Here is a 70023-nt window from a genome sequence, read left to right as displayed (position 1 = left end):
AAAGTTATTTTCACTTACTTTGAGTCTAGATGTTTAACCCCTAGTTGACTCATCTAGACTAAGGTGTCAAAACTACAACTTCCAGCTGATTCTACCTGAACTTGTTTGCCAAGTTTCAACTCTCTGCTCCAGCTGATTCTACCAATATGCTCCAGCCGCTCCGACCCTAATACGGTCGCCTGAACCCTTTAATTTTCCTCATTGAGAGTTATCACCCGTCAATCACCCCAAACTCCCTCCAGTCGTTTAGAATCGTTAAACATTGCTTCTTTGCAATTGCTACGCGTAATGATTATGATAGAAAATGCAAAGTTATTTTCACTTACTTTGAGTCTAGATGTTTAACCCCCAGTTGACTCATCTAGACTAAGGTGTCAAAACTACAACTTTCAGCTGATTCTACCTGAACTTGTTTGCCAAGTTTCAACTCTATGCTTACTCCACTTAGACTTGTCCGTCAAGCATCAACTCCCAGTTTACTTCACTTGGTCTTGTTTGTTAAGTGTCAGCTCCCATCTTATTCCACTTAGACTTATCTGTTAACCCTTTAGCTCCCAGATGACTCTACTTGAACTTGATTCATTTAATTTCTCAATTAGGATTTTCGTGCTTGATTTCCAATAAAGCCTTAGATCTTGTCTAACTTTCAATCAAGACTTCAGATACCTAACACTACTAGTGGTTGACTTAGTCACTGTCAAATTCTCAACTAGGATTTCACCGTTGGTTAAGTAATCTAGCTCTGTACCCTTGACACAGCTTATTAAATTATAAATATAATTTTAATTTTAGTCCTACATCAAAATTCAAAATTAAAACTGATGCATTCATCACCAATAATATATTCCAACAATTTAGTGACTATATTATTGAAATCGATGATATTGGCTGTATGTCTGCATCTACCTAGCCCTATACATTAATCTAATAGTGTCTTCTGGGTCAGGTTTGAGTGATGATATTGAGGAAATTCAAAGGAAAGCTTCATTCACTCTCCAAAGCTTAATATTTTATTTTATTTAATTTTATTTTAATGCTCCTTGGAATTTTGAGCCTATAAAAATGTCCACATTGTTTGAAAGTTTGTTGTTTTAATAAATGTTAAAATATTTAATGAAATAATAATATGGTAATTTTCATCTCTTATAAAATGTTGTTGTGTAATATCCAATTATCATTGAGCTAAACAGTTTAACAGTCAAGAGTTAAAGATAAAAAGATAAAAACTTTTGATTAATAAACTTTTATATACATCTTCATGTTAGAGTGTATACTAAAAATATAACTTTTTGTAAACATTTATTTTTGAAATAAAAGAATCACATTGGTCAAATGCCTATATTTATATGCTAAGTGTAGTTATTCAATTAATTTATATTGTAGATAACATAGTATGTGGTGTCACACACAGAAGATCATGTTATCAGTTCCTTATAAATTATAAACAGTAGCTCACGACTAAGATGGATAGGAACAAATTATTGGAATAGTCGTAGTGTAATTTGGTATTAGTTTATCTTGACTATAAAATTACACTAGTACACTATGAGTGTATTGAACATGACCATTTGAGGTAGCTTTTTTTATACTGACTAAATAAAAGAACAAGACCTCTGTTATTATGGAAGTGTGTACTCTTAATCCTAATATAATAACAAGCACATATACTTAATATTTATTTCTTTAATTTATCAAAGGGTGTGATTTAGTTCGATAAATCAATAGGCCCGATAAGTTGGGAAATAATATTATTTATAGTATGTGTTGTTGATTATAAAAGGAAACTGTGTTCTAGGAATCTAGGTTGATGATATCCCCAAAAGGAGCTCATAAGGATTGTCATGTAAACCCTGCAAGTGGACTTAGTCCGACATGACAAAGAAGTTGAGTGGTACTACTCTTGGAACTAGATATTAATTAAGTGAGTTGTCAGTAACTCATTTAATTAGTGAGCATTCTATATCTTAAACACAGGGAGATTAACACACTCATGATAAGAAGGAGCCCAAAATGTAATTTGAGATTGGTGCGGTAGTTCAATAATAGCTCTTTAGTGGTATGAGTTATTATTGATGAACTTGAGATGAGTGTTCGGGGTGAACACGGGAAGCTCAAGTTCATCGGGAGACCATAACCAATTCCTCCTCTCGGTCCCTATTGTAGCCTCTTATATATAGCCTAATATCCACCCAAATCCTAGCCTCTTAGCCCATGCTAGGAGTCGGCTCCTATCCTTGCTTGGAGCCCAAGCAAGGGGCCAACCAAGCCAAGCTTGGTTCTTGAGCTAGGGTCAGCCAAGCCTTGCTTGGTGCCCAAGCAAGGGGCCGACCAAGTGTGAAAAGGGAAGAGGGATTTTATTAAAAATAAATTTTGATAAAATCTTTCCTTTTATGTTTTCATCCACAAGGATTTAAAATAGAGTTTTAAATTTTAAAATCTTTCCTTTTATAGATTTTTTACAAAGGATTAAAAAAGAGATTAGATATCTTTCCTTATTTGTAGTTGTCTATAATGTGAAAGAAAGATTTTAATTTTTTGACAAAATATTCCTTTTTGTAACCATGATATAAAAGGAGTTTTATTTTTATCTCTTATCTTTTATATATATCCATAAAAGGATTTAAAAGAGAGATATTTTAATTTATAAAATGTTCCTTTTATAGCCAACCACAAAAGGGATTTATAAAAGAGAGATTTTAATTTTTGTTTAAAATCTTTCCTTGTTTGGTTTTACAAGAGGTGACCGACCAATATAAAGGAATAAAAGGAAGTTTTATTTTTGTTATAAAACTTTCCTTTTTTGGATTCACCAAGGAATATAAAAGAGGAGGAGAGGGTGTCTTCATGAGACACACAACCTATTCTATTGTTCCTCTCCTCCATCCTTGGTGGTCGGCCCTATTGTTAGGATCTTGGATGGCTAGAGGGGGGTGAATAGCCTCTTCAAAAGCTAAAACTTAAAGATAAAACTCACACGAGTGGTTAGCGCAGCGGAAAACCAGTTAAGAACAGAATAAGAATAAGGGAAGAAACAAAGCAAACCACAGTGACTCAAGTGTTTACGAGGTTCGGGGATAACTTGCCCCTACTCCTCGGTGTCCGTAAGGTGGACAAGCCGATCTTCGGTAGATCAACCCCGGTGAACACCCGGCTATGAACTTTCTCCTTCTCGGTGGAGTGACCTCTCAACAAAAACTCAACAGGTATGTAGAATATAGCACAAGACTTACTGAGCTTGGTGACTTAGGAGAATCAAAATTAAGCTTACAGTCACGCGAAGGTCAGTGAAAGAGAGAGCAAGTCGAGACAGCCGCTTCTCAGCCCCGAGCGTCAAAGCTTTTGCACCGATCGACAGAGAGTTTTTTTTCTCCAGAAAAACTTCTTCTTAACCCTCTCTTCAACCAGCCTTTTATGTCTCTGCCATCTCTGCCTTTCGCCCGCAACGGATCCCTGCCAAACTGCAGCAAATCTCTGCATCCAGCCATAGCATCGCCAATCACGCTTCTTTCTCATCTGATCATCTGAGCTCACACCAATGGAATTCTGGTCTTCACTGGTGTCTCTGAGCTCCACCCAATCACCATGAGTTGAGCTGATCGATGCCAGATCACCGCCAGATCGCAGCCACGACTTTGCTGCTTTAACAGGTTTACAGTGGAACATAGCAAAAGTCTCTCTGGTATCCTCTACTAATGAAGCTCAATTTGAAATCAACCAATTGCAAATTACCAGTAACCTGCACCTCAAAATCTTGCAGCAGATGGTTAGAAATATTTAGGCAAAAGCAACTTTGAATCAGAAAGAATCAGAGAAAGTGCATGCAAAACAGACTATAGTATGGATCGGTCTGCAGACCGATCCATACGTTCAAATCTCTTTTTCGATCGTTACTGATCGGTCTGCGGACCGATCAGGAACTAACCTGATCGGTCCTCGGACCGATCGGTGTCGCGCGCACAACTGATCGGTCTCGGGACCGATCGAGATCGATCAGTGGCTTTTGTGCCGAATTGATCTGATCGGTATCCGGACCGATCAAGGATCTCTCTGATCGGTCGGTAGACCGATCAGAAAGGGATCAGTAGCGGGCTCGAGCGTGCCAGGCTGTCTTGATCGGTCCGTAGACCGATCAGTGTCTGATTTCTCCCGTAATTTCGGTACCGATCACCCGTGCCACTTGTGCCACTGGATCGGTCATCGGACCGATCCAAGGCTGTGATTTAAGAGGCAAGCTTCCAAGCTTGCTACCCTTAATCCTGACAGTCCGGAGACCGAGCTACCGAGCTCTTCTCCGACTATACATGCCAAGTTTCCATACTTGACTTCCCAATACCGATGTCCGATCACCTTGATCCATCTGGATTTTCCTTGCCCGGCTTCACTCACCAGACTTTCCAATTGCTGGCTTCACTCACGTGACTTTCCAATTGCAGCTTCACTCACGTGACTTTCAATTGCTGCTTCACTCACCGGGACTTTCCAATTGCTCGGCTTCACTCACCGGACTTTTCCAATTGCCCGGCTTCACTCACTGTGACTTCTCCCGTGCCAAGCTCCTTGCTCGGACTTTTCCCAATCAGATTAATCAGGTCAACCAAGTCAACCCTGATTTGTCTGAGTTAATTCAATATCTGATTGAAACTTAAATCAGTGTCAACATCAAAACAACATCCAGGTCAGACTGTATCAACAATCTCCCCCTTTTTGTTGTTTGACAACACGATTTAAGTTTAGATCAGAAATGCTTTCATATCCATATTTTTAGGGAAATCGGGATCCTCCCCCTAAGACGGATATATCTCAAATATCTTCTCCCCCTTTTTCATATTGAGTTTACAATTCGTCTCTAAACTTCAAATACTCTCTCCCCCTTTGTCAAACACCGAAAAGGTATATAAAAAAAAAAAATATGAGGACTGACAAACACCTCCCCCTTAAACCCATATCATAATCCACAAAAAGAAGTAAGATATGATAGAACTCAAGCAATGTCATATACATAGCATGAAAAAGATATCATAGGAGTACAAAACGCATGAAAATAAACATAATGTCTAAAATAGCAACCATCCAGGACAGGCAATCAACATCGTATCTAGAATAAAGTAGCACAATCAACAATCAATCACATAATCAAAATCAACTCGCATCCTCATCATGAGGAGCAGTGTCATCAGCAACAGGATAAGAGAATCCCTGAGGGGGCACGCCGCTGCCTGAAGATGGATCGTCTGTAGAAGGCTGAGGTGGTGGGTGGCTGGCCATCCATCCCATAAACGCCTGATGAGTAGCCAGCTGATGTCTCTGTAGGGTCTCAAAGCGTCGGTCAATGTGGAGACGTAGACCAACGAACTCAGCAGCCACCATCTCCTCGTGGCGATCAAATCGGTCCTCCAACTCCGCGATCTGCCAGCGCAGATCTGGATCCGCCTCGACAAGTGCAGCTGGAGCAGGAGCACGAGCACCCTGTCGTGGGAGTGGTAACTCACCCAGTGCCCTCCCATCCATCCACCTAATGGTCCCATCCTGACTGAGGATGCCAGATTTGGAAAACGCACGCTTCCCAAGTCGACAATCCTGGCGAACCATCTTCACCAACCTCCCCTTAGAGACATCTATACCCAAAGTCTCGAGCCAATCAGTAATGACATGCCCATAAGGCATATAGACATTGTCGCCGCTTGGCGTGCTATGGAATACGATGGATGCATAGATATTGGACATGATATCAAAATCTAGACGCCGACGTAACCCGTAAAGCATCAGACAGTGATACGGGCGAATCTCTGCCAACGATTTAGTGGTGATCGGTAGAAGACATTGTGTGACCACTTTAAAAAGGATATAGTCAGGAGGAGAAAGGCTAAGGGCTGGAAATGTGGGAAAGTCGTCATCCAACTCATTTAATCCATCCTGTCTGGGGTGTCCAAAGAAATACTCATAGATTGAGTCAGGTGAGGCATCGAGAGGAGGAGGCACGGGGTCTGGCAAATCAGGGTAGAAAGAGAGCAACCCCGTACTTACACGACAAGCCAAATAACCCAAGAAGTCAATCATATTGAAATCAACGTTTTGCTTAGCCACTCGGGTTCTATAATTACCATCCAAAGTCTGATGAAGATTATTATAGAATTCCGAGACTAAGTCAAGGTTGATGTCTCTCTCCAAATATACCAAGGCGTCAAGTTTGTAGTAGGCGATAGTTTCGGTTATGGACGGACAAAATTCGTTCATGTACTTCTTATCAACCGACCTACACGGGAGCAACTTGAAAATCCTGTCCTTAAAGTTTTTCTCAAACTGTTGGTTCGGGAATCTCCCCGAACTGGATGGTTGAGGTCGGGAAGAGGTAGGAACCTTAGATTTGGACTTATCCGACTTAGAGGTACCCTCCCCTGCAGATTTCTTCCTAAGGATGGGAAATGGGACATGACCGGGGTACACATGGGAGCACAAGACCACAACAGATGAGTACCGACCCAAAAACGCAAATGCAGTGAGAACTAAATTAAAAAAAATGCTAAGGATGAATAGAATGGGAAGAGGAAGTTACCTTGGAGGCATTACTTCGTTCGTCGGAGAAAGAAACGAGGGTCGGCCGGCGCTGGGAAGAAGAAACGAGAGAAGCGGAGAGGTAGGGTTCGCGTGAGACGCCAAAGAATGGGAGGTTTTAAGAGGGTAGGTGACCAACCCGATCGGACGGCCGTCCGATCAGGAGAAGGATTGAACGATCAGATCCTTGGATCGGAGATAGCGGATCGGTCCCTGGACCGATCAGGCATCCTTCAGATCGGTCTCCGGACCGTTCAAAACGCGAACAGAACCTATCGGCTCCAAGTTTCACGATGCGGCCGGCGTCCGTCGGAATCATTGTACTTACGTGACTTAACGGTTCAGATCTCGATCATACTACGAGGAGCCATCTCGACCGTCCAATGACCGATCGACGGAGAGACTTCTGATATCTGAAACTCGTATCAAAAGTCCTAAATTTTGTTCCAACAACTTCCTAGGATCCTAGAAGCCCATAGATTATAGTTAGTGATATCAGATGGATAATTCCTAATGATTTGCTCTCAAGAATTGAACTCATTCAAGGCTTAGAAATTCAAAATTTAAACCTTCTCGATTCTTAGCTTCAAAATCAGTGAATCTCCACAAACTTAGGAAATTGCTGAAACTACAATCTGTAGTGAAGCAAAGTCCCAAAACTGACATAGGCTAGCTATAACCTATTCCAAAATTCGTCCTTTCTATGATTAATTTCAAGTTTGTCAAAATAAGTCTTAGTTCCTAATACTTCTTTATCAACTTGTCCTAACATCAATCAAAGTCATGAAATGTATCAAGCAAAAAGTATCAACCACACACATTAACTATGTTAGACAATTTCTAGACAAAAGTCCAACCAAGATTCCTTGGTTGGAATGTATGAGTAAGATCTAGGAACCAAATACACATGAATTGTGTAATGGTGTTCCCCAAACTCAATTAATGTCTCTTCAACCTAATTATTCAAGGGATGCATGATACATTTTGAATAATTTGGTTGATCCTAGCATCTCACCCCATTTTCTAGCAAACAAAAACATTTTGTTAAACCTTATAGTGTATGTGAGATGTTCCCAAGTTGCCCAAATTTTTGTCCCAATTACTCTTGTCATTTTAATAGTCCTTATTGATCATGGTGAAACTCTAATGACCTAAGGAGCCAAACACATTCCCAACTCCCTCCTTAAATGACTAAATTCATTTTCCGGAAGGGGTTTGGTGAAAATATCAGCTAGGTTTGACTTTGACTCAACATATGTGAGTGCAATGTCTCCCCTAGCTACATGATCTCTAATGAAGTGATGACGCACTTCAATGTGTTTTGTCCTTGAATGATGGACTGGATTTTTAGTTAGGTTAATCGTGCTAATGTTATCACATAGCACTTGTACACCCTTGTAAGAAAATCCATAATCCTCTAGGGTGTGTATCATCCACAACAATTGTGATACACTCTCTCCCATGGCAATATATTCAGCCTCGGTCGTGGAGAGAGCAACACAATGTTGCTTCCGACTTGACCAACTAACTAAAGATGACCCTAAAAATTGGCAACCCCCACTCGTACTTTTCCGATCCAATTTGCACCCAGCATAATCGGAATCGGTATAACCTATCAAGTCAAAAGACTCAGTACGAGGATACCAAAGACCTACTCTTATTGTGCCCTTAAGATATCTCAAAATTCTTTTAACTGCAATTAAATGAGATTCCTTTGCACAGACTTGATACCTAGCGCACATGCCCACAGCAAAAAGTATATCGGGTCTCTTGCTGTGAGATATAGAAGACTACCGATCATGCTTCTATATTGCGTTAGATCAACTGTTTTCCACTCTCATCATTGTCAAGGCGAGTGTTTGTCGCCATTGGAGTGGACACTTCCTTAGAGTCACTCATATTGAATTTTCTGAGCATCTCTTGAGTGTATTTTGCTTGATGGACATAAATACCATCTCTAGTTTGTTTGATTTCGAGTCCAAGGAAGAAAGTTAATTCTCCCACTAGACTCATCTCAAACTCACTCTCCATGTGAGTGATGAACTCATTTAAATAGCCCTTGTTGTTTGAGCCACAAATTATGTCATCGACATATACTTGGGCTACAAAAATATTTTCACCATCTCTACGTAGAAATAGTGTTGGGTCTATTTGTCCTCTAACAAAGCCCTTCTCTAGTAGATATGTTGACAACCTTTCGTACCAAGCTCGTGGTGCTTGTTTAAGCCCATAAAGTGCTTTCTTGAGCTTGTACACGTGATTTGGAGATTCGGTATTCACAAATCCCGGTGGTTGTTCAACATAAACTTCTTCCTTAATGAGACCATTTAAGAAGGCCGATTTTACATCCATTTGATAGAGCTTGAAACCTCTATGTGCAGCAAAAGCTAGCATTAAGCGAATGGACTCTAATCGGGCCACTGGAGCATATGTCTCATCATAATCAAGGCCTTCAACTTGACTATAGCCCTTGGCTACAAGTCTTGCCTTGTTTCTAACTACCTCTCCCTTTTGGTTCAATTTGTTCTTGAAGACCCATTTGGTTCCAATAATGGTGGTCTTCTTAGGTCTGGGAACCAAGTCCCATACTTGGCTCCTTTCAAATTGACCTAATTCGTCTTGCATAGCTATGATCCACTCAGGATCATGCAATGCCTCATCAATTAATCTAGGTTCAATTTCTGAGATCAAAGCGACCTCATTGGACTCATTTCTAAAGAATGACCTAGTCCTAACCCCTTGATGGATGTCTCCCACAATCTGGTCTTGGGGGTGACTAGTGTCTAACCTAGACTGCCTTGGTGCTGATGGTGCCTCATGAGTGGTCTCACTTGGCACAGACAGGGACTCAATATCAGGCAATGGATCCACCTGAGTTCTTTGTTGTCCTTGCTCATCATTATCAGAGTCAATTTCGACTCTTTCGATGTTTTGGTCATTCAAACTTAGCCTTCTAAGTTCGAATTGAATTTGTTCTACATCCCTTGATTGATCATTTAAATTAGGGATTTCTTCAAAAGCTACATCAGAGGACTCTTCAATCAATTTAGTCCTACTGTTGTAGACTCGATAGGCTTTGCTGGTGAGTGAATACCCGACCAGTATCCCTTCATCAGCCTTAGCCGTGAACTTCCCAAGATGATCCTTTGTGTTCAAGATAAACACCTTACAACCAAACACCCTAAGATGTTTAATTGTAGGTGGTTTCCCAAACCAAAGTTCATGAGGAGTCTTTCCTAAAAACCTATGTATCAGGATTCGGTTTTGCACATAGCAAGCTGTATTCACAGCTTCAGCCCACAAGTAACTCGGTAGTGAGTACTCATTGAGCATGCTTCGTGCAGCCTCTTGTAAGACTCGGTTCTTTCTCTCCACAACCCCATTTTGCTGTGGGGTCCTTGGAGTAGAGAACTCATGTCTATAACCCTTCTCTTGACAAAACTCTAAAAACCTATGGTTTTGGAATTCACCACCATGATCACTCCTAATGGTTTTAATTGTGGTTGATTTTTCATTTTCCGTTCTTCTACAAAAAGAAATGAAAATATCTATGGTTTGGTCCTTATGTTTCAAAAAGAAGGTCCAAGTATATCTAGTGAAATCATCAATAATCACAAGACAATATCTACTTCCATTCAAAGATATTACACTACTGCAATCAAATAGGTCCATGTGCAATAAGTCTAACGAAGTAGAAGTACTTACAATGCTTTTACCTTTATGAACCGCTTTTGTTTGCTTACCCTTTTGACATGCATCACATAGTTTGTTCTTTTGATATTTGATGCTTGGTAAGCCTCGCACTAATCCTTTGTTTGCTAGCTTCCGGATGTTCTTCATGTTTACATGTGCCAACCTTCTATGCCATAGCCAAGACTCTTCTTCTTTTGACATGAAACACTTAATCAAAGCATTAGTAGCACTTTTAAATGATACTTGATAAATATTGTCTACCCTTGTGCCTACTAGTACTGTGTCAAGTGTGTCAATGTTTTTAACCAAACATTGACTTGAATGAAATTCAATTGTGTAACCCGTATCACACAATTGGTGACACTTAGGAGATTAAAAGTCATTCCCTTGACTAGAAGGACATTCTTGATATGAAGACATTCGGATATATGAATGTCTCCAACTCCTATTACCTTAAGACTACCATTGTTACCAAAGGACACATTACCTCTACTTTTGTTTTGAAGAGAAGCAAATAGAGATTTGTCCCCGGTCATGTGCTTGGAGCATCCACTATCAACAAACCAAGTTGATAGGTGCTCCCCCTCGATCAATGCCTACAAGATACGAAAGATAGATGTTTTAGGTACCCAAATCTTGGGACCTAATGCATCTACAAGAAGTGACCTAGGAACCCATGCTTTGGTCATACCCTTCCTAGTTCCATGAACCCTAGAATCATTTGATCTATGGTATTGGGTCCTAGACACTAATGAGATAAAACTCGATTCTTTGGGTTGATAACCTATCCCGGCTTTGTTGTAGACTGCCCTTTGGGCATTTAAGATCATGTCTAATGTCTTAGAGCTAGTTGAGAATTTCTCAAGCATTTTCTTGAGCTTCTCAACCTCACTCTTCAAAGCCTTGTTCTCATCTTCAAGAAGCTCTAGATGAAGGTCATCAACCTCATCTTCCCTAAGAGCCTTTAGCATTTCTACTTCTTCTTTTAACAATTTATTTTCTGTTTTTGACTTTTTAAGCAATGTAGATAAATGAGTAATAGTCTTATAACATTTTTCTACATGAGAAGAGGTTACCTCTTCATCATCCGAGGATGATGAGGCCGCGTTTGAAGCATCACTTGAGTTGCCATCGCTTCCGGAGTCCTCCCTTGCCATGAGTGCTAAATGGCGAGTGCTCTTCTCCTTCTTCTCTTCTTCCTCGGATGAGCTTGAAGATGACTCATCCCAAGTGGCCTTAAGGGCCTTCTTCTTTTTGCTTCTTTCTTCTTTCTTCTTGGCTCGTTCTTCCTTCTTCTTGGCTCGTTCTTCCTTCTTGAGCTTAGGACACTCACTTCGGTAGTGCCCTTTCTTACTACATTCATAGCACGTAACGTTAGATTTATCAATGTTCGGATCATTAGGTTTACCTTTGTATCTTCGGCTTCTTCTCATGATCCTCCTCACGAAATTCGCCATTTCGCTTGATGACGATGATTCGCCTTCGTCATCGGACTCGGAGGAAGAGGTGGATGAGGAGATCTCCTTTTCTTTCTTCTTTTCCTTCTTCCTTCTCCCATCCTTGCTCCTTTCTCCTGCAACAAGAGCAATACCTTTCTCCTTTTGGCCTTTGTTAGCAAGTTCATGTAATTCCATTTCACAGAAAAATTCATCTAACTTGACAATTGAAAGATCCTTGGATACCTTGTAGGCATCTACCATAGATGACCACAAGGCATTCCTAGGAAAAGCTTTAAGTGCATACCTTACAAGATCGCGGTTTTCTACATGTTCATCTATGGAATGGAGACCGTTAATGATCTCTTTAAACCTACCATGAAGTTCACTTACATTCTCATTTTCCTTCATGGTGAGGTTCTGGAGTTGGTTGAGGAACAAGTCTCTCTTGGCAATTCGAGAGTCCCGAGTCCCTTCTTGAAGCTCAATGAGCTTGTTCCATAGATCTCTTGCACTAGTAAAAGGACCTACCTTGACTAGTTGGTCCTTGGCGATTCCACATTGCAAGGTGACCATGGCCTTGGCATCGGCTTGTGCTTTGCGGAGTTGTTCGGTAGACCACCTTGACGATTCGAGCTCCTTACCTTCCTCATCTCTTGGTGGTGTGTAGCCTTCCTTGACTGAGAACCACATGGCAATGTCCGTCTTTAGGTAATACTCCATGCGTCCCTTCCAGTACTGGAAATCTGCCCCTTCAAAGTAAGGTGGTCGATTTGTGCTAAAACCTTCCCTCATGGCCATCTCTTTGCTCTTAGGTTGTTAAGCCGGATGAAGAGCTCCAAGCTCTGATACCACTTGTTAGGATCTTGGATGGCTAGAGGGGGGTGAATAGCCTCTTCAAAAGCTAAAACTTAAAGATAAAACTCACACGAGTGGTTAGCGCAGCGGAAAACCAGTTAAGAACAGAATAAGAATAAGGGAAGAAACAAAGCAAACCACAGTGACTCAAGTGTTTACGAGGTTCGGGGATAACTTGCCCCTACTCCTCGGTGTCCGTAAGGTGGACAAGCCGATCTTCGGTAGATCAACCCCGGTGAACACCCGGCTATGAACTTTCTCCTTCTCGGTGGAGTGACCTCTCAACAAAAACTCAACAGGTATGTAGAATATAGCACAAGACTTACTGAGCTTGGTGACTTAGGAGAATCAAAATTAAGCTTACAGTCACGCGAAGGTCAGTGAAAGAGAGAGCAAGTCGAGACAGCCGCTTCTCAGCCCCGAGCGTCAAAGCTTTTGCACCGATCGACAGAGAGTGTTTTTTTTCTGAGAAAAACTTCTACTTAACCCTCTCTTCAACCAGCCTTTTATGTCTCTGCCATCTCTGCCTTTCGCCCGCAACGGATCCCTGCCAAACTGCAGCAAATCTCTGCATCCAGCCATAGCATCGCCAATCACGCTTCTTTCTCATCTGATCATCTGAGCTCACACCAATGGAATTCTGGTCTTCACTGGTGTCTCTGAGCTCCACCCAATCACCATGAGTTGAGCTGATCGATGCCAGATCACCGCCAGATCGCAGCCACGATTTTGCTGCTTTAACAGGTTTACAGTGGAACATAGCAAAAGTCTCTCTGGTATCCTCTACTAATGAAGCTCAATTTGAAATCAACCAATTGCAAATTACCAGTAACCTGCACCTCAAAATCTTGCAGCAGATGGTTAGAAATATTTAGGCAAAAGCAACTTTGAATCAGAAAGAATCAGAGAAAGTGCATGCAAAACAGACTATAGTATGGATCGGTCTGCGGACCGATCAGGAACTAACCTGATCGGTCCTCAGACCGATCAGGTGTCGCGCGCACAAGCCTGATCGGTCTCCGGACCGATCAGGCATCAATCTGACCGGTCCCGAGACCGGTCAGTATCGATACAGTAGCATACTGAGTATTCTACTGAGTTCTCACTGATCGGTCGGCGGACCGATCAGTAACAACACAGTATGCTACTGAGTGTTTACTGATCGGTCCGTAGACCGATCAGGGCACACTTAGTGTCACTGGATCGGTCTGCCGACCGATCACCCGTGCCACTTGTGCCACTGGATCGGTCATCAGACCGATCCAAGGTTGTGATTTAAGAGGCAAGCTTCCAAGCTTGCTACCCTTAATCCTGACAGTCCAGAGACCGAGCTACCGAGCTCTTCTCCGACTATACATGCCAAGTTTCCATACTTGGACTTCCCAATACCAGATGTCCGATCACCCTTGATCCATCTGGATTTTCCCTTGCCTGGCTTCACTCACCAGGACTTTCCAATTGCCTGGCTTCACTCACCAGGACTTTCCAATTGCCTGGCTTCACTCACCAGGACTTTCCAATTGCCTGGCTTCACTCACCAGGACTTTTCCAATTGCCTGGCTTCACTCACCAGGACTTCTCCCGTGCCAAGCTCCTTGCTCGGACTTTTCCCAATCAGATTAATCAGGTCAACCAAGTCAACCCTGATTTGTCTGAGTTAATTCAATATCTGATTGAAACTTAAATCAGTGTCAACATCAAAACAACATCCAGGTCAGACTGTATCAACACCTATCTCTTCTCCTTCTCTTCTTCATTGTGGCCGACGGCATCTTCCTTGGTGGAGCACTTGGTGGTCGGTAGCTTGGAGGTGAAGAAGTAGAGGAAGGAGACATTGTTTTCTAGCATCCCTTGGAGCATTGTGGTGGTGGCCGAAACTTGTAAGCAAGGAGAGCTTTGGTGGTTTTCTTCTTGGTAAATCGTCGCCCACACGACGTCAAAGAAAAGAAGAGGAATACAATAGAAGATCAAGAGGTTGTTGATTACAAAGAAAGATATAACTAGTATTTTTATTCCGCATCATACTAGTTTTCTTTGTATGGATTTTGAAATACCAAACACAAGAGGCTATGAATCTAGGTAATCGAATTTATGTTTTCGATTTTGTGTTTCTTTTGTTTTTCGAATTTGTGATTCGATTGTTCTTTTTGGTTAAACCTAGGGTTACTATAAGGAAATTAAATATTAAATTTCGTTGAAAGGTTTTGTCTAGAAAATGGTGGATGCTCCCATACCCAATAAGGCCTAGTGTGTCACCATTTTTAACCTGGAAGCTGAACTCTGAAATTAATATTTAATTGAATTTGTAACATAGATGGATTTGGATCAATAATGTTAAGCATCGTTTGCGATCCAAGTCTAAATCACTAAGAATAAATAAATTGAATTTGGAATCAATAATATTAAATTCCGTTTGCGATTCCAAATTTAATTTCTAAAGAACACAATAGGTTGTTAGGAATGGTTCAGGACTTGTATAAAATTTTTGTACAGGGGAACTGGTACGTTATTCCCAGTAGCAACCAACAATTGGTATCAGAGCTAGGGTTTACCTCTGTGTGTTTGGTTTTCAGTTTAATTATGCACATGTCATACATAATTTAGGCAGAATAATAGTAGGATGTGCTAACTCTATGGTTGCAGGCTCCAACTATTATGGCTTATAGATATTGTGTGTGATTGGACCCTTGGACATGTCAAGGGCATTTTATGTGTGTGCATGATTGTATGTATTAAATACAGCAGGAGATGTATTAGTTTTAGGATTTTATATTTTTGTTTCGATCTAGATTACATGTACATTCCTTTGTGAAATATAAGATCGATATATGTAAAATTCTATTTTTGTCGCGGATCGTATCCTTGCGAGGCGTGGTACTATTTGTGGACCAGAGGCGCAGCGAAAAAAGAAGCAAGATAGATACGGCGACTAGACCTGATTGCGAAGTGGCTAAAGATGACAGCAACTAGGGTTGGCAGCACACGGAGGATGGTAATGGAACAAGCTATAATAGTTGGAAAATTAATTTCCATATTTATTGCTTTTTTGTTGTGATGTGTGTGTGTATGGTTAAAATTCCTCACCTTAAATAACTAAGTGGGAGAGGGATTAGTAAATAAATTCCACGGTCTCCATTACTGGTTTGTAAGTGATGCAACAAACTTGCGTATTGGCTCTGAGGCCTCCCTCCACAACGGATGAGTTTGTTTGCGGATTACTAGGTCAAATTTCCTTTATGGATGGTTATAGGAAATTATTTAGGAACATGTGATCTTCTCCAACTGAAGGGGCACAATCTTATTTAATGGACTAAGTATCAAGTAATGATATACACTTAGACACATTTAATAGTATCCTCCTCAACGGAGTCACTACTATTATTTATGTGACCAAAGGGATACCAACTATTAATTTTATTTGTCATAAAGTTAGGATGACAAGATAATAAAATTAATGGGTAAAACCTCCTCTTACAAATGTTGAATTTGTATACGTCCACACTAACGTAACATGCAAAATTCACAGTGTTTTGAGGTGTTGGTAAATTTAAATAGTATTGTTTGAGGAATCAATATTATTCTAAATTTAGAGTCTTGACCAAAAGTTTATTTTGTGATTCTTAGGATGACGTTCAACCCACTGGCCATTATACTGAAAGAGAACAAACTTACTGGTCCCAACTACATAGATTGGAAAAGAAACATGGATATTGTCCTAACTATTGAAGGCTATAAGTTTGTACGGTTAGAGACCTACCCTAATGCACCTAATAGTGATTCTAGTGAAGAGGAGATTGAGTATCATAAGAAATGGGTAAAAGCAGATGAGATGGTGCAGTGTTATATTTTGACTTCAATGTCAAATGTGCTGCAACATCAGCATCAGGACTTACCAATTGCTTATGATATGATGAACAATCTCAAAGAACTCTTCGGACACCAAAATCGGGCTGCTAGGCAAGAGGCAATGAGAAAATTAATGGCAGCCACCATGTCAGAGGGGATACCCGTAAGGGATCATATCCTAAAAATGATGGTTTATTTGAACGAAATATAGATCCTTGGATCTGAAATCGATGGGGAAACCCAGATTGATATTATTCTCCAAACGCTACCCAGAAGTTTTGAGCAGTTCCGCCTAAACTATAACATGAACAAAAGGGCTTATACGTTGACGGAACTTCTGACAGAACTTCAGGCAGCAGAAGGTATATTTCATCATAGTTCTCAAATTCACTTTGCTGAAAATGTTTCTACTTCTAAGTCGAAAGGCAAGAAGAAGAATAAGAAACAAGCTGGCTCGGCAAAGAAGGTGAATAGATCTCTAGGTACTGGACCGAAAGCTGGAGTAAAGAAGCCGAAAGGCAAGTGCTTTATTTGCAAGTAGACTGGACATTAGAAGGCGGACTATCCTCGTAAGAGAGAGAATAATAAAGTTATATCTTATTCTCTAGTAGTTGAAGCATGTTTAGCGGTGTTATCTACCATCACCTGGTGTGTAGATACATGAGCCACTAATCATGTCTGCAATACATTGCAGAGGTTCTAGGAAACTCAATGATTATATGAGGGAGAGATTGTTGGTCCCTTTGAAGGTCGGCAAGAGGGGAGGGGTGAATTGCCCTACAAAATAAAACTCGAACCTTTCTCGGATTTCAACTATATAATGAACACTTGTAATAAGTAAATAAAAGAGACTAAGTAAAGAAAAACAGACACCAGAGTTTTACTTGGTTTGCAATCAGGGGATTGCTAATCCAAGGAATGTAAGCGCACTATCTGATTCTCCTCTGGGCGGAGTAGCCTCTTTACAACGTTGACAGCACAAATAAAAAGAACAGAATTGAAAGCACAGAAGGAATTGATTACAAGTGAGTTGTTCTGATCTGTGCAAACCAGTGCTATATTTATAACACTGGTCGGGGCGCCCCGAAGGGGTTCCGGGCGCCCTGGGGGGATAAAACTCGATCTGGTCAAAAGCTTCGCTCCGGGCACCCCGGTACATTCCGGGCGCCCCGGACCCCAAAAGTCAACTCTGGTTGACTTTTTCCGTCCGGTCGCTCCGCTTCGGTTCAGCTTGTCTCGGTCCGGGTCTTCTGTTCCGGCTCCACTAGCTTGGGTGATCTCGGCCATCCTGAATAGGGCTCACCCTAACCCATGTTCCGGCCTTCTCCTCGAGCAGCCTTCCTTCCCGGTTTCTCGTCCCTCGAACGCCGCGCACGTTCTTCTCGTCCACCGGTATACTCTTCCGCGGTCACCTCGTCCCTCGGACGCACCGAGCCCGTCGGCTCTCTCCCGTGTCGTCCTTCTCGCTAATCGCGTCTTCCGCTCGACTTCCTGTGTTCCTAAGCTCCTGCACACTTAGACACAAGGGTTAAACAAACGCAGGACCTAACTTAGCTTGTTTGATCACATCAAAACACCTTGGGATTCCAACAATCTCCCCCTTTTTGATGTGAGCAACCCAAGTTAAGTTAGGGTAACCATATGCAATAAAAACGATTTATATTTCAATAAGTCCAAATATTTTTTAATTGAAAAATTATAGTACCTCCCCCTAGACTTAACATACTTCTCCCCCTTTGATCACATAAAAATTGGGGTTATAAATAAGTCTAAGGTAAATTCAAACAAAAGCTTTAAGTGTAAAGTATTTAATAATATCTAAGTAAAATTCAATTTAAAGACACTCTTCAGAATTTTTCTTTCGAAAAAAAACATTTAAGTAAAATATTTTTCAGATAAAACAGTCATAAAAAAAATTCTAAGTCAATTTTCATAAAAATTTCTAAGATAATAAAAAAAATTAAGAAAATAAAATATTTTCTAACACAAGTTGAATAACTCTTTTAAAGCATCAAGTAATTTAAATTAATGCTTTTTCAGTTAGTCAATTAAACTTTTCATTTCGATACTTGGCTTCCAGGTCGTGGCGAGGCACTAGGCCTTCTTAGTTATTGGAGCAACAACCACTTCCTTAGACAAAGCCTCATAAAGAAATTAGTTGTTTAATTTCCTTAAGTCTAATTTTTTAATTTTAAATTAAATAGGTTTTTGGAACCCAATAGAGGTTCCTACCTACAGGATTAACCAAGTATTTCCTAGGTATATAAATTTTTGATATATTTCTAATTTGATTTTGATGAAATCTATAATACCAATTTAAACCTCCATAATTTCTAAAAGTAGAAATATTTGAACCATTAGATTTTTTCAATCTTTCTATTTCTTCTTTTAGTTTTTCATTTTCAATTTTCAATTTTTCAAAATCCTCTATAAGACATGATTTTGCCAAAATTCTCTTTGTTTCTAAAATTTCATTTTCTAATTTGACATTTTTATTTTCTAATTTATACATGGATTTAGTCATAGCTTTGATACCAAAGTAAAGTTCATCAGGGGGTAAGAGGCATACCTCACTTACCATATCGGACTTGAAGCCTGAATCTCCCCCTGCTTCGCTACTTCCATCTGAGGTCGCTCCCCCTTCATCGATGCTGGGTTCTGATGTACTTTGCCCTTCGTGGCTTGCCATCAGTGCAATCCCCACATATTCTTGAGCTTCTGATTCAGATGAAGAAGTGTCATCCCAAGTTGCTTTTAGGTTGTGTTTCTTGGGTGTCTTCATTTTAGCCTTCTTGAGTTCTGGCAGTCTTCCCTTAGGTGTCCCTCCTTCTGACACTGGTAGCACCGTACCTTTCTTCTACCTTTTTGATTCTTTTTATTCTGCATTTTAAATTTATTAGATCTAAAAAACTTTTTAAAGTTTCTTACCATGTACGCTTCTTGATCGTCTTCGGAGTCTGACTCGGGTTCTTCCTTGTTGGTTGCGTTCAGCGCCATAGTCTGGGTTGTGTCCTTTGATATCTCTGCATATCTAGTTTCGTGTAATTCAAGGGTAGAAAATAACTCTTCTAAAGTACTTACCTCCAGGTCTTTTGAGATGTAGTAAGCATCGACGATTGATGTCCATTCCGAAGTTCTTGAAAACGCATTGAGCGCGTAGCGAATAGTATCCCGGTTTGTTACCGTTTCACCAAGATTTTCGAGACCAGTAACTAGTTCTTTTACCTTTGCATGTAAACCGGCTACTTTCTCACCTTTCTCCAGACGGATGTTCATCAGTTTGTTGCGGAGGATGTCCCTTCTAGCGAGCTTTGCTTCGGACGTGAGTTCGTGGAGTTCCAAGAACTTCTCCCAAAGTTCTTTAGCAGATAAATAATTTTCGATGCGGTTGATCTCTTGAGGCGGTAACACGCTCAGCAGGTGATGTTCCACACGGCTATTTGCTACCGACTCATTCTGCTCCTTCTTTGTCCAATCGCTCTCTTCTTTTTCTTTTCCATCTTTATCTATTGGAGCTACAAAACCATATTTCATAATAAACCGAATTTCAAAATCTGTTTTTAGGAATACCTCCATACGTCGCTTCCAGTCTGCGAAGTTCCCCTCGAATTTTGGTGGGACGATGCTTGGTCCGGCCATCTTGTTGCTTCGGTGAGTCATTCCAACGTGTCCTCACTTGTTGGTCCCTTTGAAGGCCGGCAAGAGGGGAGGGGTGATGCCTACAAAATAAAACTCGAACCTTTCTCGGATTTCAACTATATAATGAACACTTGTAATAAGTAAATAAAAGAGACTAAGTAAAGAAAAAAGAGTTTTACTTGGTTTGCAATCAGGGGATTACTAATCCAAGGAATGTAAGCGCACTATCTGATTCTCCTCTGGGCGGAGTAGCCTCTTTACAACGTTGACAGCACAAATGAAAAGAGCAGAATTGAAAGCACAGAAGGAATTGATTACAAGTGAGTTGTTCTGATCTGTGCAAACCAGTGCTATATTTATAGCACTGGTCGGGGCGCCCCGAAGGGGTTCCGGGCGCCCTGGGGGGATAAAACTTTATCCCCCAACGTTCAGATCGAGTTTGACTCGATCTGGTCAAAAACCTCGTTCCGGGCGCCCCGGAGGGGTCCGAGCGCCCCGGATGGTTCCGGGCGCCCCGGACCCCAAAAGTCAACTCTGGTTGACTTTTTCCGTCCGGTCGCTCCGCTTCGGTTCAGCTCGTCTCAGTCCGGGTCTTCTGTTCCGGCTCCACTAGTTTGGGTGATCTCGGCCATCCGGAATAGGGCTCACCCGAACCCATGTTCCAGCCTTCTCCTCGAGCAGCCTTCCTTCCTGGTTTCTCGTCCCTCGAACGCCGCGCACGTTCTTCTCGTCCACCGGTGTACTCTTCCGCGGTCACCTCGTCCCTCGGACGCACCGAGCCCGTCGGCTCTCTCCCGTGCCGTCCTTCTCGCTAGTCGCGTCTTCCGCTCGACTTCCTGTGTTCCTAAGCTCTTGCACACTTAGACACAAGGGTTAAACAAACGCAGGACCTAACTTAGCTTGTTTGATCACATCAAAACACCTTGGGGTTCCAACAGAGATAACGGTCTACATGGGCAATGCTACGAAAGTGGTGGCTATTGCAGTGGGAGACGTCTACTTATCATTTGATAGGAATAGAAGTTTGGTCTTGAAAAATTGTCTTTATGTACAAACTTTTTGAAAGAATTTAATTTCAGTTTCTAAATTGTTTGTGGATAAATATTCTGTTTCTTTTGATGACAAAGTAGTTATCAAGAAGAATAGAGTTATTATCTGTTCTGGTATATTAGTAGGCAATTTGTATACTTTAAATCTAATTTCTCCCACAAAGTAACAAATGGAAATTAATAACACATCTTCTAATTCTAATAAGAGAAAGGAACCTTCGGATATGAACCAAACATATCTTTGGCATCTAAGGTTTGGTCATATTAACTTGAGTAGGATTCAAAGGCTTATAGCCGATGGATCTTGGGTTCATTAGTGTTGGAAAACTTTCCAACTTATGAATCTTGCTTGGAAGGTAAAATGACCAAGAGACCTTTTAAGGCCAAGGGTTATAGAGCCAAAGATGCGTTAGAACTGGTTCATTCTGATTTGTGTGGTCCTATGTCTATCCAGGCAAGAGGTGGTTTCGAATATTTTGTCACTTTCATAAACGATTATTCGAGATATAGATACATTTACTTGATGCGCCGCAAGTCTGAATGCTTTGATAAGTTCAAAGAGTATAAGGCTGATGTGGAGAAACATCAAGGTAAAAGTATCATGACACTACATTCTGATCGTGATGGCGAATACCTCTTTAGAGAGTTTAGGAATTACTTATCAGAGGTCGGGATCCAATCCCAATTGTCTGTACCTGGTACACCCCAACAGAATGGTGTGGTAGAACGAAGGAATAGAACTCTTATGGAAATGGTTAGATCTATGATGAGTTATTCAGAATTACCAAATTCATTTTGGGGATATGCTCTGGAAACAGCAGTGTGCATTCTGAATATGGTACCTTCTAAATCAGTACCCTCTACTCCCATGGAGTTGTGGAATGGGCGTAAGCCTAGTCTGAGTCATATCCGGATATGGGGTAGTCCAGCACATGTGCTGAAAGGAGATACTGACAAGTTAGAATCACGTATAGAAGTTTGTCTATTTGTGGGATATCCTAAGAGAATAAAAGGTGGTTTATTTTATAATCCTAAAAATCAGAAGATCATTGTTAGCACCAATGCTCAATTTTTAGAGGAAGATTATGTAATGAATCATGAGCCCATGAGCGAAATTATTCTAGAAGAAATTAGAGATGACAAGTCTAGTCTAGTACCAACAGTACAAGATGAAATATCACAAGAAGCTGCAACACGTATCACAAGTGATACACAACCACAGACAATGTCTCGTCGTAGTGGGAGAGTTGTGAGGCAACCTGAAAGATTCATGTTTTTGGGAGAGTCTTCGGACTTGATCCCCGGTAAACATGAACCTGATCCCCGGACATATGACGAAGCACTCCAAGATAAAGATGCAGTATCTTGGCAAAGAGCGATGAATTCTGAGATAGAATCTATGTATTCTAACAAAGTCTGGGAGCTTGTAGAACCATCAGATAGTGTAAAAGCTATTGAATGTAAATGGATCTATAAAAGGAAAAGAGGGATAGATGAGAATGTGGAAATTTTCAAAGTAAGGCTTGTTGCGAAAGGGTACACTCAGAAAGAGGATATCGATTATGAGGAAACTTTTTCGCCGGTAGCCATGCTTAAATCTATCCGGATACTCTTATCTATTACCGCTCATATGGATTATGAGGTTTGGTAAATGGATGTCAAGACAGCTTTCCTTAACGGAAGTCTTGAAGAAAACATCCATATGAAGCAACCAGAGGGGTTCATTGAAAAAGGCAAAGAGCATCTAGTGTGCAAGTTAAATCGGTCTATTTATGGACTGAAGCAAACTTCAAGATCTTGGAACATCCGATTTAATGAAGTAATCTAGTCGTATGGATTTATTCAGTGTCCGGATGAGTCTTGTGTATACAAGAAGTGTGATGGAAATGTGGTCGTATTTCTTGTACTATATGTAGATGGCATTTTGTTAGTTGGAAACAATATCAAAGTGTTGTCGGAAATAAGGGTATGGTTGTCTAAGCAATTCAATATGAAGGACTTAGAAGAATGCGCACATATTCTTGGGATCAAAGTAATAAGGGATCGTAGGAAAATGATGTTGTGCTTGTCCCAAGCTTCGTATATCGATACAATCCTTGCTCGTTTTAGCATGCAAGACTCCAAGAAAGGTTTTCTACCTTTTAGGCACGGAGTAGCTTTATCTAAAGAGATGTCTCCGAAGACATCAAAGGAGATAGAGGACATAAAGGTAGTTCCTTATGCTTCGGCTGTCGGAAGCCTAATGTATGCTATGTTGTGCACGAGACCGGATATCTATTTTGTCATGAGCATGGTTAGCAGATATCAAAGTAACCCTGGACAAGGGCATTAGACTGCTGTAAAGCATATATTGAAGTACTTGAGGAGGACTAGAGATTATATGATGGTTTACCAAGCAGATGATTTGCTCCCTGTGGGTTACACGGATTCCGACTTCCAATCATATAGGGATAATGAGTAAGTCTACATCAGGTTATGTGTTTACTTTAGGAGGTGGAGTCATAGCATGGAGGAGTGTTAAGCAAAAATGTGTTTCAGAGTCAACCATGGAAGCTGAGTATGTGGCAACCTCTGAGGCAGCCAAAGAAGCAGTATGGCTCAGGAACTTCTCGATGGACTTAGATGTGATTACTGGTTTGCCCAAAATCATCACAATTTATTGTGATAAAAGTGGTGCAGTAGCAAACTCGAAGGAACCACGAGCCCATAAGGCAAGTAAACACATAGAGCGCAAGTACCACCTGATACGAAACATCGTAAAGCGAGGAGAAGTTGTTGTCACCAAGATTGTATCAGCAGATAACCTGGTAGATCCTTTCACTAAGGCCCTTCCGGCGAAAGCTTTTGATCGACATGTTGAAGGAATGAGAATCAGATGTATGGCAACGTTTATGATAGCATAGTCTTTTAGTATAAGTGGGAGATTGTTAGAGTGTATACTAAAAGCCTAGCTTTTTGTAAACATTTATTTTTGAAATAAAAGAATCACATTGGTCAAATGCCTACATTTATATGCTAAGTGTAGTTGTTCAATTAATTTATATTGTAGATAACATGGTATGTGGTGTCACACACAGAAGATCATGTTATCAGTTCCTTATAAATTATAAACAGTAGCTCACAACTAAGATGGATAGGAACAAACTATTGGAATAGTCATAGTGTAATTTGGTATTAGTTTATCTTGCCTATAAAATTACACTAGTACACTATGAGTGTATTGAGCAGGACCATTTGAAGTAGCTTTTTTTTATACTGACTAAATAAAAGAACAAGACCTCTGTTATTATGGAAGTATGTACTCTTAATCCTAATATAATAACAAGCACATATACTTAATATTTATTTCTTTAATTTATCAAAGGGTGTGATTTAGTTTGATAAATCAATAGGCCCGATAAGTTGGGAAATAATATTATTTACAGTATGTGTTGTTGATTATAAAAGGAAACTGTGTCCTAGGAATCTAGGTTGATGATGTCCCCAAGAGGAGCTCATAAGGATTGTCATGTAAACCCTGCAGGTGGACTTAGTCCGACATGACAAAGAAGTTGGGTGGTATTACTCTTGAAATTAGATATTAATTAAGTGAGTTGTCAGTAACTCATTTAATTAGTGGGCATTCTATATCTTAAACACAGGGAGATTAACACACTAATGATAAGAAGGAGCCCAAAATGTAATTTGGGATTGGTGCGGTAGTTCAATAATAGCTCTTTAGTGGTATGAGTTATTATTGATGAACTTAAGTTGAGTGTTCGGGACGAACACGGGAAGCTCAAGTTCATCGGGAGACCATAATCAATTCCTCCTCTCGGTCCCTATTGTAGCCTCTTATATATAGCCTTATATCCACCCAAAGCCTAACCTCTTAGCCCATGCTAGGGGTCGACCCCTATCCTTGCTTGGAGCCCAAGCAAGGGGGCGGCCAAGCCAAGCTTGGTGCTTGAGCTAGGGCCAGCCAAGCCTTGCTTGGTGCCCAAGCAAGGGGTCGGCCAAGTGTGAAAAGGGAAGAGGGATTTTATTAAAAATAAATTTTGATAAAATCTTTCCTTATATGTTTTCATCCATATGGTTTTAAAATAGAGTTTTAAATTTTAAAATCTTTCCTTTTATAGATTTTCTACAAAGCATTAAAAGAGAGATTGAATATCTTTCCTTATTTGTAGTTGTCTATAATGTGAAAGAAAGATTTTAATTTTTTGACAAAACATTCCTTTTTGTAACCATGATATAAAAGGAGTTTTATTTTTATCTCTTATCTTTTATAGATATCCATAAAAGGATTTAAAAGAGAGAAATTTTATTTTATAAAACGTTCCTTTTATAGTCAACCACAAAAGGGATTTATAAAAGAGAGATTTTAATTTTTGTTTAAAATCTTTCCTTGTTTGGTTTTACAAGAGGTGGCAGGCCAATATAAAGGAATAAAAGAAAGTTTTATTTTTGTTATAAAACTTTCCTTTTTTGGATTCACCAAGGAATATAAAAGAGGGGGAGAGGGTGCCTTCATGAGACACACAACCTATTCTATTGTTCCTCTCCTCCATCCTTGGTGGTCGACCCTATCTCTTCTCCTTCTCTTCTTCATTGTGGTCGGCGACATCTTCCTTGGTGGAGCACTTGGTGGTCGATAGCTTGGAGGTGAAGAAGTAGAGGAAGGAGACATTGTTTTCTAGCATCCTTTGGAGCATTGTGGTAGTAGCCGAAATTTGGAAGCAAGGAGGGCTTTGGTGGTTTTCTTCTTTGTAGATCGTCGCCCACACGACATCCAAGAAAAGAAGAGGAATACAATAAAAGATCAAGAGGTTGTTGATTACAAAGAAAGATATAACTAGTATTTTTATTTCGCATCATACTAGTTTTCTTTGTATGGATTTTGAAATACCAAACACAAGAGGCTAATGAATATAAGTAATCGAATTTATGTTTTCGATTTTGTGTTTCTTTTGTTTTTCGAATTTGTGATTCAATTATTCTTTTTGGTTAAACCTAGGGTTACTATAAGGAAATTAAATATTAAATTTCGTCGAAAGGTTTTGTCTAGGAAATGGTGGATACTCCTATACCCAAGAAGGCCTAGTGCCTCGCCATGTTTAACTTGGAAGCCGATCTCTGAAATTAATATTTAATTGAATTTGTAACATGGATGGATTTAGATCAATAATGTTAAACATCGTTTGCGATCCAAGTCTAAATCACTAAGAACAGATAAATTGAATTTGGAATCAATAATATTAAATCCCGTTTGTGATTCCAAATTTAATTTCTAAAGAACATAATAAGTTGTTAGGAAAGATTCAAGACTTGTACAAAATTTTTATACAGAAAAACAAATACGATATTCCCAGTAGCAACCAACACTTCATATGTCCAAGTAAAATAATATCATGTAATTGTCATACACTTGTATATATTCATCATATATCCAAGTATTTTTTTTAAAAAAAAATAAATAGGGATCCTAGTAGATGTAATCTATAATTGAGTTCGAATAGATCAAAATTGAATCCATGTTTGGCATGACTTAATAAAGGTTAAACCATGCTAAGCCTAACCGAATCAAGCTAGATAGAAATAACACACCTGCAAACCAACTCAAGCATGACCTTGTGCTAAGCCCAATCTTCAAATTATAAAAATTAAAAATAATTTAAGAAATAAAAAAATATATATACATTATTTTTTATATTTATTTATCCTATTTTTTATTTTTTGAAAAAAAATCATGCCATCACAAATCATGTCATGCCAAGCCAGATTTGGCACGCCGCCTAAATAAGCCGATCAAGCCTAAATATATCTAACCCGGTCAATCTACCATATAATTGTACACAAAAAGATAGCTTCGGAAAAATTTTATACCTTGGACATACACTCGCAATTTTATTACAATGAATAGTTGGTTTCGTAAAAATGATCGGTGATGCCAGTCACTTTAGTTTTCTGGCTCTCATGGTTCTGGCCTTCTCAATCCTTGTCAAAGTTAGAGTCGGCCACCAAAAGTGAATATTTGAAAACAAATGTCAGCAAACCAAGTTTCTTTAGTTACGGGGTGAAGCGACTTTTGAGGCACTAAAAATCCCATATTTTGATGTTACGGGAGAGTAACTGGACTTGTCGGGGGCAGAATCATCTCCTAGATTTTGATCACTGGCAGCACCAGCCGGCTTTTTAGAGAGAAAGTTCCCAAATATTGGTGTTACAGTTCTTTGTTTTTCAAGTTTCTCATCTGAGTTTCTATGTTGACTATGGGGGGTAGCTTTCTGAGTAGTAAAATTTCCATAGTTTGGTCTATGAGACCCACCATCATTAGGTTTACTCACGTTCCCACCTCCAAATCTATGGTGATCACCAGAATCAGGAGATTTAGTAGTTCCCAAATTCCCAAATATTGGTGTTACAGTTCTTTGCTTTTGAAGTGTCTCATCTGAGTTTCTATGTTGACTATGGGGGACAGCTTTCTGAGTAGTAAAATTACCATAGTTTGGTGGTCTATGAGAATCACCATCACAGGGTTTACTCGTATTCACACCAAATCTATGGTGATCACCAGAATCAGGAGCTTTCGTAGCTCTCAAAGGTCCTTGATTTGGATCAAACTGATGCACTTGACCTCTTCTTATTGGCTCTTGCTGCACCTTAACATCATATCTTGGTGCTCTTGGATAAGGTGCTGCATTACTTCTGTTCATCACATTCTGATGCTGAAACTGATCCATCACTTCAGTTCGTTTGGCATATCGATTATTTTCAGCAACAGAGGGCTCATTGGACATACCTAAAGCAGATCTGGAAGAGCCTTGTCCTGCCCCTTGAGCTGTAAAACCAGCATATCGATTATTTTCAGCAACAGAGGGCTCCTTGGACATACCTAAAGCAAATCTGGAAGAGCCTTGTCCTGCCCCTTGAGCTGTAAAACCACTAGCACCTGGAGGAAAAGGATCCTTTTGATGAAAAATGCCACTGATATTCTTTTGCATTGAATGAGAATGAGAAGTTGCATTATTCGTATTAATGGTTTCTGCTAGGGCTTCATCCTCTGTCTCCGGAAGGGAATCAATAGTCTCCCATTTTTCTTCGCTTAGGACTGCCTCTCCATCTTGGCTTGCATTGCTAGCTACTGCATCTGTGCGAGAAACAGTACCAGGTAGTCCTTTAGATACTGCATCCACAACCTCGCTGAGTTTCTTTCCAGATTTCTTTGTACAAAACTTCATGTGTCTAACTATCACGTAAGCTTGCCCAGAAACCACATGTGGACCACTTTCTACATTTGCAACGTCTTCAATCTGGCTTGGAGAATGTCCAACAAGGTTACTAAGTAATGATCATCAATGGAATTAATATTTAACCAAAAACATGGGATGAAAAAATGAATCGTCGCTTAGTTCTCAGATTGCTTCAATGGGTTAGTAGAAAACATCAAAAATAGGGCACTCACCAGAGGTAAAAGCCGTGATAGGAGCTCATCCAAATCTTCCCCTTCTTTGCCTGTTGACACAGCTGTGCACTGTTGCCCCAAAAAAAAAACATCAGAATAAGTGCATGAAATACACAGCCAGAAGTATAATAAGTCTCATACATCTCTTTTGACCTGCCCAAACTGGAAATCATGTCCTTATTTGGTTTCAGATCTGGTTCAAGTAGAAAAGTCTTTGTACTCATTATTACATTAAGGCCAGATTTACTTGGGCGGAAATATAGGAGGGGAGATGAAAAGAGAGGGAAAGTATGGGAAAATATATTGCAGATGGAGCATGAATCATTCATTTACATTTTTTGTGAACTCATTGGTCTTTTCTACTTGGAAAGGGATGGCATCTAAAGGTGTTTACAGGTCAGACGGGCTTTTTAGCTCAAATCCAACGCTGAATTTTTCATGTTTTTTGTCTTGAACCGAAGACTTAGCCCTGTGATCATTTTATCTTACATTTTCCATGGTTGCCAAAAAGAATACGAACCATTCTAACTAGGTATGGATACAGGCACAGTTGCACCAGGAAAATGTGAGCATCTGTTCGTTTAATTTAAAGTTTCCACAATATAACATTTTCAAGTACTGCAATTGCATCTTATAAACTTGGTATAGTAGGATTGATTTTGAGTGAAATTCTGATCCATGTCTGTTGAATTTAGCTTGAAGGCTATACATGTGCAATGAGCTGGCATCAGGTCAGGTTTTGAAGTCAAAACATAATTTCATCTGAGGCCAGAGATAAACCAGAGAACCAACTGAACAGGTCAAGTTCTCAAGTTTCTTAAATGTCCTAGCAAATTGCAAAATGGGTGACTGTTCCATACATGTTGAACACATTCTAGATAGCTTCATGGCAACTTTTAGTATTCCAATCAAGATTTAAGCAGATACGGTTAAGATTAAGTCATGTCATGGACCCTTAACCTGAAAGCCATCCAAAATCGAAGCCAAACAAAAAAAATCCAAGTTTTCTTTTAGGTTGTGCGATTTGTTTAGTCTTATTGATTCTGAATCGTAGCAACCCTCAACTCTTTCAAAAGAGAGCTTTTAATCAAAGCTCAACTAACAACATTGTTTATCCATGTAAACTAGGTTAAACATTTATCTAATCGGTGAAGCTTATATTAGTTTCTTATTTTTATCATATTATGAATAATTTAAAATTATAAAAATTTATAAATTACTATATTTATTTATGTATTTGAATAAAAAAATAGAAATAAATTTCTAATTAAATTTTACATGAGTTCATAAATAAATTTATTCAAAAAATTTTCATCAACGTTGTTGAACATTAAGAAAATAGCTTACTAGTGTTCAAGCTTATTATTTTATATATTTTTATTAGTGAACGAATATAAAAGAGTTTTATTGAATCGAATACCAAGTTCGTTCATGAATATACCAAGGTTTAAAATCTCGACCTATACCAAAGTTTCAGTCCCAGATTGGAACAATACTATTTCGATATCGTGTCATTACAATTTCAATATTTTTTTATTTATATATAGTAATTATTAGATAAATATATTTATGGTGTATACTTTTAAAAAAAAATTGTATATTGATTTTATATAAGTTCTCAATTATTGAAGAACTTAATATTGTTAGAAAAATAATTAAATATAATTTTCTTTTAAAAAAATTATTTTATCAATAACTCGAATTAAAATTAATATATTTACCTTACTAATACCAAAAGGAGTGGCGAGAATTAGATGAAAGTATTGGTTACAACATTCTGCTTAGATCAACTTCATAGTTGTACAAAGATACTGCTTTATATAATAATAATTATATACATTAACTATTTATTCATTTAATTAATTATTAATTTAAATAATATATATATTTAAAATAATAAAAAAATCAGAATATTAGTAAAACAGTACAAAAATACAAAATAAAAAAAATTATCAAAATATAAATCTTATTTATTAGAAATTTTTTAAGAATTTTTAAATAAAATTTAAAATAGAAAAAATTCAGAATATCAACTAATAAAATTTATTAATTTTAAATATATTTTTTATATATTTTATTGGGATAATTTAATTAGAGTTTTTGAAAGCCTATTTGAAGTCATCTAGCGACGCTTTCAGCGCACAGTACTTTTGCAAAGAGTGCTCGTGTCGTGGTTCCTTATGTCGCGCATCTGTCGTGATTCCTTCTGTCACGTGACGTGTGAAGCGTGCTCAATTCCTTATGTCACTTGATGCACCGTGCACGCGAAATTGTCGCGCATACTGTACCGGTTTCACTCCTATGTCCACGGTAAAAATCGTCCGTACTGCCCGACACAAAATAATATTTTAATCGTTGAAACATTCAACCCTACTCTTGATCACTTATTTCATACTACCCATGCTACTTGATTTAGGACTCCCAACAAGCTCAAACAAGTTCCACTGTCATAGTCCTTATAAATGATTATTCCAAGCATCTCCAATGCAGAGATCAATTGATCATCTTAGCTAGCAACCTCGTTTACTCGGACCAATTATTCTTCTAGGCTCAAGGGTCATTAAGCATATTTATAGTAATGCAATCCAAGGAAACGAATACCGTTCCGTGCCGGGCTGCACGGACGATTTTAAAAAAAAAAAAAATCTATAAAAGGCACCAGAGATCGTGATCGATCAATAGTCGAGGCGAGCACCAACAGCGAGGTGAGCAGTGGCAAGGCGAAGCGATAGCTACGAGGTGGCAGCGGCGAGGCGAGCAGCAGTGAGACGAGCAACGGTGAGACGGCAGCAAGGGTGGCGACCACTCCGAAGGTATGATTTCCCCTATTCGTCGGCGTGCCCATCTCAGATACGTCGCAAGCGGCGCCAGACGCCTTCGACTACACTGGACCCTGCAATCAGCTATTGTCCGCCGCTGCGTTGGGGTGTCAATTCGGGTGGGTCAGGTCAGGTTGGGTCGGGTTGAGTATTTTTTTTTTTTAACCCAACCCGAACCCGACCCGAACCCGAGTTCAATCCAAAACACCTCAACCCGAACCCGACCAACCCAATCAACCCGAACCCGACCCATATAACCCGAAAATCCGATTAAAAATGATTTTTTTGGGTTATTTTCCCTATAATTCTTCACTTTTATCTCAATACTCCATCATTATCATACAAACATGATATTAATATACATAAAAACATCTAAATTTTTAAAATAAAATTTGATTTAACCCCAAAAAAACCCACAAAACCCTATATTTAAGTCAACCCGGGTCAACCCAAACCCGAAAATGCTCAACCCGAACCTGATTTTTTTCAGGTCGACTCGGGTTGGGTCGTCGGGTCAGGTTCATTTTTGACACCCCTACCGCTGCGTGCTCCTGTGCCCTAGTTTTTTTTTTTAATATTATATTTTAATTTTATTAAATTAAACAATTCCTAAGTGTAGTACAAACAGTCTTTTATAAACCCTAATTAAACTATCCCAATAAAATATATAAAAAATATAATTAAAATTAAAATTTTAATTAATATTCTGAAAAAATATTTTTTAATGTTTTAAATTGTATTTAAAAATTTTAAAAAAATTATAATAAACCTGATTTATATTTTTATGTTAATTTATATATTTATTATAGATAATATTTTTTTATCTTAGAATTAATTTAAATTTTGAATCCATGAATATTAACATATTTAATCTTGTGCAATTCTGATCATTATAAATTGAGAAAAATGAATTAATATTTTTAGGAGATTGTTTCAAATTTTAGAAATTGCTCTTTATAGTTTATATATTTAATTTGTAAATTTACAATGATAAATACATACTTGATATTATAAAATGATGATCATTATCTGGAAATGTGTATTATTCTTAATTTTTGTATAATGCATAGGTAATGACACCAAAACAATAATCTCATGATCCAGCTTGGAGACACGCATGTCGATTAGAAAATCGATTCCATTGGCAATGTTTACATTGCGATATGATTGGATGAGGCAGTGGGGTCACACGTCTAAAACAACATCTTTCTGGTGGATATCCGGATATTTCTAATTGTCCAAAAGTTTTTCAAGAAATTTGTCGTGCAATGAAAGAGGAACTTGATGGCAAAAAAACATTAAAGTATAAACAACGATGACACAACGTGAACTTGTTGATAGCCGAAGCTCTAAAGAACCAATCTATGATGAAATGAAAGGTCATGGAGAAGTTCCAAATGACGAAGACTTTTTAGCAGCTCTCAATGCCTCTCGAACTCAATATGACTATGAGCAAAATATGCGACATAAAAGTGGCTCTTGGTGTCAGTGAAGTGGCTAAACTACTGTAGCAACATTAGGAAGGAGTGCAAGTGTTCGTATTAATTCAACACATGGTGGTATTGGTCATTTTTTCCTTCTATGGAGTGAAGACGTGTTTGATATTGATCCACTAGCATTCACAGACAAAGCTAGCAAACAGACTAGGATTGATGATGCATATTCAAAAGAGAAGAAGAAATCAATCGGTAAAAGTATTGCTAAATTTTTTCATTTTAATCATATTCCCCCTAATGCAGCAAACAACACATACTACCGTAACATGGTGTCCAACATCCAAAAATCTGATCCTGATATTCAACCTCCGACTATATATGAAATTGTTGGTCCATATTTAGATGAACAAGGAGAGGAGATCAAGACTTGGATCCTATCATGCAAGAAACAATGGAACTTAAATGGGGTTACATTGATGTGTGATGGCTGGACAGGACCTACACGGATGAGCATTATCAACTTTCTACTATACTGCAATAGAAAAGTGATATTCATAAATCTATTGATGCAACTACAGACTATCATGATGCACCCTACATATATCATTTGATGGATAGTGTAGTTCACAAGATAGGTGCAGAACATATAGTACAGGTGATTATAGATAATGGTACCAACTTTAAAAGGGTTGGAGAGTTATTGGAGCAAAAGTCTCAAATATTATTTTGGACACCATGCGCAACACACTGTATCGATTTGATGATGACAGATATCGGTAAGCTCGATATAGTGAAGAAGGTAGTGAAAAAAAGGTCCATCTTTAATAAAAATTTCTCTATAATCATCATTGGGTTCATGGATTAATGAGGAAATTTATTGATGGGAAGATTCTGCGACCAGGAGCGACTAGGTTTGCCACTCACTTTCTCTTGTTAAAATCGTTGAATCAGAAAAAAGTCGGATTGAAGGCCATGTTCTCTTTTGAGGATTGGGAAGCCTCTCGATATTCTAACACAACCGAAGGTAAGGAGGTGCAAAAAAATATTATATCTATCAGATTTTGGGACTATATCGCAGATATTTTTATAGCAGTAAAACCATTGTACATTGTTCTACGTAAAGTTGATATGGACAAGAAGCCACAAATGGGCAATGTTTACCGCCTAATTCATGAAGCAAAAGAGGAAATTAAAAGGCGTCTACAATCACCGACCAAATATCAACGTTACATTGATATAATCACTACAAGACGGGATGATCAAATGGAAAAATCTATTCATTTGGCCGGTACATATTTTTTAATGATAAAGAATTTTTAATATTATTATTAATCATTATATATGTTTAATTATTGTAGCTATTATCTCAATCCGGCATATCAATACCGTTATAATCTTGGCACAAATGTTGACAAATGATGATTTATTAGTGGCTCTCAGACATGTAATATCAAGACTACATACAAACAGAGAATCAATTACTAAGACTATTAATGAAAGTCGATTATTTCGAGAGGCATATGGTTCTTTTAGCGATCCTATTGCAGTGTCATGCAGATATAAAATGGATGCAGATAAATATAGTAAAAATTATTACTAATTATTGTCAACAAATATAAATACTATTTTAATTTTGTTCTTATTTATCTTACAGCTGAGTGGTGGTTACAATATGGAAGATCAACTCCAATTTGAAAAAATAATTGCAGTACGAATTCTCTCACAGACGTCTTCAAGTGGTTGTGAAAGATATTAGTCAACTTTCTCCCTCATTCGTACAAAAGTACGAAATCGTCTTTCTTATCGTCGATTGGAGAAGATTGTCTACGTTCATTATAATATGCGTCTTCAACTAAGAGCAATAACAGAAGAGAATGAAGAACAAGAGTGGTGATGTAGACCCATTTGATATTAAATTTGTCCAAACTGAGAATGACCTAATGATGGATTGGAGAGCTGTTGAGGTTGAGAATCCATTATTTAATGAAGCAGGAGACCCACCATGACCATCTCAATTTCTTACTCAACAAATTGAAAAAATACAAGATAGAGGAAATATCTGTGAGGAAGAAGATGATAAAGCTTTTGATCAAGAATTTTGATTTTTTGGATCTCGGTCTAGACTTTCTCAAACATCACAAACCCAACCAAAGTCTATAGATAAAAGCAAAGGCAAAGCTCCTGCAATTTTTAATAAAAAGAAAGAAAAAGACAAACCTCCTGCTTTTACGGGAAGGGGTCAATTGAGAATTAGAGAAAATCCACTCGATGCAATTAATGAGCAAGAACATGATAGCAATAACGAAATATCATCACATTCTGACATTGTAGTCCGACGAGAAGTTCAAAATGAGGATAGTGATGTTGATAGTAGTGCAAGTACTCATGGAAGTAATGACAGTGGTGATGCATCTAGTGGTAAAAATTATGTTCCCTCTACTCTAGCACCGGAGCCATGCACATGTAAGATAGATTACACACATACAACTTAAGATTATGATCATGGAGCTGCTATTTAATATCAACATCGATATAAGGGTGGCAAACAAAAGCAAGCTCATAATTATCAAGATATGCGGGAGAGTTTAGCTGAGATTGATTCTGGTCGAAGTTCATCATACTCGCAACCTTCTTATTACAACTCTGATGCATCATATGGTGATCCATCATACCAGAGCTTGGAGACATATCCTTATCCTTATCCTATGCCTGTACTTGTACTCGTTCCGATTTCAGTGGTGCCAGTTCAAATTCAACATCCAGTGATGAATTACGACACACTAATGGACATGTGAAGAAATTAATATCAATATTGCATGTCATGGAATGATTATTTAATCTGGGCATTGGAGAATTATGGAGTCGACCTAAGCAGAATGTTATAAGAACCAATGCTTTCATCTCATTCACGCGACTCCTTTTGGTATTAATAAAGTAACATATTATGATGTATCAATTTTAATTCAAGTTATTAATAGATCAATTTTTTTTTAAAGAAAACTATATTTTATTATTTTTTCTAACAATATTAAGTTGTTCAATAATTGAAATTTTATATAAAATTAATATACAACTTATTTTTAAATTATATACAATAAATATATTTATCTAATAATTACTATATATAAATAAAAAAATACTGAAACATTATCGACATGGCACGATACAATACCGAAATCGTATCGTTCCGGTCTGGGACCGAAACCTCGACACGGGTCGAGATTTTAAACCTTGATGCAATCACTTATGGGTTCCACTCATCTCTTAAGAGCATTAATGATATTACTCTTTTATATATGTTTTGTTTGACTATAGTATTTTATATTCATGAGTTCCCATTGAATTTGTTGTCTATTAGCAAACTTACTAAATCTTTGAATTGTGTCATATTTGGTGCCACTTTTGTTTATATTCAAGATTTGAGGATCAATCAGGTGATTAGCATAAGAACAAGTCTCATGGAATTTGTCTGCAAATTCATTAGTTCTTTTGACTGCATCCTCTCCTCTTCAGATTTATAGTTGTGTTGGTCACCTTGGTCGTTAACACTAGAAGTTAATGGTTCCTAGTGTTTGCTGTCTTCAATCTTTCGATTGTGAGTTGTGTCAATTACATAAACATGTTAGGTCATCTTTTACAGGGAGTGTCCATAAACGTATTTCTACACCTTTGCTTTGCTTCATCTAGATGTTTGGAATCCTAGTAGTGAAAGTTCAACTGTTGGTTTCAAATATTCTCTAACCTTTTTCAATTTTCGCTGATGACTAGTCTCAAATAACATGGCATTTCTTAAAGAAAAATTGATCTGAACTATTTTCTATACTTTTGCTCTTTTGTGTCGAAGTCTACAACCAATTTAACATCTATCAAAGTTTTAAATAGAATAATACTAAGGAATACTTTTCTCACTCATTCTAATCATTCCTTTCAAACAATGGTATCCTTCATCAATCTCCATTTCCATATACGGCTCAGCGGAATGGTGTAGCAAAATGAAAAGGCAAGCACCTAGTTAAGACTACAAAACATTCTCTGGGTAGATTCTCTATACATGCATGTTCCCTATCCTTTTAAGCCACTTGGGGCTCTCCTTAATACTTGTTATCTTACTAATTGTATATTATCCTCCACTCTCCATGGTTAAATTCTCTATACTACTCTTTCTGCATAAGGCTATGTGCTCTATTTCACTAATGGTATTTGGTTGCACCTGTTTAGTTCATCAATTATCTCCTAAGTCCATCAAGTGTGTTTTTCTTGGGTGCTCATGCCTCCAGAAGGAGTATTGTTGTTATTGTCCTTGATCACATAGAGCCTTTATCTGATGTAATTTTCTTTGAGATTTCTTCTCTTCTTTTCTTCCACACCATCTTCATCGACTGATGTGGAGGGCATCCTTCCTATCCCTGCACCGTTATCATGTTCATCTCCTATAGATATTCTTGTGACTTAAGTTGCCAAACTCTCTCATCTAGAGCACCTACTTTATGAGTGTAAAACCAAAGGTGACACCATGAAAATGCTCTAGTGCCTCCTTTAGACACTATCCCCATGCCGCCATTCCCCGTTGATTTGGATTTTCCCATCGCTTTTAAAGATACTAAAAAAAACTCTACTTCGCATGGCTTATTAGCATATGAACTTCCTTTCTCTGTAAAATGACTAAAATCAAGTGCAAAGGGAGAATATAGAGCCATGTCTTATTAGCATATAAACTCATTTGGTAAAAGAGTTATGACTGAGCTAGGATTTACTCCTATAGAGCCAACAAAGCTTTAGTGTGATCAAACTCATAGTCTATGAGAGGACAAAGCATATAAATTGATTATCACTTCATTAGAAAGAGTGTAATGTAATGGGATCTTCACTTCCTTTGTTTGTCAGTTAGCATATTGCTTACTAAACCATAAAAGAGGCTAGAGGATTCAACAAACGATTCACTTCCTATGTTTGTCATTTGTCGCATATATTTGAACCGACTTAAGGAAAAGTGTTGGGACAGATGTGTAAATATGTAAATCATAAGGGCGTGTTTGTAATACCACAGTCTATCAATAATATTTGTAAAAGATAATGGGAAACTACCTAATCTTATTCATTTTGGAGAATAATCATTAAATAACCCTTCACGTAAGCCTCCAACAGAAATATATATATTTTAAAAGTATCATAACACAAACATTGAACATCAATTCCAGTAAGCAAGGTTAAGGCCAGCAATAAAAAATCTAAAATGTGAGTCAAGTATTGTCACTTGATGATTAAAGAAAAAAATTAAGGTGTTGAAAATGGTCATTTTCCATAATCCATAAATCTGTCTAGCTAGTCGTGATAATCAGTAATGAATGACTGAGGTTAAGCTTTTTGATGTGGTATACGAAGAAATAAGAAATACCTCAAATCAGATAACAGCGGGGCCTAGCATGTATGTATGTGTGTGTGTTGGGGTATATAATAGTAAACGGATGAACTAAATTGTAGAATACAAAGTGAGCGCGCTAAATTAAAATTGGATTCAAACTAAATCCCACGGGTAGACGCGGAGATAAAGATTATGTTAATTCAAACCGGGATTGATTTGGAGTTGATTTAGTAACGTTATAGCTGAATCAAGTTTAAGGTTTAAACGTATCCTTTCATTTAAAATGAATTAGGGTATTTTGAGAAAACCTTCTCTTTCCTTTTTTCACCCTTTTCTCCCTACGCGCGTTGCAACCCCCGCTGTATCTTCGTCCATCCCTCTCTTTTATTTTTCCCTTCCTCTTCTTCCCCATTTTCTTCTTCTTCTTCTCTTCTCCAACGGTAGTAAACTTGTAGTTTTTTCATCTCCTCTTCTCAAGCACAAGAGAGCTCTTTTCTTCTCCTTTCTCTTCTCCGACAAACAAGAAACACAACATCAGCTATTGCCCTCTTCTAGCAACAAGAGCAGCCTCACATCTTCTTCCTCTTCTTGTGTTTTCTAAAGTTTTGCTAGCACCGCAAGAAGAACCCTATTTTTCCTTACCTTGGTCTCTTTGTGTCGTTGTCGAGCTCACCGAAGCTAATCAAGATTGCTGACGAAGAAGGTAAAACCCTCCTCGTTTGCTTCTTGCTCCCTGTCTTCTCCTCTGTTTTTCTCAAAAGCAACCGTCTTCGTTTTATTTTTTCGAACGAGCAGCCCTTTACAAGCAACTCTTTTTTCCCCTTTGTCCAACCACCACAACAACAACAAGAGGAGTAAGTTGTTCCTTTCTTTCATGTTTCACTAATTGAAGGAGAGTTGTAAAGTCTAAACTTTATGTCATTAGGTTGTTAGTTAGGATAGTTCTTTGGATCGAAATAGAGGTCTCATATGTAGGAATCCTAAATATTACGAGGAAGCAAGACAACAAATGATTCTTTGACTTTGAGTCGTACATAAGCTTTGGAGATCGAAGCATCGTTGTTTCAACCAAGGGTTAAATATTTTGTGTTGTATTAATTTTTTAAATTTATTGAATTCGCCCCTTCACCCCCATTGAAAATCTTGACTATGCCATTGGATAAGAGAGATGCTGAAAATTAATTGTAATTTCTCAATTATATACTAGCGATCGTGAAATACATGAATACACGTAAATTGTATAAGAATAAATACTACACTTAATCTTAGCCAAAAGACCACCTATAAATTGGGTAAGGGTGCGTCATACCTATACAATAGTGCAATGCAAGGATGACTCTAGCTATCATACACACGTGTTTTGTGTGTAATATAATACATGAATACATATAAATTTTATAAGAACAAATAATACACTTAATCTTAGCAAAAAGACCGCCCATAAATTGGGTAAGGGTGCGTCAGACCCATGCAATAGTGCAATGCAAGGATATCGCTCGAAAATCCCAACAGCAAGTTGCTATAATGGACTCACCCTTTAAAAAAATTAATTTAATATATCATACTTAATCTTAGCCAGAAAGTCGAGAAAAGTACGTTGCTTAAAAAAAACGGACCAAGGTATTTATAGGAGCTTTTATGCTCGCAGTGTTATATATATATATATATATATATATATATATATAACGTTTGTCAATCTTAAGATGTGAGACTAAAGAGACTCTAAATTTCTAATTGATTAATGAGAAAAATTCTCAATAATGTAGCTGAGTTTTAAACTCTAGATCCTTTATTGATTAATGAGAAAAACTCTCAATAATACATCGCAGTTAAGTTTTGAACTCTAGATAATCAGATGCGTATATAGAAATTACTAATAAACCTTAGAATTATTTTTTGTGTGAATAGAAAAAAAGGACATTAATGTAATTTCATTTTGGGCTTCACCAAAGATAGTTAGGGTCCAGATTCTTAATATATATATATATATATATATATATAAGCATTGCTTAAAAAGTATTAACACTAAAGTAAGCACATACTACAGGAATTGAGTGATCAAATGCTTGACTGAAGTACAGATACACACATAGTAAGGTAAGTCAACTAGTGGCCATCACACCAAGAATATGCAGAGAACAGTCATCAAAAATGATGCAGGATGCAGCAGAAAAACTGAATTATTGAAATAATAAACTAGATATATTTGCCAATAGCTTGAAAAAAATTTGTTTGAGTCACTTAAAAACTGAAGCAAACCAGAACACTAAAAACGTTTTAGATGTGATTAAGAACACATCAAAGAAAAGTGAAGACAGAAAGTGGAGAATACTTATCTGAACAATTTGGAAATGTAGAAATAAGAAAACCTCTGCTTGACAATAGTGGTGTAAAGATATATAGTGAATTACCTTAACCCTATAACCCCGCTCCATCAATCTTATAACTGAATCAGCTTTAATCTTTAGATCTTTTAGTTCCTGTAACATAACAATATTGTGTTTTAACAAACAACAGTGAACCTGAATAAGATAATGCATCTCGCCATCTCCTTTTTGACAAATCAGAAATTTAAGTTAGCATGCAGGAAAACACGCATGTCCACCCCTAAATAGTTGGTAGATGCAGCTTTTTATCATTGTCATTATTGAAGATTTAAAGTATCAGAAGTAACTCTAGACATTTTAATAACATTTTCCAACTAAAGTTATATCGTTTATTTTTATTAAGCGATCTTTTACATTTTAGCTCTTCCAGTACCATTCATGCACTTAAAAATCTGATTAAAAATCGCCATCAAAATATTTAGTTTACCCCAAGGAAGGAAATGTCGTTCCGTACCGCCTGGCATAGACGGTTTTTACCATTCCGCCGAACAACCGAAACCGGCACAGGAGGCATCCTTATCTCAACGGCGCCGGAGGAGACGCCGGGCGCCTTGTGCTGGAGGAGTCACGGGACGCCTCCGGCGGCAACAGAAACGTCCCGCGACGCCTCTGGCGGCACCGAAAGCGTCCTGCGACGCCTTCGGCACAGAAGGCGTCACGCAATGCCTTCTGGCGTAGAAGGTGTCGCCAGAAGAGTCCGGCGCCTTCAGATGCGTCTGCCAGATGCCCTGCGACGATCGATCATGGTTTCTTTTCCCAATTATTTTATTTAATTAATTTAAACAATTCCTAAGGATGTGTGATATTTCGAACAAGTTTTTATAAACCCTAATTAAAGTATCCTAATAAAATATATTAAAAATATATTTAAAATTAAAATAAATTTAATAAATTTTATTAATTAATATTCTGATTTTTTTTAATGTTTAAATTTCATTTAAAAATTTAAAAACATATATAATAATTCTTATTTATATTCTAATATTTTTTTATTATTTTGTATTATTTTAAATTTCATTTAAAATTTTAAAAAAATCTTTAAAAATTAGAAAATTCTAATTTTTAAAAAAAAATCTAATAAATTATATTTATATTCTGATATTTTTTTTTATTATTTTATATTTTTTTACTTGATATTTTTTACTATTTAAAATATATATTATTTAATTAATAATTAATTAAATGAATATATAGTTAATTTATATAATTATTATTATATATAAAGTAATATCTTGTATTAATTTATATACTAATTATTATAAATAAATCCATTTTAATTTGAGTTGTTTAAATAAAACTATTTTTAATTATTTTTTCTAACAATATTAAATTATTCAATAATTGAGAACTTATAAAAATCAATATACAACTTATTTTTATATATATCATAAACATATTTATCTTATAATTACTATATATAAATAAAAAAATATCGAAATTGTATCGGCACGGCACGGCACGATACGATACCAAAACCGTATCGTTCCGATCTGAGACCGAAACTTCGACACAGGTCAAAATTTTAAACCTTGGTTTACCCTAACAACTTTAACATAATGAAAAATTTTAGGCAGTAGATATGTCTGTATCAAGTGTTTTTAGAAATAGCAACTCAGTATTTTCTGTAAGAATGCAACAACTGAGAAACTACTTACAGTTTTCCCTTTAAATCGAACTTCTTTATTCTCTCCCTTCCGTAATGTAACTGAAGACTGCAGAATAAGTTCAAGTGCATAAATGAATATAGGAAAAACAATAATGGAAAATATCCTCAATCAAGTATCTACTAGAATACTAAAAAGACACATTTTTAATCAATGCAATACTGCATGATCATCTACATAAAATAAACACAATCAACAAGTATAAGGATCCGTCAAGAATACTAAAAGAAAACACATTTTAACCAATACAATTTTGCATGATCATCTATATCAAAATTTGTTTACAGTGATTGAACCTTACCGCATTACATGTCATCAAACTATTGTCTCAGGGAAAAAAAATCTCAGCACAAAGATAGTAGATCAGGAAGAGAAATCAGTAAAAGATACAAAATGCAGGGCAAAAAAACTCCTTAGAGATTTAAAAGAATAATGAATTAAGGCCAAAAACACTCATGGTGTTCAATAAATCTTCAACTTCAACAAATTTATCCAGTAAGCTAATACATTAATCATTTGTTGATCCATGGCAAGTACAAACATAAAAGTGCATCCATCCTCACTCTCATTTCTGCTGCATGACAGATTTTGACGAGCCGCTCTTCATATCAGGAAAGCAAGATATGAGAAGGATTCTTATGAGATATGAACAGGAGTGGAGCAATATGTGCAATCACTGATCAATGATTCAAAAGAGCATCCCATCTAAGGGATTGGATATATAATTAACAGCATTTCCTGGAAGATGTTCCTACCAACTAAAAACAAGAAAACTAACTTTCTGGAACTTGTTAGCAAAGAAGAGAAAAGAACCAACCGATTTTCCCTACCTTCTGTGAAAAAAACTGAGAGAGCGATATCAGGTAACTATATGACTTCTAGTTTTACTAATTCCAAATCAGGAACTTCTTATTTTGAAATGTAAACTTTTCATGCATTACATAAGTTGGCAAATAAACATAAGACAACAAAACATGAAACCTAGCATTTCATAATTCAAATAGAACTAGATCATATTCAAGGGAGGAATAACAAATACAGCCTTCCAACATGCTCAGACCTAACAAACATGCAATTAATGACCATAACATTGCAAACATGAATCTCTAGTTCTCATACAAACATCCTTACAGCTTAGATCAGCTGTCATCAAGCAATTAATGATCACAACTTTGCAAAGGGATGTGAACCTCAAGTTTTAACCTAAGCAAAAAGAAAAGGAAAAACTCTGATTTGTCATTACAATAAATGAATGGCATGTAAGTTATTATTCCTAAAAGATCTTAACCTAATAAAACTGTGTTATAGAGCTCAGCATGCCAAGGGAATATGAAGCAGCTTTAAGGGGAAAAAAGCAGAGATGATGAGGTAACCCAAGCACCCAAATCAATTGATCAAAAAAAAGAACTTAGATACTAGTGTAGTTTGAAATTGGTTGTATGTCACATTTATGCTTAATATTGTGAGAATATGAACAATTAGAAAATAGATTGATGGAAGGCAAGCTTGATTGGAAGTTGAAACAACCTACCCTGTATATACAGGATAAAGAAGAAGGATCTTAAAATTGACTTTGGTTTAACATCTCCAAAGAGAGAAAATATGGATATTCATTAATCTTGTTTGAAGGATAATGATGATATTAGCCTTGAATTGAAGAATATTGGCTTTCTCATTCTATAGTCTTGGTGGGTCCAGGAATTATGTCAGATTCAATTATGTTTGTACCCCCAAGTGGGCAATTCTTCCCATATCAAAGCTTTTTCCCCTTTAAAAGTATTAAAAATTGGATAATTATAGAAGAGCACAATTAAAACAAAACTATATAAACTAGATATTAAGTTATGGATTAGCATTTTAATTTTCTAAGCAAGTCTAGATTTTGCTGAAAATTTATTCTTTTTCTCAAAATCAATGTTGTCTGATTAAAGTAAAGTTTTCTTCCCAACCATTTGTTACAAATTGTCATTATAAACTCTATCCAGGAGCTTCTTTACTTATTGCATGTCATCTATAGAATAAGAAAAAGTCATTGAAATAATCCACTAGTTCAGCATAGGCCAGAGCATATGACTCTAATAAACATAGTCCCAGATAGTCACTTAAACCTCTGTGTAAGCTCTCTGATTACTAAGTTAATGATCTACAAGTTCTTACTTGTTTCATTCTAACCTCGTTTGCATCTTCTGTATAAAATTAATGCATCCCAAAACATCATGGATAAGTGACGAAATAGAACTGTATAATCACTAATGTACCATATAGAAGCTCTGACAAAGAATCATATACATGTCGAGCTGACCAGCAAATACATTATATACAGTAAGTCTGCAACATCACAAACTCCCCAAGACACATTTGCCTCAACAAATAGAATGTGCATCCCCATTCTTAACGTAAAAGAATGCTTTACATAAAGCCAAATTTATGGATCTAAATCAGTTTCCCAGAAAAAAATGTATATCCCATTGCTATCCACCTTGGAGATCATTTAGATTATATTAAAATAATGTCCAAGTTTTAAGGATGGATTGGAACTAATTTCAGTATCATTGCTGTTACAAAATGGAAAATTAGCATCTGAAAGAGCTAAAGTACTGATTCAACTGTTGCAAAGTAATAATTTGTCACTCATAAGTTTTACATAATATGCAGAATAATATACTTGTCCTTAAAAATATTGAAATTACACATCTTGAATGACTGATAATTGTAGGGATATGAAATCAGTAGGTCACTTCCCTCACATGGCCATGGTGGAAATACACTCATTGTATTGTATGAACTGCATAGATCTAGTTTATTAGGAAAAAACAATTTTACCTTGGTCTTGGCCCGTTCCTTTTCTTTTACTTCTCGTTTGTACCTTTCTTTATGGAAGTCCATGATTTTACAAACAGGTGGATCGGCATTTCCTTGAACCTACAACAATGGCAGCAAAAATTAGTCAACTGTCATGTAAAATTAGAAAATGCACATAATGTGATAAAAGGAGCACTATTCCATTTACACGGAAAATTTAGAAATAGTAAAGGAAAATGGCAGATATCTTTCATTAAGCTTGATTTAAGACATTTAACAAGATGTTGTAACAATAAAGATTTTAATCAAGAGGAAAGGAAGATCATCATGGTAACAAAAGAGGATTGATCTGATAATCCAAGAGTCAACCCACTCAGTTATTAAGCAAGTTAGGGCTATGTTGCACTTAAAAAATGAGCTGCTAAAATAGTATGCAATCAAAAGGGAGGAAAAAATTTCAAGTTCACATAGTCAACCAATCTAAAAAAGCATGAAGGAATGCATTGAGGGACAAGGATAAAAGCAAAAGATGATGGAGGTTTACATAATTGGATGTTGATGAAGACACAGACCGTGATGGATAAATGTGAACATCTTCGACTTTGAAGATGAGTTCATCTCTCCAAGATTTCCAAAGAAAATAGATGATTTCGAAGTAATGATGCTATAATTCTCTTCATTTTCTCTTCTTATTATGAGTATATTCATACTTGTACAAGCATTCTGGCACAAGAAGAATAATCAAACCCTTAGGAGTTCACTATTTCCTTTATCTTTTTATTTGACAAATCCAATAGTACTTAGAATCCATAAGTGCAGAAATAAGGCCAGTTTTAGAGACAAACCCAAAGCGCTCATAGTGACTAGATGTAACAATCCAATCAGTAATTTGCACCTGGACCAGGGTATATGCAAGGAGAGAACCACATTTTCACTCTTACAAAACTTATTCAACACTCATTTAATTTTCCTTTCGTTCTCTACACAGCTTTTTTGTTATTTTACTAGTATGTTCCGGTATCCGATACCTTTGCGCCCACCTTTTGCCACGTCCCAAATTCCACCTAAAGCTGTTCCCCCCTCCCCCCCCTTTTTCCTTTGTCCTCCCTATCAAGGATAAATTTGGCACCATCCCATGCTTTGTATTATGCAAAATTATGTTACTACTTCATGGTACTATTATGTAGTTAACTGGTAGCATCCAACCAGCTTTCAGATCTTTAGAAATTAGACAGATGATCAAGTATCTCTCATCTAAGATTGGTTGTTTTTAGAACAAAAATATTCATTTCATAGCTTTCCTTCTTGTAGTTTCCATTTTCTACTAGACTGTCTTCGCTTCTAGTTCTTTGTCCCCTCCCTCCAATTTACCATGCCATTTTCTATTGAAATATATCAATTTCAGGATCCAACAAACAATCTCCAAAATTGATAGCTGGGTCAACAAAAACAGGAAGCAGTGATCTGATGTTTGGTGCAACTACCAGTAATTTTGCTCCTACAGTGAAAACCAGTAACAGCCAAAAGTAATTTGGAAGAGAAGCAATGGTGCCTCAAAGTAGTAAGCTTGTAAATAAGCCAGCACAGCTACTCAGATGGAATGGAACTGACACTCATTATACGTTCCAAAGTTTCTATATGGTGGTTAGTACAAATCTTTTAGAAAGTACCATAAATCACAAAACCACTTCAGTCAAATTAATCTACTTACACATGTTCAAGATATACAACTGCAATCTGCCTACTATAACAGGAAGATAATCATACTATTATGACTAGGCCAAACATAATGAACCCAGCCAAGCTAACTGGAAGTGTCATGTTTAACATGGAATAGATTAACACCATTGTTTCTTTACTAGTATACCCATGCTTCACCCAGAATATGCTTAAGAAACAAGAATATCCTAAGAGTTCAACACACTTATCATCTAGATAACTAAATTGGTTCTTTTTATTAAATGATGCAAGACCAAAGATCTAATCTTAATCAATACTCGTACAGATTGTGAACAAAGCCTATCAAAGAATGATGTTTTAACAAACATGCATAAATCACTAAGGGAACAAATACTTCATCATGAACAACTTTAAGATGATAGTAATTTAAAGAACATTACAGTTGAAATCAAAAAGAAGGAGAGCTTTGCGCAACGGTAAAGTTACTATCGTGTGACCTAGAAGTCACAGATTCGAGTCTCGAAAATAACCTCTTGTAAAGCAAGGCAAGGTTGTGTACAATAGACCCTTCCCTAGAACTCCGCATTGGCGAAAGCTTTGTGAACCGGGGCTGCCCTCTTTTACAGTTCAAATCGATATTTAAAAAGTAACTAGAAAAGCTTTAAGTTCTATCAATCAGTGTAAAAAAAGGAGCAGATGCAATTAAAATGTGGCTACCAAATGAAAAATCCAAATAAAATTGTATTTTACTTTTGAGGAAGGGGAAGGTCAAAGACTGCCCACGGTGTATACTAATAGGTAGAACAAGTTACATAGTTACAGTACTAGAAGGGACAGGATAATTTACCACAGATCAGAAATGCATTTAGTTATTAATAATGGAAATTAAACTCTATGAATGGTCATATGTACCTCAACCAAGTCAAGATTGAGCTTCTTTGCACGATCAAGTGCCTCCCTCCTTGTGACAATCCCATGTCCTACAATTTACACTGGAATGATTAGTATACATTTGCATTCATACTGGATAGGAAAAGAAAAGGTTAAAGTCAAAGTAAATAATAATCATATCTAAATAATTATCAGTTCTTATAGAAATTCTAATAAATTTTTTTCCAAAAGACTGATAACAGAAAAAGGAAATGAAACTGAGAGGATTAATAGTAGACTCACTCCATCTCTTGAGCATCAATCACTTTATTAATGGCAAGCATTTCTTACTAATTTTTTTTTAAAAAAACTCCGCATATAGTAAAAGGGCATATATTAGAACATTACATGTTCTAAATCAAAGCCTTACTAATCAAATTCTCATAAGTAAACAACATTCAATCACACCATGTGCACAGCTATTTAGGATTGGCTACATTGATCTTCTCTAATCATTAGACTGTGTAATTTATGTTCATACTAATTCAATTTTAATTGTGTTAAGTAGAATTTTCATTTGTCTTTAAAATGTTTTTGTAACATTTATTTTTATAAGATAGTTAAATAATATGTATTTACATTGCTTTTGAAAATAAAAAACTTATTCATTAAATATTTAATTAATGGCTCACAATTTACTCATCTATAGTCTTCTTCTCTTTCTTTTTTCCGATTTCCTTTACAGGGCCTTCATTTCAAGTAATAAAATAAATCACAATTAAGAATAACATTACACTATTGGTGTCAACAAATGTCTCCAATAATTGATTTGCAAAATTATATAGCACAAAAGACCAAGATTTGAAATCTCAGCACTTGCTAGAATTTCAATCTTTTTCAATAGAATGGTACAAGTTCACTACCATGTTGGAGTGCTGACACATGGTGTTGGAGGTGGAGAGAGAAGGAAATGAAGAAGAAGAGAAGGCAACTACATGCCTAGGGATAAAGTTTTAAAGTATTATTCCATGCAAGTGTTTTGATTCCACCGAGAATCATATAGTTTCAAGTTTCAACACTGTATTGTGTTGGCACTTAGCAAGGTTTGGCATATCTTGAAGCATGTGTAAATGAATTTAGATGAGTTTTATACCTTTACACCCATGAAATTAGTTTATTAACTTGTAAAAATAGCCTTTAACTTAGTTTTTTCACTTATAAAAATAAGACTATAGCAATAAAATGGAATATTGAATTAAATTGTACTGTAGCATTGATGCTCTACATATTTCAGCATGTATTAAATCAAGCAAAGGTAAATTTAGATTAGTTTTTATCCTCTTTCATTTAGATTTTCTACCTTTAACAAAACTATACCAATTAGTAATTGAATTAAAAATTGTTTTATTAATTTTTCACTTCAATATTGTCGACATGAATTCATATAAGTTTTACTCGTATAATCTTATTTCACTTAAGTTATTTACTTTTAAAAATAAAAAATTAGGAATTAAATAATCAATTTAATTAGAATTTCAAAGAAAATAAAAATAACAAACATTATTGGAATTCATCTTAGCATGCATTGTAATGTGTCAAGATGTGTCAAACTCCAACATAACACAATAGTCATTGGCACAATCACCATAAATGGCATAAGAGTGATTACTCATACTGATGAGCATCACATTTTGATAATTTACATATTTCAACCATACCGCCTTACACAATATGAGATTTCAAACCATGAAAAGTACAAATTTTCATTGCAATGGATAGGACAAGTTAATGCAAAGATAACAATCCTAGGCAAATAATTGATTAATCACTTACACACAATCAATTAGAGTTGGCAATCTTAAACATGACTAACAAAGATGAATCTCGAAAGTGATATGACATGACCTAAATATATAAATGAATCAGCATGAATTAAACCGTTTATGAAGAAAATTAATTTAAAAATAATAATGTTTGTCTTATAACTTAACCTATTAAATAGTTAAGTTAATCATACACTATAATTTTTTAAAAAAATATAGTTATTTTAATATTGGCTCTTATAGTTCTTTAGTGACCCCAACATAAAACAAAGTGAATTTCCACCCCTATAATCAATCCAGGTAATCAAAAATAAACTAAGAAATAATCAATAATATGTCAAAAGAGATAATTATTTAGGATTCATGTTTCATGGAGAATAAAATTCATTGCGTACCATCATCAGAGACAAGCCGAATAAATGAAGCGGTGATTGATTCATTAATTCGAGGCCCTGCATGTGAATCTGAAGATGGTTTATCCTTCGGTTTAAACTGCAATACATTCAATCAAATCACAAGTAAGAGACAGTGATTAAAAATCAATTTGCAAGAAGGGCACAAGAATCACCTGTACTGGAGCTGCAAAGGTTCTCTCGGAAGTATACATAAAGTTTGACGAGGGACTGATGGCAGAGCATGGCCTAAAAGGGTGCTTCAGGACAACAAACCTCAGCTGCCGATTATGTCCATCCAGCAGGGCTCTAGAGGCACTGGAGATGTGGGAATACCATCTCGGATGCGCCTGCAAACAGATTGGGTCAGGATCACACTGAGGTTGATCCAGAACCGATCTGCCGGCAGAAAACCCTGATCCAGTCTGGCCTGGTAATCCATAGCATTGGCTGAAAAGTATCCTCTTTGACATCCATATTTTATCTGGTGCTCCGACTCGACGGGATGCGAGGGAGGGAAACATCGACCGCTTTGTCCTTAAGAAACAAGAAAAAGAACAGAATAAGCCGGCGAGTAGGGGAGGGCTTGCGGCGGCTCTCGAAGTAGCTGCGGTTGCTACGCGAGAAAGGACAAGGGGAAAGGAGACGAGGGGAAGGAAGACGACGGTTACTTGCGCGACGGCGGCCTTCTCGACCGGGTGATCAACGGGCGTCTGGTGGTCGTGCGGCTCGCGATGGGCACAGGAGGCGACGGAGGATGCGCGGCTCGGTTCCGCAATAGAAGAAGTCGTTTGGGGAGAAACAGGCTAGAAAAAGGTGACTCACATGAACCGGTTCGGTTTAGCACAAATTTGACTTGGTTCCCTTCCTGCCTTGTGCGATAATAATAAGTAATAAAAAAATATATAATTAATAATTTATGCTTATGATTTTAATAAATGAAAACTGAATATAAATATTTTTAATATATTAAGATTTGTAAACTCGAACCTAGTTGGTACATTTATACACAAGTAGATGAAGTTGGTGGACCTTATTAATTACTACAATTTATAACAATCTAATAGAAATAGAACCACCAATGAATATTATTTTGTTCAATAACTTATCGAGTTTGGTTGCTAATGATAAATTCAAAGGGAATCAGAAATTAAAAAAAAAAAAAAGGAAAGTGGTAAACATCACGTGTGTCTTTTAACATTGGTAGAGGAGGATTAAGTAAGGTAAATAAAGAAGAGCTATTACCTTACATGGTTAGAGGTCCTTAAATCTTGGATCCAAGGATTTGGTAAAGTGTCTTCCAAGAAAAATAGTATACATACCTCCTTGTCTCGTGTATATGCTAATCCTATCCAACAAGAATAACAAATGACATGCTGCCATTTTTTACATGTCCAAAAGGGAAGTGGCGCAGAAAAATGAGGAAGAGAAGACTCAATTTACCGTCATCAGCGAGAGATATGCTGTAGCTAAACAGGCAAGCACGTCTACATTACTCATCAAGTATTATGAGGAAGAAAAGACTCAATTTACACTCCTCTGGGGCAGACTTGCTGTAGCTAAACAGGCAAGCACGACTACATGACTCATCAAGTACAATTTGCATTTGTCTGAAGACACAGATCCACACAAACAACAGTTTATATCACATACTTACAATTAAGAAAAGAAATTTGACTGCAATTTCTCGAATGGAGTTTTGACGGCATTTTATCCTTCAGAAGATTTGACAAAACGACCTTTCACTCGTTTCTCCTGTCCGAACCAGAAGTCAACAGACGCTGGGCACGTGACGCTCCAAGGCTCGCTGATGTAGGTCTCCAACTAGTGTCGAGATGCTCCGGCTATCCTGCACAGAAGTCGAGCCGGGAAGGGGATTCCCAGCGACGACCCTCCGACGCTCAAGTCAGGTAAATCACGATGAACAAGGTGGCTCCAGAAGTCTCAGAGTACATACCAGCCTCCTCTGTCGATGAAACCTGAGGTTCTTTATATAGAGCTGTGAAAGGTTTGGGCACGCGTACCAAGGTGCATAAGTGTCCCCTGTCCTATCCCAGGTATGCGGCTGTCAGAAAGCTTACCTGTCCTTTCCTAGGTACGCGGCTGTCAGAAAGTTTACCTGACCCATATCGCTACAGTCAGAGCATGCCCTCGATGGGACAGCAGAATCCCCTGTCACAAGATTTGGAGCATGACACACACGTGAAACCTACAGGTTGTCGGAGAAAGAAATCCTCTGGCCCTTTCCTTTGCTCCAAACTTGTAGTCCGAGCGGAAAGATACCTAAACATCCGACCGGACATCCGTAGTGGTTTACTTGTGCTTTGTGGAGACTAACAAGGGTGCTTTATGGTGTGATCGGTCAAAGGTCATTTCGGTCTATGACCTTTTAGCGGCGTCGGAACCCGATTTGACAGTGCCTACCAACTATAAGTCGAACCGGCGGACCCTTCCGTACTCGATTCCATCGGCCGGCCGGTCGGACCGACCATCTATGGCCGTCCGTCGGCCGGACCACACTCTCCTCGGGTTGCTCTGGTGACTTCCACTTGGCGTTGACTTTGCGAGAAAGGGGGCCCGCTTACTCGGATCACTTGCCTTCCTTCAAGTCTAGTCGAAGGAGGCGCGTAGTCCGACTGTGTGAGTCTAGCCGAACGGCTCTTCCATGCTAATCTCCTCCGCCCGGTCAGCGGCAGAGGTATCCTTGAATGAATCAATGATGGCTTTCGCCGGATCTCCTTGCGTTCTGCGCCAATCTTCGACATCAATGTCGATCATACCTTCATTAAATGCTCCGAATGATTGACTGCCACGTGGAGCAATGCCATCAGAGTACGGAGGCGGTTGCATGATATTTTGATGTGACCGAAGCAATTCGAAATAAACGGCTAGATGTATGCATTGATTCCCGTGACCTGGATCCGACGGTGGAGGCCGACCGGCCCTCACCCTATAAATTCTTCATTTCCTTCTCGCCTTCACACGCCTCCGTTACCTCTACTGTTGCTCTCTGCGCTGTGGAGCTCCGGCGATCTTGTTGCTGCCTTCTGACGCTCTCCGGCGCCTTTCCTCGATTCATCTCCCCTCAGTAAGGTTTTAGATCTATCCTCCTTCCTTTCCGGTATCTAATCCGTATTTCTTCCCCTAGCTCGAGTCTTTGAAATTCCATTCCTTCGTCTTTGGAACTTCCTTTTTGATTTCTTCTGCCCCGATCATGGCCAGTTCTTCTCATCCCGAAGAACAATCCTTAGGCCCATGGTATACTACCATGCGATCTCGTTTCGAACAACGGGATTTTGAATCCCCGAGGATATCGAAGTTCGCTTAGCTGGTCCCGCCGCTCGGCCACACAGACCGCCGCGCGGTGGTTTCTGTGTCTTTCGCGACCAATTTACCGCCGGTCTGCGGTTCCCCGTCCATCCTTTTATAGCAGACGTCTGCAATTATTTTGGCGTGCCGCTCGGAAGTTTAGTACCAAACACCTTCCGTCTCCTCTGCGGCGTTGTCGTTTTGTTCAAGATTCACAACATTCCCCTCCGACCGGAGGTCTTCTTTTATTTCTATTATCCTAAGCAAGCCGAGCCGGGCACCTTTATGTTCCAAGCTCGGCCCGGTTTGGTCTTCTTCAATAAACTACCCACTTCCAATAAACATTGGAAGGACTATTATTTCTACCTCCGCATGCCCAGTCAGCCAAACTTTCCGACCCAGTGGCAAGTCAGTCTACCTCCCCCTCCCGAACTGAAGAAATTCAAGACCCGACCGGACTATCTTCACGCCGCAAATGTACTAGCCGGTCTACGACTTGACATCAACAAGCTTCTTCACGAGGGAGTGATGTACATTTTTGGGCTGAGTCCTATACGGACCCCACTTCCGACCGGCTTCGGTAAGAACTTTGCTTTGGCACTTGCTTTAATTGCTAACTGATTTCTTTTTCTCTTCATGCAGCTGACATCGTCATGGACTCGGTGATGGCCGGCGTTCTAAAGAGAAAGGCAGCAGCGCTGGAGGCTGTGGCAGCCAAAGAAATGAAGGCGCTGGGTATTCAGCCGGTCGGTTCTCACGAAGGAGAGAGCGGCACCCAGGCTGAATCGGCCGCTCAGGCCTCTCAACAGCATGTGGACAGCGGCGCTACCCCCTCCAGGGAACCAACGGCCCCCGAGGAAGGGTCCGTTCGGGAGGAGGATCAGCCGCTGCAAAAGAGACGCCGAGTGGAGACCCCGCTACGCTCGGCTACCTCTGCGGTCCAACCCTCTGACCGGGCCGCCTCGACTGCGAAAGGGAAGGCACCGGTGCCTGAGACCATTTCATCCGACCGGACGCCTTCTGACCGGGACGAGCTGACTGCTCCGGCCGAGGCCACTCCGGTCGACACTCTCCCCCCCGCTCGCCGTTCAGTCCAACGTTCGGATCCCGGTCGGGCGATCCCTGGGCATGGCCGCACAATACGGGTTACTCTTCATCTTCCGACTGAAGAGTTGCTGCCAGAAGCTGACCGGACGACCGTGCCCGAGCACACTGTTACTTTGAAAGGGCCCCTCGCCGAGATGTGGGCCGACGCTCGGGCGCGCGTAGCACTGATCCCTCTCCAGAACTTAGCAAACAGCCACATTAAGTTCTTCGTTGTTTTTTGTTTTGTTTTACCTAAAATATTTCCGCTCGGCTTCTAACAACTGCGCCTTCTCGTTTCAGAGGTGGGTGGAAGAGATAGCAGTTTCCAACCGTCTGGCCATGGCGGACGAGGAGATAAGGCAACTGCGGGCGGCAGGTGGTCCGAGCGGCTCCCAAGGACCTTCCTACTCCGAGCTGCAAAAAGAGCTGAAGAAAACTCAAACTCTGCTAGCTGCTGAGCAGAAAAGATCGGGCCCACGCCCTAGCCGAGTCCGAGCGACAGGTCAAGTCGCTTGACACAAAGATAACTCTGGCCACCACTCGGAAGAACACAGCCATCTCCGATCTGGAGAAGAAAAACGTGGAGGCCCGGGGCCTGGAGTTGAAGATAAAGGAGCTGACGGAGCAGCTCGATCGGGAGAAGGCAGGCCGCTCGGCCGATGCGGAGGAGATTGAACGTCTGAATGAGGCCCTGACAAGCTCCCAGGCAACCTTCAAGGAATACCAGGATGCCGAGCCGAGCCGAGTCGCCGCTCTCTGACAAAGTTACATCCGATCGCCCGAGTTCTCGGAGAAAATTTGCGAGCGGATGTACTCGGCTTTCGACCTGGCAATTACGGCCACTATGACCTATCTGAAGTCGAAGGGCCTTCTTCCGGAGTTCACCAATATTCCAGCCGGCGATCAAGTGGAGCTCCTGAGCAACATTCCGAGGGACCTCTACGACTACATCGAGTCGCTCGGCTGAACATGAACCTTTTTGTACTTAGGCCACTCGACCTAAGGTTCTAATTTTAATGAAATGCTTTCCTTTCGTGTACTCTATCTTTTTGCACTGTTCCCTGGCTAACACTTGTACGGTCCGCTCGTCTTCTATCACATCATACCTTGGGCATTCGAGGTGCATTCTTCCAGAATGAAGTGTTTTCCCCAGCTCTTCCGTCCGGCCGAATATCAATCTGGGCTGCTAGCCAGAATCGCTCGCTATAAGCCGATCCGAACCTTTTATACCTCGAGTCCGATCGGAAAATAGCTTCGGTCTGACAATCGGCGGGGAATACGAATAATCGCAGTGTCGACGATATTCCGCTCGGATTATTTATAGACGCCGGCTCGTCTCTTGATTTTTAACGACGGAGCTCGTCGGCGCGGATATTTATAGCCGGTCGGCGCGGCTCTCGATCTTTAACGACGGAGCTCGTCGGCGCGGATATTTATAGCCGGTCGGCGCGGCTCTCGATCTTTAACGACGGAGCTCGTCGGTATTCCGCTCGGAGGGTTTATAGACGCCGGCTCGTCTCTTGATTTTTAACGACGGTGCTCGTCGGCGCGGATATTTATAGCCGGTCGGCTCTTGATCTTTAACGACGGTGCTCGGGCTTCCGCTCGGAGGGTTTATAGACGCCGGCTCGTCTCTTGATCTTTAACGACGGTGCTCGTCGGTCTTCCGCTCGGAGGGTTTATAGACGCCGGCGCGTCTCTTGATCTTTAACGACGGTGCTCGTCGGTCTTCCGCTCGGAGGGTTTATAGACGCCGGCTCGTCTCTTGATCTTTAACGACGGTGCTCGTCGGTCTTCCGCTCGGAGGGTTTATAGACGCCGGCTCGTCTCTTGATCTTTAACGACGGTGCTCGTCGGTCTTCCGCTCGGAGGGTTTATAGACGCCGGCTCGTCTCTTGATCTTTAACGACGGTGCTCGTCGGTCTTCCGCTCGGAGGGTTTATAGACGCCGGCTCGTCTCTTGATCTTTGACGGTGCTCGTCGGTCTTCCGCTCGGAGGGTTTATAGACGCCGGCTCGTCTCTTGATCTTTAACGACGGTGCTCGTCGGTATTCCGCTCGGAGGGTTTATAGACGCCGGCTCGTCTCTTGATCTTTAACGACGGTGCTCGTCGGCGCGGATATTTATAGCCGGTCGGCGCGGCTCTGCGGTTTAACGTCTGGGCTAGACGGCCGTCAAGGCTAATTTTGACAATTCTGTTCAGAGTTGCTCTTCGCCTTTCCCCCAGCTTGGATAATGCCTTCCTGGCCGCACGGCTCAGGATCTACTTCATCGAGTATTTTGGCTCGGATAATATACCTCCGTTCGAAGGGTACGGGGCCTTCGATCTTCGAGCGTTTGGCTTGACCAATTTAATTCCGGCCGAACGGCACGGGTTATTTGCTTACAAGTCTAACCACATAAACCTCCCGGCCGATCGGCCTGGGGGCCTTCGCGCTACGATGATAATGCCTTATATTCGCTCCTTTGACTTTTCATCTCTGCATTTCAAGTATTTAGTCGAAAAATGAAATACACAGGGTGATTTACAGTGATACACCTTTCACCCTGCCCGGTAAGGCTGGAGGTGGTTCGCGCTCGGCCCCCCGACGCGGACGTTGCTTGTTGCTCCGCCCGCTCGGCGGATGCTTTTTGCTTTTGCTCCACGAGTTTGGCGGCCCTTATCTCGACCAGAGCGTCGAGTTCCTCCTTTGAAAGCGTCACCGTGTGCTGTCGTCCAGCCTCGTCCATTGTCTCTGCTCGGATGCAGGAGCGTTCCCACAGACGGCGCCAATTTGATCCTGTCTGGAAGCTGAGACGCTGGGCACGTGACGCTCCAAGGCTCGCTGATGTAGGTCTCCAACTAGTGTCGAGATGCTCCGGCTATCCTGCACAGAAGTCGAGCCGGGAAGGGGATTCCCAGCGACGACCCTCCGACGCTCAAGTCAGGTAAATCACGATGAACAAGGTGGCTTCAGAAGTCTCAGAGTACATACCAGCCTCCTCTGTCGATGAAACCTGAGGTTCTTTATATAGAGCTGTGAAAGGTTTGGGCACGCGTACCAAGGTGCATAAGTGTCCCCTGTCCTATCCCAGGTATGCGGCTGTCAGAAAGCTTACCTGTCCTTTCCTAGGTACGCGGCTGTCAGAATGCCCTCGATGGGACAGCAGAATCCCCTGTCACAAGATTTGGAGCATGACACACACGTGAAACCTACAGGTTGTCAGAGAAAGAAATCCTCTGGCCCTTTCCTTTGCTCCAAACTTGTAGTCCGAGCGGAAAGATACCTAAACATCCGACCGGACATCCGTAGTGGTTTACTTGTGCTTTGTGGAGACTAACAAACAGGGGTGCTTTATGACTGTGATCGGTCAAAAGGTCAGCTCGGTCTATGACCTTTTTAACTGAGCGTCGGAACCCCGATTTGACAGGGTGCCTACCAACTATAAGTACGAACCGGCCGGACCCTTCCGGGTACTCGATTCCATCGGCCGGCCGGCAGTCCAGTCGGACCGACCATCTATGGCCGTCCGTCCGGTCGGACCACACTCTCCTCTGGGTGGGCGGCTGTTCCGGTGACTTCCACTTGGCGTTGACTTTGCCAGAGAAGGGGGGGGCCCGCTCTTACTACCGGATCAGAACCACCAATGAATATTATTTTGTTCAATAACTTATCGAGTTTGGTTGCTAATGATAAATTCAAAGGGAATCAGAAATTAAAAAAAAAAAAAAGGAAAGTGGTAAACATCACGTGTGTCTTTTAACATTGGTAGAGGAGGATTAAGTAAGGTAAATAAAGAAGAGCTATTACCTTACATGGTTAGAGGTCCTTAAATCTTGGATCCAAGGATTTGGTAAAGTGTCTTCCAAGAAAAATAGTATACATACCTCCTTGTCTCGTGTATATGCTAATCCTATCCAACAAGAATAACAAATGACATGCTGCCATTTTTTACATGTCCAAAAGGGAAGTGGCGCAGAAAAATGAGGAAGAGAAGACTCAATTTACCGTCATCAGCGAGAGATATGCTGTAGCTAAACAGGCAAGCACGTCTACATTACTCATCAAGTATTATGAGGAAGAAAAGACTCAATTTACACTCCTCTGGGGCAGACTTGCTGTAGCTAAACAGGCAAGCACGACTACATGACTCATCAAGTACAATTTGCATTTGTCTGAAGACACAGATCCACACAAACAACAGTTTATATCACATACTTACAATTAAGAAAAGAAATTTGACTGCAATTTCTCGAATGGAGTTTTGACGGCATTTTATCCTTCAGAAGATTTGACAAAACGACCTTTCACTCGTTTCCTTGTGTCAGCTCTCAGCTTCCTGGATTCATACCTGATGTGCTTATCATATCTGTAGATAACAAATTCGATGGGAAGTATTAAAAACTAGCAGATATATCAGAGGAATATCTCGCAAAACTCCAGGAAAGAAAGCAGACAAGCGGAAAAGGAAACGATCTCACCTTCGAGTCTTCTTTTTCTCTTTGTATCGAAGCATAGCATTGCCCCTGTTTCGTGCCAACAAATATTCATCACTTTGCTTGTTTGCATTCAACATTTCTTTACTATTTCCAGTAGATCCAGAGTGATTTGATGGACCAACAGGCCTAACCATATCTGAGGTGGACCCGCCTTGGGCAACTGCTTTCTTTACATTTTTGTTACATCTGCTGGTCATATCAGCCTTTTTCAGCTGGAAAAAGGGAAGAGAGAATGTATCGACTCATGATACTGAGACAACTACAACTATCTGTCCCTAAAGAATAATGGAATGCAAGTCAAGAAACCTTTAAAAGAAGACTAATCTTCTCTTCTATCATCCAAACAAATCTGTAGTGTCTTAAATAGGAGGATAAGAAGTCAAGCTTATCAATTGGCATATTGCAACCAACAGTAGTTGCGCATCATGATTCAAGTATGGTGGGAAACAATAGGTGCTTATGATAAGATACTACAATTTACTAGCAAACTTAGAAGGAAGATAGATATCAATGATGAAAATATCTCAAACACCCACCAGCCAACTAGCAGTTGGAAGTCCATTAAGGCGTCTCTACTCCAAACTCAAGTTTAAGATAGTATCTATTTATATAGATTGATGTCTTCAACTATCATTTAAAAGTGTGTAGGAGTAGATCTCTCATAATATTAATCAAGAGATAACTATGTCACAATCTACTTGATAGCAACATCAAAGCTCAAGTGTTCTTCAACTTGAATTTGCATTGTACCAATATTGAAACGTGCACGAGAAAGTTCACTATCAATAATAGAATCAAAAGAACCGAATGAATTGTGCCTAGCTCCAAAGCAAAGCAAATGTGCACAATTAACAATTGAATACAAGATTCCAACATAAGTGATAAGAAAGAGTCCAAAAAATATCCATAGAGAAATAACTAACAACAGACTAATTGTTAACTGGTTTTCTTAGGTTCAAGGAAGATAAATGAAAATGGTGGGAAATTGATAGGGGGGCCACCCTCTTGATGTCCAAGGCTCTCCTTTTACCCTTTTAACAGTGAATAAACTACATTTCTTAGCTAAAAAATTGTTTTGAGGATCAAATAAACTCCAAACAGAATTAAATTGTTTCGTTGCAAGAGATCAAGAATGGAATTTGAATCAAGTTGAAGCCAAATTAAATTAAAAATTAACAATTTTCAAGAAACTTTTAAAGGATTCAAATTGACTTGATATCAGAGGAGCATCTATTTCATACTTAACCAAAGAAAGGTGCTCCCTGGATGATTTAGTAAAAGTACAAACATTCCTGTTATTTTTGCACCTAAAGCATTAAGTTGTGATGATGAAGGAGGAACACTAGCAATGCCAGTAGTGTTCAATGGTTTCTGCGTCAGATAGAAGCTGCAGCATGATAAGTCCCTACATCGTATCATAAGGACTTTATGGCTAAAATACTCCTCAGAATCACCTTATGAATCTATTATTTACTAAGTCAGACATATGCTTAAGTACCTCACTTGCTGAATGATAGTTTGTCTCACATATATCCTCTATTGTTTGGTCTGTAGCTCCAAGCGAACTTTCTGCAAGAAGTTCACCATAACTTTTGATTGCAAAACCAGTGGAATTTGTACCGAATCCAACTTCAAATGATGGGTATTCAAACTGATTCCTTAACCTTCCAGAATTAAAATCCCATATCTAGGAAGAAATAAATAGAGTAACCACTTCAAAAGTAATTACATAATGGTACACAAATCAAAATAATAACAAAGCTGCGTCAGAAGGAAGTTGAAATGCAATATTTGAACATAGACAGCATATATTCATATGTTCAGCTAAAAACCAAAAAAAACCCAAATGATAGGATGACAGCATTTGCATAGCTTACCGATTCCTTTTAGGAAGCTATCAATAGTAAAAAGAATTTCCTTTGAAATTGACAGGAATATTCTAAAGTGCAATATAAACCAGGTAGATGATAATTTTTTTTCATAAACCAGATCATACAAAATTTTCAGTATATGTTTAATGAGGTTCTTATGGTTGTGTTCGCTTATAAGTCACCCTTGCCCCCACAGACTTAGCTGGGATGCTAAGTGGATGACAGATTGGCCCAATGAGCGAAGGGTCGAATCCTGGGGCTGGCGGGGCATAAATCCCTGCACCCCGGCAGGGCTCATCCTCCTATCCATCTTACCTCTTAGTCACCGTGATTTACCTCCCTCGTGATGGTCTTGGGACAGACTCATGGGGGCACTGGGGATGAGCATAATTATCTTTTGCCCAATCTCAAAAGCCACCCTTCTTAATCTGGACAAATATGTTGAGTAGGATACTGTTACATGGGAGCGGTTCAAAATTGGAGACTATTGGAGAGGGCAGTGAGTAGGGACGGAGCCAGGATTCAAAACTAGTTGGGTTGACCATATATAATTAATATAATTAATTAATAAATGCTAAAATATAAATAAAATAAAATAGTATATGAATATTAATTTTTTAAAAATATAGAACAAAATTATTTAATATTCAATACATTCAAAAGCATGGAGCAAAGATACAATTGAAATTGTGCTCTTCGATTATTGTTAGAATTAAACTCATCAATCATTACATCGTAATCATTTTTTTCAACCAATTCCCGTTCAATGTAGATGACCATAGAATCTACTAAAAATTCTTCGATCATTTTATTATGAAGAGCTATTTTAACATATTTCATAGCTGAAAATACTCGTTCTATTGTTGTTGTAGAAATAGAAAGAGTTAAAACAAGGTGAACCTACCAATTAAATAAATATACTATATTCAATATATAAGTAAATAATATAGTTATAATTTGTAAACTATAACAAATGAGGAAAAAATTCATCTGTCAATCAAATTATAGGTTCTTGACTTATTTATTTCAATTAATTTTTGACATAATTAAGAAATAATTGATAAATTTTGAAATCTTTCATAGCTAGCAATATCAAATTTATAGTGATCATATTGCATTCTCAATCAATAATGAAACGACTAATGATACTAGTCTTACAAATTTTTTCAAGTGATACAAGGCAAGGTCCATATAGTGGTTCAACACTATCCATCTTACTTGCTATCTAAGAAGTGCTAGGTCATTGCTCTAACCTTCGTCTATAGATTCCATAAAACTTTAATTAGAAAATATAAAATTCAAGGAATTCAGACAATTGGCTTTCGGTCATGCCAAGGGTACACAAATCAAGAACCTTGAGAGTTGAAGTATCAAGAATTGTGAGCAAATGGGCAAAATTGAGTAATTGACCATCCTTGTATAAAATTTTCTAGAGGATAAAAAAAGTAGATTTGACATATTAATATATGTTAAATAAAAATACGAGATGTAACCTATATCTATATACCCAGACTTATGTCGCTCATTGCTTGGCAATGCTAGTGACCACTCGCGAAGCGATTGCACACAAATCGGCTACTTGTCGCCTAGCGAGGCAGCATTCGCCTCACGAGCGGCCACCTCTCTTTGCCTCACCAACCACCTCTCGAACAACCAATGACGGAATTTTTTGTTGTTGAACAAGAAATAAAAAATAGGTCACCTTTGAACAGTGAATTACTTGCTTGCAATGGAGAGACGAGGGCGTGGTGCTACCGGCGAGTTTAGGATAAAAACAAAATTAAACAAGTTAGAATTAATATATTTATTAACTTATTAATAAAATGTCATTTATTAATTTGTCAATCTAATTTGATTAATTTTAAAAGTATTTATTTTTAATTTGATATTTTAAAATTTGTCTACACGGGAATGAATTTGTCTGTGATGGAGCTGAAAAAAAACAAAGCTATTATTTTGTTTTTTTTACAAAGTAGGTAGGGCTAGAGCCCACCCTAGCCCAAGGGTGGCTCCGCCCCTGGCAATGAGGGAAGGAGATTTGGGAGACAACTACATGAGGGATGACGTAGAAGGCAAGTTAGTGCATATAGGAGGCGGGTCACTGCAACAAAAAGAGGGATGGCATGGGTCAACTGAAGTAGGTGGCACGCTCAAGAGGGGATCAAAGAGGAACGACTCATACGAGATTGTAAGGAGAGGTTAACGATGAGCCAACGGATGTAGTTGTGGCAAATAGTAATGGTACAGTGGTGGAAGGAAGCATGTGAAGAAGAAAAGGTGATAAGAGAAGCAAGTATAGAATTAATCAATATTTAGCTTTGGTAACAGCAAAAGAAAAACAAAATTGATCCCTCAAATCACCCAACCCAAAAGATAAGGACAAAATTGTTAAAATAAAAGGATAAATATCTCATGTAAAGAAAATAAAAGGTAACCACATAAAGGTAAAATTCTCACATAGAGAATCAAAATATAAATTTATTAATCAAAAATTTGTTTAATACATGAGATCATAACTCCTTTTATAGATTGACATTATGACTCATCCTTTCTAAAATAAAGAATTAGTTTATCCCAATAAAAACTCTAATTGACTTTTTCTAAAACTAAAGACCTTTTAAAAATTATCCCACCATTTTCTAAGAAATATAATAATTTATAAAAATTAAAACAACTTAGACAATTTTAATCTTTTAAATAGGATTTGAAAAACTGTGTTACAAAAATTCACACACCGAAGACATGTAAACTCAAGTTAAAAAGTAAGTTATCCAAAAGGGGAGCCTACTTTCTAACACCCAAAATCCTCACTTAAATTTAAAGAAAGAGCCTTTAAATGATTCACATAACCTTAAACGTGCATTTGATCCCTTTAGAAAATACGCTCACAAACTGCAACATAAACAATGTTATATCTTTAGACGATAAAGAACCATTAATTGAGTCACAACACTTGATCTTAGAAGGACCTTTAGTGACTTTAACTTAGAAGATCTCCTATGACGTGACTTTAAAAGATCATCCCACTAACTTAATCTCTTGGGAGAATGATTGGCATATTACTTACTATGACTTGGTTTACATGTCATACCTTGTTCATGTTACCTAGAAAAAAAGGAAATAAAACAAAACCAAGAATAATGAAACAAAAAAGTAGGACATTTTTTTTTGGCAATTGACAAATCAATTAAAACTTTCATAAGTATTCGTCCTCTTTTACTTAAATCTCTGAAGTTCATCAGTCTTTGAAAGTTGATTTTCTTGTTTATTACTTGTCATATCTTTCTATTGAGCTTATAAAAGTATGTATACAAATGTTAGGAATATAATTATCTGAATAATGATTACTATGAGGTATATAGCAAATTGAAACATTATCCCTTTATATTTATTTAGTCAAATTATCTCATAACATCCACTCTAAGAGTCTTCTTGCCTAACTTATCTAGCTGTATAGTGAGAAAGATATTTTCAACGCACTTATCAACTTATTGTATTAGTTCAATTTTTTGAACTTAAGGATATTCTACTTTCACTATATCCAATAGTGCTAGTCTATTTGTATGTCTTTAGAAATCAAATTATTGTAAAATGTAGATATAAGAGGCTCCCATCTCATAGTTCTTATTTATTCAAGTAATAATACAATTTATATTTTAATATTATTTCTTCAATTAGCAATCTGCATGCAACCCCATGTAATCACTGAACATGCATTTACTCTGAAGTTGTGCCATTTTCCCTCTGCCTTTCTCTCCACCATCCAAGCACAACCTAAGGGTATTCAAATGGAACAAGGAAACAGATGTAGCTGATAGACTGCAGTAAGCTTTCTTCCACTGATTTCACTAGGTATCCTCAGGATTTGCCAGTTACTGATTGTTAGAACGTAGAATGTTGGAAAATTAGTTTGGTGATTAATAGGTAGAAGACGGCTATTTCGTGATTAGACCGTTGTAAACCAATTTCTCAAGTGAATGAGAAATTAATGTCTAATGAAGGGTTAGTCCGATATGATCGGACAGAAATTTGATTCGCATACGAGTTGAATTTATGGATGAATATTAACTCGAGTATGTGGAACTATTGAGGCGTATGAAATTATAGTTAATTTCATTAATTAATTTATTGATTGATTAAAAGATTAATCATTGTGATATTAATTAATTGATTAATTAATATTTATAATAGATTAAGTATATAGTTAATCATATTAATCAATTAAATTAATTAATCATAATGAAAAGGTTTAAATGAAAAGATTTAAGAGAAAAGACACATCTCATATCTTTTCATCTCTTGGAAAAAACTTTTCACCTCTTGGGAGTAACTCTTCATCCCTATAAAACAAATCTCATTCCTTCCACTCAATACACTCAGGGGGCGTTTGGTTCTCTCCTAGGAATGGGAATGGGAATGGGAATGAGAATCATAGTATTATGGAATGGGAATGGATATGAGCTTGGGTATCATTCTTAAAAATAATGTTTGGTTAGTTAAATATTTTCAATCGGAATGAACCTAAATTTCCTTTTTTTCCCTTACAAGAAAATTTAAAAAAAAAAATTAGATGGGAGAGAAAGTTGAATGTGAGAGAAATATATGATGAGAGAAAATGATGAGAGAGAAAGTGTGATGAGAGAGAAAATATTTTGGAAAAAATGAAGAGAGAGAAAGTATGAGGAGAGAGTGCATGATAGGAGAGATTGAGAAGAGAAAAAGTATGATGAGAGAGAAAAAGTGGGGGAAAAATGAAGAGAGAGAAATATTATGAGAGAAAATGAAAGAGTGAGGAGAGAGAAAGTACGATGAGAGAAAAAGTGGGTTGAGAGAGAAAGAGTGATGGGAAAAAATAAAGAGAGAAAGTATTATGAGAGAAAATGAAAGAGTGAGGAGAAAGAAAGTACGATGAGAGAGAAAGTGAGTTGAGAGAGAAAAAGTGATGGAAAAAATGAAGAGAGAGAAAGTGTGATGAGAGAAAATTAGAGACTGAGGAGAGAGAAAGTATGCTGAGAGAGAAAGAGTGATGGAAAAAATGAAGAGAGAGAGTATTATGAGAGAAAATGAAAAAATGAGGAGAGAAAAAATATGATAAGAGAGAAAGTAGGTTGAAAGAAAAAAAGTTATGGGAAAAAAATGAAGAGAAAGAAAGTGTGATGAGAGAAAATGAAATACTGAGGAGAGAGAAAGTATGCTGAGAGAAAAAGAGTAATGGAAAAAATGAAGAGAGAGAAAGTATTATGAGAGAAAATGAGAAAGTGAGGAGAGAGAAAGTATGATGAGAGAGAGTGTGATGAGAGAGAATGAGAGACTAGGGAGAGAGAAAGTATGATAAGAGAAAAAATGTGCTGAGAGAGAAAGTGTGATTAGAGAAAATATAGAGAGTGTGTGATGAGAGAGAATGAAGAGAGAGAAAGTGATGAGAGATTGAGGAGAGAGCAAATACGATGAGAGAGAAAGTGAAGAGAGATTGAGGAGAGAGCAAATACGATGAGAGAGAAAGTGCGATGAGAAAGAAAGTATGATGAAAAAATAAGGAGTAAGTGTGTAATGGGAGAGAAAGTGTGATGGAAGAGAATGAAGAAAGAGAAAATGAGGAGAGAGAGTATATGATGGGAGAGAATATAGAGAGAAAATGGTAGAGAATGTGTGATGAGAGAGAATGAGGAGAGAGAAAGTATGTTGAGAGAGAAAGTGTGATGATAAAATAAGGAGAGAGAAAATATGATGAAAGAAAACAAGGAGAGAAAGTGTGAAATTAAAAAAAAAATGAACAATTATACTAAGGGTATTTTTGTCTAAAACTTAATTCACATTTCTATTCCATCAAAACCCAAGGGAAGGGATGGGTTTCATCCATACTCAAGTTTTTGGATTTCATTCCAAAATCTTGATTCCATTCCCATCAACCAAACGCAAGGTTTGGGAATGAACTCATTCCCTCATTCCCAAACCCATAAACCAAGCACCACCTCAATTCTCAAGTTGTGAATTCTCCTCCTGGGTTCTCTTCTCTCTCCTCTCTTAAGAGGCTTTGAAAGTTCGAGTGCTTGAAATTTGGAGTGCTCCTATTTCGAGACGCAAGTCGTTATATCTTGGGAGACGATTGCCAATAACCCATAAGCACCTGGGCGGGGCAATATTATCTCAAGGAAAGAAGGACTAGCCTTCACCTCGACCTTAATACTCTTACCCTTAGGGATAAGCTTACCCAAAGGGGTTGTGTCGATATCTGAGGGGATAACTCGACGACCGACAAGATTAGGTCGATAACGACGATACCAAAAAGGATATGTCTCTTAATCGAGGGGCTACTTCGATAATCGAAAGAGGATATCGAGAGTATAAATAGGACAAGATCCACATCGCCATACCGAGCTCTACCGGTTAGAGTCATCGACTCATCGTCGAGATGACTAACCGGGCCCAACTGTTAGATCTCAATACCAAAGATCCATATACCCATATTTAAAAAATATCCAACAGAAATGGTCTATAAAATATTCAACTGAGATCCAAGGAAAAAAAGATTCCAACGTTGAGAAAAAGAAAGATCAACATTTTCATACCTGAGGAGAATGATCCAAGGAATTGTGACCCAAAACCAAGCTTTCTCCTTGCAAAAGCCGATTGCTCCCTCTGAGAGCCATACATGGCGAGGGTTTGATCATGAGCAAAGAAGTGAACCCTATCGGCTCAGTTTCCAATCCATTTTCCTGTTCTTTTTCTTCTTCTTCTCCATCTTCTTCTTCTTCCTCCTCCTCCTCCTCCTCCTCCTCCCAAAGTCTGTTTTTTCTACTCGGCGTCTCAGGCCTACGCTTGCTAGTCCCTGCTGACTCTCTCGCGATCAGCTCAGTCAATTGCCTCATCAACGCGTGTCTCCCCTTTCCACTGGACGCCATCGAAATATGCTGTTTCTCAGGACACGGAACGTAAAGTTCTAAAAATGAAGGATCAACGGTCGATGTGGCGTCAAGGGAGAACCACTCGTCGCTGGAAATCAAATGGCTTGGAACACACGGGTGCTGGACCCTCGCCGGGAGGTCGAAGCCCCATGATGCAGCGAGATCGCCCGCAGAGGGGCAACCGGAGAAGCTCTGTAGAGACCCGCGGGGGTGGGTGGAAGATCCGAAGGCCGCGTGGGTATCAGCGTCGCAAGCGGCACATAGAGCGAGGCCGTCAGCCGCGCAGAGGGCGACAGCCGGAGCGGAGGTGCAGTTGTCACAGATCGGAGCGCGGGCGTGCCTCTGCGCCAGAGAGTTGGCGGCGTGGACATCAACATCGCAGGCGAGGCAGAGCCTGGCGGAGTCGGCCTGGCAATAGAGCACAGCGACTGCCGCCGCGCCGCAGTGATCGCAGGGCGGCCCTTCCGGCGGCCGCTTGGCACCTCCTTCGCCTTCCTCCCTCACCATCCCCTTTCCCCCCAAACCCTAAATCCACGGTCAGGGGCACCTTCTCTCTCGCCATCGCATCCCGGTGAGTTAAGGGGTGGCGGAGACTGATGGTGTCCTTTTTACAGTGATCTTATAGAATGCCTCCGAGTAAACAAGTCAGGGAGAACAAATCAAATATGGCCAAGTCATCACGGTGGCAATAAGGCGGGCACGTGGCAGTGTGTGACGAGGATTGTACGAGAGATTGAGTACGCACTGGATTTATTGACATCGTTAAAAGTGGAATTTTCTTTTGAATATAAATAAGTGAAGTGGTGGAGAATCTTGAAGAAGTGTAATGATTACTCTCAATAATTCGGGGAAGATTGCTGAAGACAATTTCTAATAATAATAATTACTTGATTGCTTCTATAAATATTAAAAGGCCATCTCACAGCCAGGGTGAAGCATTTTAGGGCATTTATGATTAAAAAAAACTTTACATAGAGTGTTTTTCTTATGTTTAGGAAAAAAAGTCTATGACAATAAAAGGAAAAAAAATTTTAAAAAATGTATATTTTTCTTTTAATTATTAAGGTCACGTTTCTCTTTTATTATTACTTTTTTTATACATTCACACAATTTCTTTCAAATATATATTATTTGATATTATCTACAATTGATCTTGTGAACGTTAAAAGCTAAATCATTAATGAGCTGATTTTGTTATCAATTTAATCGACAATCGTTATATGACAATAAGCATGATGATATAATTATGTGAGCCAAGACGAAGGTAAAAAAAAAGATTAGAATGATGATCAGAGATTTTTTAGTACAACTACTCCAATGCTCAAGTTTAGAGAATGAAGAAGAAGAGCAATATTAGGATTTAAATGTATTAGAGTTTAAATATATGTGTGCATGTACTTTAGATGTCGAAAAGGACTACCTTTTATAGGGAGATAACAGACTTTTTCTTTTCATTCACATCTTCACGTTATCATCATTTAATTCCTTAAATAATCTAAGATTTATTCACTCATTGTCTTTTTCTCGAAATAATTCGAGATTTATTTGATGATTATCCAATTAAGAGTCTCCTTTTTAAGTCTAGTCGAATTCCAACTGCCTCAATTGCTTAAATCATGTGGCGGATTCATTCCGTATTTCTGACAATGTTACGTATTTAATGGCAGCACACCTCGATCATTATATCTTCAAATACAATCACTCCTTTTCGCACGCTACTTGCATCATCCGCCTTGATTCTCAAACCCAAAATGCACTGATATATCTCCGAGGTTGCATCACATTAATGTGATATGACCTGCAGTAGAGAGAACTAAGTGTCTTTTACCATATAATGATTACTTGAACTTCATTTGTTCTATATATTTGATCCTACAGTAAGAAATTTGTCCTGCTCCTATAACAGCAGAGATCCAAAGGTCTCTATTGAGTGAGTCAAACTATATTAGGTCAGATAAGAATGTCCCTACACAATCGATGATTCTGCATTCGTCGTCCTTCGTCTCTAAGCTCTCCTTCCCACTTAGTAAGTTGCTTTAGTTTGTCCTATGATTTTTCTTTTCACCCGTCTTTGGTAGTACACCCCATGGCGGGGAATCTTCTTCTTCTCTCTGATATAGATCCACCACTTCAAGCTTTACCGATGCATCCTTGGATTGGTTAAGGATGACCTATGGGATTTCGGTCGATCATTTATTAGGGCTTCTGAATGGTAACGACCGGCAAGATCATCCTCCTTCGGGTTTTATAACCTTCTTCCTAAGTCATATGTTGAGTGAGCTGTGTTTCTTTATCCCAATTTTCTTTATCGAAGTATCACAACATTTTTGTATCTCATTATCACAACTTGACCCCAATTTCTTTTGCATCTTAACTAGAGCGGTGATCTTTTTCTATTTGTATCACATTTTGTTTTCTCTTCACATCTTCCATTCCTTCTTTTACCCAAAGAAGATGGAAGATGGAAGATGGAAGATAGAGTCTTTTTCTTTTCCTCCCGAGCCGGGATTAACTAGATCAAGGAGTTCCCTTCATCGCACAAGAGGTGGAAACCCTAGTTCTTCTTCGTCAAACCATTGGGTCTCATATCTTGGCAAACTCGATGGTAGTGAGAACTGCC

The 70023-nt window shown here is 38.5% G+C and overlaps 2 protein-coding genes and 1 pseudogene across 5 annotated transcripts; all 3 read right to left on the bottom strand.

Moving 5' to 3' along the window:
* Positions 1-26847: 26847 nt before the first annotated feature.
* LOC122002379 (translation initiation factor IF3-1, mitochondrial-like) lies at positions 26848-50549 on the bottom strand. Its single transcript, XM_042557528.1, has 9 exons — positions 50424-50549; positions 49929-50289; positions 49756-49852; positions 47580-47647; positions 45009-45107; positions 42177-42233; positions 40546-40614; positions 28518-28586; positions 26848-28365 (listed from the first exon to the last, which is right to left on the bottom strand). Exons 2-9 carry the CDS (start codon positions 50274-50276, stop codon positions 27118-27120), a joined length of 2055 nt encoding a protein of 684 aa, XP_042413462.1. The 5' UTR covers positions 50277-50289; positions 50424-50549; the 3' UTR covers positions 26848-27117.
* LOC122003252 lies at positions 39585-39730 on the bottom strand (annotated as a pseudogene).
* A 622-nt stretch (positions 50550-51171) lies between the features above and the next one.
* LOC122002378 (zinc finger protein CONSTANS-LIKE 14-like) lies at positions 51172-67979 on the bottom strand. Of its 4 annotated transcripts, XM_042557525.1 has the most exons (5): positions 67068-67977; positions 60126-60314; positions 58610-58839; positions 58433-58497; positions 51172-51491 (listed from the first exon to the last, which is right to left on the bottom strand). In XM_042557525.1, exons 1-5 carry the CDS (start codon positions 67908-67910, stop codon positions 51463-51465), a joined length of 1356 nt encoding a protein of 451 aa, XP_042413459.1. In that variant the 5' UTR covers positions 67911-67977; the 3' UTR covers positions 51172-51462. The 4 variants fall into 4 exon arrangements, with proteins under 4 accessions (XP_042413459.1, XP_042413458.1, XP_042413460.1 ...); XM_042557524.1 differs by lacking the exon at positions 51172-51491 and having other exon boundaries at positions 58113-58497; XM_042557526.1 differs by lacking the exons at positions 51172-51491; positions 60126-60314 and having other exon boundaries at positions 58113-58497; positions 67068-67979.
* Positions 67980-70023: the final 2044 nt, after the last annotated feature.

The sequence above is a fragment of the Zingiber officinale genome, chromosome 7A (genome assembly GCF_018446385.1).
Source record: "Zingiber officinale cultivar Zhangliang chromosome 7A, Zo_v1.1, whole genome shotgun sequence".
Classification (NCBI taxonomy): Eukaryota; Viridiplantae; Streptophyta; class Magnoliopsida; order Zingiberales; family Zingiberaceae; genus Zingiber; species Zingiber officinale.
This window is presented reverse-complemented; position numbering and strand designations above follow the sequence as displayed.

Excerpts from the sequence above, each read along its gene's own strand:
- LOC122002379 (XM_042557528.1), bottom strand. The coding sequence starts at position 50,276 with ATGTTTCCCTCCCTCGCATCCCGTCGAGTCGGAGCACCAGATAAAATA. Across the intron at positions 40,615-42,176 it reads TTCGATTTAAAGGGAAAACT|GAACTAAAAGATCTAAAGAT; the intron begins GTAAGTAGTTTC and ends GTTATGTTACAG. Across the intron at positions 28,366-28,517 it reads TATCACGGCTTTTACCTCTG|ATTGAAGACGTTGCAAATGT; the intron begins GTGAGTGCCCTA and ends TCTCCAAGCCAG.
- LOC122002378 (XM_042557525.1), bottom strand. The coding sequence starts at position 67,910 with ATGGTGAGGGAGGAAGGCGAAGGAGGTGCCAAGCGGCCGCCGGAAGGG. Across the intron at positions 60,315-67,067 it reads CCTTGGATCATTCTCCTCAG|ATATGGGATTTTAATTCTGG; the intron begins GTATGAAAATGT and ends ATTTCTTCCTAG. Across the intron at positions 58,840-60,125 it reads ACTATCATTCAGCAAGTGAG|CTGAAAAAGGCTGATATGAC; the intron begins GTACTTAAGCAT and ends CCCTTTTTCCAG.